Below are 72,089 nucleotides of genomic sequence, written 5' to 3'. Positions count from 1 at the left end.
TTATGTTAAAACTTGTTTGAAGTTGTATTTGGAACATGGTTTTTGAGCTAAAGAACACACAACCTGTGAGATTTTGAGCTTATTTACATGGTTACATTATTTAACCATAAATTTTTATTCCTGTGTGTTTTCTTATCTATAATTGTAATCTTTGCTTTGTTCCATTCTATATGTCCATTATTTAGTATATTTACATGCTTGCATATGATTGAGGCCATTATTTGTTATTAACTCACTTACTCCAAATAAACCTACCTTTTACATCACCTTTGTTAGCCCCTTGAGCTTTTAATCCCCTCTTGTTCTATAACTACATTACTAGCCTTAAGTAGAAAAACAAATAAAAAAAATCCCAAGTGAATCTTTGGTTAGCTTAAGATAGAAATTGTGCATCAACTAAGTGTGGGAAAATTGTGGGAACATTGGTTAATAAGGGAACGTATTTAATTTATTTGAATATTGGGAATTTGGGAACCTACTCATGAAAAACCAAAATAGAAAAATAATGAAGAATCCATGTGCATTGATAAGTTATGTTTGCTTTTATGATTCAAAAAAAAGAGAGAAAAATAGAAAAAGAGAAAAAGAAAAAAAATATATAATATAGATAAATAAATAAGGGGACAAAATTACCCCAATGTTAAGTTAATGAAAAATCAATGCACATGTGATAAATTAAAAAGAAAAATTTGGTACATGAGTATGGGAATCATACAAAAGTGGGAATTATGGGTAGCTAGGTATGATTTTAAAGTTATATAGAGTGTATGTATGTTAGGTGAGAGCTTGGCTAATCAAAGATTCAATTTATAGCTCACTTAGCCATATATATACCTTTACCCTTACCTTAGCCCCATTACAACCTTGAAAAAGACCTCATGATGTTTGCATTGGTACAATAAATTTTTGTTGATTGGTTAGATGAAGAACAAGGTTTAGAAAGCATGATTAGAGAAGAGTAGAGTGAATTACCCTATACACTTGAGAGATTAGAGTGATATACACTACCAGTGAGGGTTCAGTGCTTAATTCTATGTTCCCTACTTTCATGAGCTATCTTCTTACAAGTTTATTTGTTTTCACTGTATGATTTGAATTAGTGGAATTTGATTCATATTTGTCTTGGAGAATTTATTTACTTTTAACGAAGTAGGTAGAAACATTTTTTGCATGTAGTTGCATTCATATAGATAGGTTGCATTTCATGCATTCTACCATTCCTCTTCATTTCTTTATAGTTTCTCTTGAGCTTAGCATGAGGACATGCTAATGTTTAAGTGTGGGGAGGTTGATAAACCACTATTTCATGGTTTATTTTGTGCTCAATTGAGTGGTTTTTATCAACACTTTACCCACTTATTTATACTATTTGCATGGTTTTACATTTGCCTTCCTAATTATGTGTTATGATTGAAAACATGCTTCTTTGATATTATATTTGCTTATTATTAATCCTCTCTTATTACCATTAGATGCCTTGATATGTGTGTTAAGTGATTTCAGAGATTACATGGCAGGAATGGCTCAGAGGATGAAAAGGAAGCATGCAAAAGTGGAAGGAATACAAGAAGTTGGAGAAATTGCTAAGCTGTCCAGCCTGACCTCTTCGCACTCAAATGACTATAACTTTAGCTACAGAAGTCCAAACGACGCAGTTTCAGTTGCGTTGGAAAGCTAACGTCCGGGGTTTCGATTTGATATATAATATGCCATGGTTGCTCTGAAGCTAGGTGACGCGACCGCGTGCTCCATGCAGCCGCGTCGCAAGTGACAAAAATCAGCGAATCTGAATTCGCAACCAGCGAATTCTGGGCTGTTTTTGACCCAGTTTGCGGCCCAGAAAACACAGATTAGAGGCTATAAAGTGGGGGAATGTATCCATTCATAAGGAGGCTCTCACATTCACAATTTTAGGAGTAGATGTAGTTTTTAGAGAGAGAGGTTCTCTCCTCTCTCTTAGGATTAGGATTTAGGATTTCTCTTAGTTTTAGGAGTGACTCTTAATCCCAGGTTTAATATTCCTTTTACTTTATATTCTTCTTTTTACTTTCAGATGCTTCAATGCTTGTATTAGATATCTTGCCCAATTGGCTTATGAACTTTTCATGTTAAGATCTGCATATTTTATTTAATATTATTTGAGGTATTTCAGATTTAAGATTGCTTTGCTTTATTTATATTAATGCTTTTAATTTAATTTAGATATTTTCTTCCTTTTGGCTTTGGTTAGATAATTGGTAACACTTGAGTTGTCAAACTCAGGAGTGGTTGAAATTGGCAGATTTTGCTTTAACTAGGATTGCTCTAACACTAGTCTCTCCACAGGAGTTGACTAGGACTTGAGAATCAAGCTAATTAGTCCACTTGACTTAACTAAGTGGGATTAAAATCAAATTCTCATCACATCTGATAAGGATAACAAGGACAGGATTTCCGGTTCTCATACCTTGCCAAGAGTTTATTTTACAGTTATTTATTTATTTTTATTGCTCGAAAATATACCTGTGCGCATTGCCCAAACTTCCAAAACCCCCCAATTTACAATCTTCATAACCAATAATAAGAAAATACTTCCCTGCAATTCCTTGAGAAGACGACCCGAGGTTTGAATACTCGGTTATCAATTTCAAAGGGGTTTGTTACTTGTGACAACAAAAACGTTTGTACGAAGGGACGTTTGTCGGTTTAAAGACTATATCTACAACGCGACTGTTTTTATGGCATTCTTTACTGGCAAAAATCCTAACGTCATTGGCTTGTTTGTGAATTGTTGATAGGTTTGTGCCAAACAACAACACATGTACTCAGGAGATGACCAACGTCATCAAGCTGATGTATGACCATCTATGGCCGAGCTACAAGAAGATCCCATCTGAGACCAGAGAGCGATGGTTTCAGAAGTGGGCGGTAAAAACTTAATAGAGTCAAACCCTATTAGCTCATTTATATCTTCAATTTTTTTAATACGATATATTTTGATTAAATAATTATAAAGTTTCTTTGTGCAGCTTCTCTTTATATGTGACAAGGAGCACGATGCCCTCATTAGGAAGATATATGACCATCGAATGGGTAGGCGGCTACAACAGATGATGAAGGATGTACGTGAGAGGCATAACCACCTCACTACATGGCTCCGCCTGAAAATCAAGAAGGCTCTGTACGTTCAACTGGAAGACCGATGAAGGGTTCAGGCGTCGGCACAAACAGAGCTAACAGGATATCAACCAGGCCATTCAAATATACCGACAGCTTAGCGGGCTTCATGAAGACTAAGGCCAGAATGGTATGTATCTTCTCTAATTTTGTTATTAATTTAGTTAAATTCTTTGACATATTATTAGTAGGCATCCTAACATATTATTTCAATGCAACATGTGTAGTCAAAGTCATTGGATCAAGATGCGACATTAGCAGAAACCATCAAGTACACCCACACTTTGAAGAAGAACAAATAGAGATTTGCTGATCAGCGATTTGCGGATCAGTATGTGAGTAAATATCTGATATTGTGATATAAAATTTTTAATTAACTATATGGTTGTTGTCCAAATCATAATAACATGTGTTACACAGGAGTCATACACGCAGAGATTGAAGGCTGTAACTCAGCAATCTCAGCAAAGTGGGGCGGACGTCAGTGGCTCTGCTGCTTCAGTCATCGATCCTGATGTGGTTTGGCATAAAATCACCTTAACGCCGTACAAGAACCGCGTATACAGGCTGGGGTCGTTCTTCGCCAGCAGCCTCCGCACCTCCGCGTTGAGGCCATGGTCTACCTCTGCCACCAGTCGAGCCGTCGATTCTGACGAAGATAATAATTTGAGGATGCAAGTGTAGCAGCTCACCCGAAGCCTTCACGAACAGGCTCAGGAGCTGACCAAGACTCGAGAGAGGTATCAGGGGATCCTCACAAGTATGATGGACACGAATGACCTCAGGTTGGAGTGGAGGGAGCATCTGGAGTGGCTTCAGCGGATGGAGCAGCAGATGGCGGTGTACCAAGCTCAAATGTGCACCGGCGGTAGCGGCGCTGCTGATGGTAGCAGTGTTGCTGGTGGAACACAAACATCACTGCCTTCTTCGCTGCCTCAGTAGGACCACGGGAATGACGACGACTACTACTACCAGGATCTTTAGTGATTACGGCTTTATTTTACCATTTCATTGTATTTGATTTATTTAATTTAACTTTTAATTTATTTAAACATTTGATATTTAATATTACATAATTGGTTATAGTTTAACCAATAATTGTGTGAAAATAAATTTAAATAAAAAATTAAAATTAAAAAGGAAAAAATAAGAAAATTGCATCACAATATTTTAAAAAAATTGACATTACCGTCAGATTTACCGAGGGCATAATCCGATGATAATAGTGCAAAAAATAGGATATTGTGGCGCCAACGTTACCATCGGAAAAATTCCCCGACAACTAAATGATTTTTGGGCACATAATCCATCGCAGAATCTGACGGTAATTGCCGTCGGACGAAAAATCCAACAGTAACTAGTTACTGGCAAGGTTTATATTATCGGATTCCTTCCGTCGATGATTAACTTACCTTCAAATTTTATTCATTTTTCTAACGATAATTCTGATGGTACTTAGTATTTTTCGTGTAATGATATTAATTATTTGTCGCAGCAGCAGGGGATCATCGTGAATTAAGTTTTATTGAAAAAGATGTGAGAAATTACATTACGAGAGAAGTGCGTAATGTTTCGAAACTAGAGGATACAAAAGAATTTAGAAAATACTTATTAAGAATGAAATAGAAGAATTAGAATTTCTTTTTCAACCTTGAAGTTGAGGTTGATCACTCAATTAAGATTACTTTTTGGGCTGACGCAAGAAGAAGTGCTGCGTGTTAGTATTTTGGAGATGTTATTTTATTCGATACCACTTACAATACAAATAGGTAATTTGTTGTTCTGGTTTATGTGTTTTTTTAAAATACTTTTGGTGTATATGATATCTTTTTTTGATGTATACATAATTTGTTTCTGTGTTGTTGTTTTCAGTTATAATTTGATTTTTGGTTCCTTTATTGGTATGAATCACCATGGTCATTCAATACTTCTGGGATGTGCTTTGATGAAAAATGAAGATATTCAATCATTCTAATAGTTATTTGAATGTTAGCTTCGTTGCATGGGAGAAAATGCTCCAAAGGGCATTCTTACCGATCAATGTGCATCGATGCAAAGGGCTATTGAGGCTTGTACGCCCACAACAATTCACAAGTGATGTATTTGGCATATTATGAAGATTCCATAGAAATTAAATGGCTACAAGCGACATAAAGAAATTGAACACGAGATGAGTCATGTTGTTTGGAACTCTTTTACAAAAGAAGCATTTGATAGGAATTGGAATGATTTTCTGATGAAGTATGGTATTGGCGATAATAAGTGGCTTTCAGGTAATGATATTTTTATTAGGATTAACGGATGTTGTTACTTTTAGTGTCTAGATATTTATGTGTTTTGCTTGTGTAGTAGAGGTGCTAACCTATATGAATTTTAGTGCATTTGGTTCTGATTTAGGTATTTTCTCATTTTTTTCAGAACTTTTTGAATATCGTCATTTATGGATCCCGGATTATCTTGATCACCACTTTTGGGCCGATATGAGAAGTACAGAAAGGAGCGAGATCATGCATATTTTTTTAACAAGTTTATTATACGCAATAGCTCACTTATCCAATTTGTCAAATAGTATGATAATTGCCTAGGAAGTAGAGAGTAGAGAGAGAGAGAATCAGATGCTGTAAATTTTCATACTGTCATACCGTGTACAACAAAATCATCAATAGAAGCTCAATTTTAGCATGTGTATACTCACGAGAAGTTTAGGAAAGTCCAAGCACAATTTAGAGGAAAGGTGAATCGCATCACAAAATCAACGTAGTTTGCTCTAGGATTTACGGTATATGAAGTTGTAGAATAGGTTACCAATTCAACATTCAAGAAGTTTGTAGTTACATATGACGGAATATCAAGTGAAGTTAAATGCTAGTGCTTATTATTCGAGTCAAGAGGGATATTGTGTTGTCATTCTCTGAGCGTGTTATGCTTTGAGCGAGTAAATAAAGTAGCACCAAGATATATATTGGAACGATGGAGTAAGAACATAAAGAGGAGGCACACACATTTCAAGAGCAACCACGACGAGCTTGTATTGGAGCCAAGAAGTAGGAGATTTGATTATTTGGTATTTTGGTCACAAAATGTTTGTGAATTTGCATCAGAATCTGAGGAGTTAACTGTGATTCTACACCGCGTTTATGATAATGCGATGGCTGAGATGCAAGAATATAAAGCCAAAAGCAAAGAAAAATGTTCGTTATCTCACGAAGATACTTCCTTGGAAAACATTAATGAGCTTCAAAGCCCTCCACGTGTAAGAATAAGATGACATCCCAAAAATAGATTGGGATCAATTACGAAAAAATAGATTGCAAATGCTTCAAAGAAAACAAAAAAGAAAGCTCTAAGTGAGGTAAAGTTGATGTGCTTTAAATAGGAAAATTTGATGTGCTAATATATGATTTACTTTTTGCAGTTGAACCTTTTAGATGGTGGATCGGTGGCGCAATCAAATTCCAACCATTATCATTGTCAAATAATAAATTATCAGTTCAAAGATTCAAGAGAATAAGATAGATTCTCCGTGTTTATCTGAAGGCATTTTGGTGTTTTGCAATACAGTTTTTAGTGTAATCTATTTAATGTTTTTATTTTTTTAATAGAAAGTAAGTTTACTTTTTATATTTTCTTATTTTATTTCATTTACCATGTTACTGTTTGTTTTGAAATTAGTTTCTTCAATTTTTTCAAGGGATTTGTTTGTTTTAAATATAGGCGCAGACAATTCAATAGTTAAGCAGTGTAGAAATTCAATCTACACAGTTTATATATCTCTTGATGAAAATTTACATAAAAAATTGTAAGCATTTTCTCGGTGTTTATTTGAATAATTTCGGTGTTTTCGGTTAGTAATTCAGTATATTATATAAATTTTGCATTTTTTTCTGCAATTTTGTAAAACCTAGATTCATTCAGATTAATAGGATTTCAATATAGTACACACAGGTTCATAGATATTTAATCTTGCAAAGAAATTTTATGAAAAGCTTGGATTAAATATTTACAAAGATACAAAGTATGTGTTTGTTAATTCAAAACTGTACACACAATTCAAAATAATATTGAAGAGATATTGTTAACAGTTTACATTATACAATCTATTGACTTTCTATATCCCCTAATGTAAATGCATAATAAGAACTTGTTAATGTAGTAGATGGCTTGGAGAGTCTGATGACTTTAGATTTTTTAATGGTTTTACCTCTCAGTTGATTTATTTTGTAAAAGAGAATGAGTGAAGTATATTCGAGTCTGAAACGATCAACTTATTCCTAGAATTTAAATAAATTTATTTATTAAACTCGGTTAATTTAGTAATAAAGAGTTATCTATTTTTAACGATAGTTACCTGTTTCCAATTTTTCCATGCGTATTTTCCTCTTTTGATCTTTTTTAAATCAATTATCTCCATCTATTTCATTACATATATTGCACAATCCCAGATAAAAACAAAAATGATATAACTCATTAAAATAGGACAATAACAAAAAATACAGTAAAATTTATTAAATAGAAAGATTGATACCTTGTTCATTGCCCACTGATGTTAATGTATGGTGCTTCGACGCCATTATCCTTGACTATCAAAGGTTTTTCTCTGGCAAACACCTTCATTTGTAAAATCATCAAGTCCTAAAAACCAAAAAAAGCCAAATATAAGAAGCTTTATATTTTAAACTGAAATGAATAAATGATAACGCCACACAAATAAGTACCAGTGCACCTTATTTCAAACCGAAGTACATCGAATTTATATAATGAGAAAATTTATACAACAAATATGTATCACATAAACAACTTATAACAAATTTATTAATTTGTGTTCTAGCATCAGAAGAAGGAGATATTTTATGATATGGGCCAAGGACATGAAATTTTTGCTTTTGAACATCCGCAATCCAAAGCCACCAATGATTCGCATAGCAAACTAGGACAAAAATCTGAAGTTTGACCAGAGAGAATAATATTTTAGTCCAAAAATGGTACCTAATAAAAGAATTATTTAAAAATCTTTAGAAATAAAAACTTACAAATAGATGGTATGTAAGCTTTTTCTTGTCCAGAAACGGCAAGTACTCCTTATATTCATCAATGTGGAAGGGCTTGTTAGTTTTTGTATCAATGTAGACCTCCTTATGTTTGGCCAACATGTTATCTACAATATTTGAATAACACCGAAAGAACCAATTTTAGCACACAGTATATTTTCAAAATGCACCTTCAATGGTAGTAAAATTTACCACAATATCAGGTGGGACATAGTATATAAGTTCTTCAAATCTTTTACATTTCCTTCTATTCAGAATTAGATACATTGCAGAGGCCACGTACGAAAAAAAAAACCCAAACTTATTAGATATATGGCACAACTACTCATAAGAAAATCATTAATATTAATCTAGGATTACCAAATTTTCTATATATGATTCTTCTTTTAAAGATGTAAAGTGCATTCTAGTTCCCTCCAATTGATATTCATGATCTAGCTTGAATATAGTTTCCACTCATTACTAGTGTCATCTTTGTAAGTCTTGATATATGTGGCCCAGTGATAGTATTTCTCCTTAAGTTCCTTTGATATTTTCTTTACTGGAGTTTTGAACATCTCAAGAAGCTAAGAGTAGGCTGCACCTTTTTTCGTGGGAGACTTTCCTCCTTAGCATATTTCAATGCTGCTATAATCCCAATATCCATCACCTCAACTAAGTTTTCCAACTCTTCCACCAACACTGGGCTGTCTTGATATTTTCCCATGTTAGCTGCAGGTGGTTCACCCTCTTGGGTAATTGTAGTTTCATCACTTGATTGACTAAAGCCAAGGCTAAATGATGGTGCCCCAAAGTCATCTTTCAATGTAGCATTAATAACCATCATTATTCCAACTTTCAAGTCTTGAGCTGGTAGTCGCATGGTGACACATAAAAAATTGTAAGTATTTTTTTGTGTTTATTTGAATAATTTTGGTGTTTTCAGTTAGTAATTCGGTGTATTATAGAAATTTTCATCTTTTTTTTTACAATTTTCTGAACCTAGATTCATTCAGATTAACAGGATTTTAATACAATACAATCAGGTTTATAGAATTTTAATCTTGCAAACAAATTTTATGAAAAGTTTAGATTGAATATTTACAAAGATACAAAGTATATGTTTGCTAATTCAAAACTGTATACACAATTCAAAACAACATTAAAGAGATATTATTAACAGTTTATATTATACAATCTATTAACTTTCTATATCCCTGATGTAAACCTACAGTAAGGATTTACATAGAAAATATTAAAAAAAAATTTTATTAAGTAGAATTTACACATTAGGAGGAGCTACATGCTGAGTTTTCTTTTGGAGAGCTTCCTCGTAAGATTCTTGTTGAGGTTGTTAAGGTTGTTCTTCTGTATATTCCTCTGTAGGAGACTTTGTAGCAGGTTGTTTAAGTTGTGGAGGACTACAGGATTACACAAAAAGAATTATAAAAGAAAGCACCAAAAAAGAATTATACAACAATAAGAAATTTAACTAAAACTTACACTTTAAGAGGTTCTTGTGGCAGAGATTCTTGCGTTGGAGACTGCGCAGCAGATTCTTGATTAGTATGTGGAAGGCTAGAGACAGGAGTTTCTGTTAAAGGAGTAATTGCTTGTAGTGGCACTCTAATGATGGCAAACAATGAAAAAATTAATATGCAGTAAACATTAACAAATTTTGGTGCAAACTATTAACTCAATGATTGCAAAAGTAAACTAAATTGAAAAACTCACATGTCTAGTGGTTCAGATTGAGAATGAGTTTGTTTTCGAAGAACAATCATTTGTTCTTTAGGATCATTATCGATATCAACAGTTGTGCCACTCATCATTTTCTGCAATTGGGTTTCTTTTTCTATTCTTACTTCCTGAACAGGGTTTAGTTCATCCAATGTTTCTTCTTGTTCTTTGAACCTATAATGCATAGAAATCATCTTACCACAACACCTCAAGCATTGAATAAAAACACAACTTCTATGTCCACATGAAGAATTGGTGGCATATGAACCGGAGAGGATGAATGTCGGCAACAAGAAGCACTTCTGAATGAAGAGGATGAATTCCTCTTAAATTTCAGTTGATTTTCTGATCCATCAACACTCATGTCAATCAAAGACTTTGTCAACTATGACAAAGTACATCCTTTGAAGATTTCAATAACTTTCTTCTGCTTCTTATTAATTTCTTTATTTTTAAATTTTGTTTGGATAGCACTCCCCTACAACAGTAGCAAAGATATTTCAATAATACAGAAATAATGTAAAAAACACCGAAATTTTATTTACAGAATAGATTACAAAATAACATTTTTACCATATGTATTCAAGCCAAGGGCATCTCCTATTTTTTTTCAGGGGTGATCTCCATTACACCGTATCGCATGTGCAGTGTGCTATTGTACAAATCAAATGAATATGTCAATTCTTTCAGGAGCTTATATGGCACATTCAAGGTTGGGATATGTGTCATAGCAGCAAATTTCAATTCTTCGACAATAGCTTTTTTATTATTGCTCATGTTGTGGAATATATCATAAATGGATCTTGTGAGACATCACAAATCATGAGTTTTCTGTAAATAAATAAAAATTATATTACATAATTATATTTATACAAAATAATTGAGCTTTTCTAATATATATATATATATATATATATATATATATATATATATATATATATATATATATATATATATATGCTTACATTATATTTTGGCCCTTCATTTTTTGTGGTATTCCTCTCAGCAACTTTTTTTATTGTCATTTTTTTGTAAGGAATAAGAAATTAGTTTAATAGGTAACAACAACATCAAGTACACCTCAATTCACATGAAATATACCAAAAGATAAAATAAATACATCGCTATTATTTCTTGATTGCATCACACAATGTCAGTTTAAAAAGACATACAACTCAATCAAACATGCACAAAATGACACCAAAAACACTGCAATAAAATTCTATAGGCTAGTTACAACAAATCCATGAACAAAATCCCTCAAAATGGACAAAAACACATACAAATCACTCAGACATGCAAAAAAAAAATCAGAAATACTACAACACTATTTTGTTGCCTAGTTATAACAAAAAGAGGACAACAACACCAAGTGCATCTCAATTCACATGAAATACACTGAAAGACAAACTAAATGCACTGCTATTATTTCTTGATTATATCACACAATGTTAGTTTAAAAAGACATGCAACTCAATCAAACATGCACAAAATTACACCAGAAACACTACAACAAATTTCTATGGGCTAGTTACAACAAATCCATGAACAAAATCTCTCAAAAATGGATAAAATCACATGCAAATCACTCAAACATGCACACAATAACATCAAAAGCGCTACAAGAATATTCTGTTGCCTAGTTATAACAAAAAGAGGACAACAACACCAAGTGCACCTCAATTCAGACAAAATACATTGAAAGTTGTTGCTGATTACTATACACGAACTCAGTTCAAAATATGCAAACACTCAAACATGCACAAAAACACATTCAAATCCCTCAAACACATGCAAATATAGGTTAAATTATACGAGAAATAATATGTAATATTTTTACACCAATCTAACAAAGTTATCACTAAATGAATAGTACAATGAGAACAATAATAAGTACTTTTAACTCAAGAACACAAAATGAATATACTAAATAAACAGAAATATGACTATCTAGTATTTTGCTATAAAAAATGCGAAAGAAAAAAGTGAAAAAATTGGATGATTAGTGAACAATACCTTCAATAATCTTTCGTCTTCTGTTTTTATGTTTCTTGGTGAAGATTTGGAACGTAACTTTGAGGTTTTCTTGAGTTTTCGCGAAGATTTTGAGAGATTTTGAGCGTCGTTTGAAGTTTGATCGTTTCAGTTTTGATCAAAGAAGAAGCATTTTTTATATTAATGTTCGCACTACTGAATAGTTGCAGGAGCGCGTGTTTACATGCTCTCTAATTTTAAATTGATTTTTGTTGGACTTATAGCCTGTTTGGGAAGTAGCAAAAGCTACTTTTTCTGACTTTTGAATTATGAAAAGTCACGGTACACGTGTTTGGCATTATTTTAGAAAGAACTTTTGACTTCTCGAAAAGTTAATTCATAGCTTTTTGAAGAAGTAGAAACATATGACTTCTCCTCCTCGATAAGTCATTCTATCATTTTCGTAAAAAAAAGACCTCAAAACAAAAAAAAAATCTACTTTTATTCTTGGCTCTGTAAAAAAATACGGGAAATACTGGTCCCTACCACCATTTTCACCCAAGGTTCCATCTGCTAGAAGCATTGGCCTTTCACCATCATTTTTACGTATTTGCTGAAAATATTGACCCTCCACTACCATTTTAAAACAATGTTCCATCTGAACCACCTATTGCATATATTCCTTCCAATTTTTTTTTATCATTTTACCACTCTATTTTTATTATTAAATTTGTATTTAACATTGTGTGTGGTATAAAATCTCAGTTTTAATTTTATTTTTTTCATGTGATTTTATTTTTATATAGCTACTATTATTTTTATAGTTAGTTATAGCAAGTTCTTAACCCCAATAAAAGAAGAGGGAATTCTAATAGAAGTAAAAAAAATAAAAAAAACAGCAACAAAATATATATTGACACACATTTTACATTTATTTTTTTATTTTTATCTACCATATTATACACAATAAAACAGCAAACACTAACTACACAATAATTTCTTTGGCACTGCCATCAAGATTATTATGAATTAAAATTTTATTACTATTTACTACATACAAAAATACCGTTATGAGTGAAGATGAAGTAGAAGAACCAGTTTCTACCTAAAAAATGAAACTAATTGCCTAAACAATTATAATATTAGTGATTAGATTATAGAAAATCAACATTCAATATTAAAAAGTATTTGTTATCATCATTATTTTAATATCCATTTTTTGTGAAAAAAATTGTATTTTTTGATTTATTTATCCAAACGCTACAACTTTAAAATAAATACTTCTATAACTAAAAATCCAAATACAAAATAATTTATTTATAATTTGCTATTAATAAAAGTTCTTATATTTTAAACTCTTTTTTTAAAAGAGTTTATTTAAGTTGTTTACCCAAACTAAACCTTAAACCAATTTAGTTAAACTTGAATTACAAAGAGACTTGTATGAGACTTGTATGTGTAGTATAATTGTAAGATTTGTACTGAAAGTGACATATGCTTCCAAGGTTGTATATATATGCAAACGATTAATTACTTACGCTAACCCTTTGTCAAAAAAGAATATTTTTTCTTTTAAGAAAAAAAAAATAAAAATATTAGAGTAAATTACAGCTTTAGCTCTAAAATATTTAGGATGTATTTAATTTATATTTTTATTTTAAGATTTTTTGTATCTTTAAAATTTTGTGAATTAAAAAAATAAGTTTTTATTTCTAATTTTTATTTTTTTATAAAATCCTAAAAATTAAAAATATTTTAAAAAATAAAAAATAAAAACATAAATGAAATGCAACCTTAGCTTTTGAATTTTGATGAAACGGTCTCCGTAAGAAATAAATAACATTTTGGTCTTCGGTCTTAATTTAATATAATACACTATTATACTTTCACTTGAGTGGCAAAAGACTTATGAATCCAATTTTCTGCTAGAGCATTTGAAAAATTATTTGAAAGATACATACGAAAAATAAAAAAAAAAATTGTTCTCTAAAATGTTCTTCTAATTTTTAAAATTTTTGTCATTCACATAAAAAAATTGCCAAATAAATTATTATAAAACCACCAAAATTTAAGAGATTAAAATATCTCATTCTAAGCATGTCAAGCATTGTATACTAACAAAGTTTATAGAATTGCCAAGCTGCAGAGTTTGTTATAGCTGCAGGGTTTTGTTAGCCTTCTTGATTTTCTTGAATAGTAACTAGTGTATATATATGCGGCACTTCTTCTCTGTAAAGAGCAGTGTCTTCTATTAAGTAGAACTCTCATTTTTGTAATTCAGTTTTCAATAAAAATAGACATCTTCATTTTCTCATTGCTTCCACTATTTCCATTTTCTAGTTTTCTTCTTCAATTCTTCAGTTCATAAGAACTCTTTCAAAGCAAACTTGAAAAAAAAAAAAAAAAAAAAAAAACGTGTCAACAATATGATATCTAGACATATTTTTTAAGTATATTTTCTTATATTTGATTCATTTTTGTCAAACTAATATTATTTTGATCAAAATATTTTTTCTTTCAATTTTATTTTATTGAAATTTAAATCTTTTGAGAAACAAAATAGCACTTTATTCAAAAAGTTATTTAGGATTTACCGACACAAGCTTAGGATTGCTGGAGAGGTATTAAGGTTATGTTTGGTATACTAGTTATGAGTGGAAAGAAAGGAAGGTGAAAGAGGAATGATTGAACATAAGAGCAAAACTGAAATTTAACCACTAACTAAATAAATGCCATTGTCTTTAATTTATGGAAAAATGAAGTTTATCCTGTAATGCATTCGACTTAGATATAAAATATGCTCCTTTTTGTGATTAACTCCTTTTTTTTTTCCAATTTTAATCGCAAATATATTAAGAAATAATCGAAAATATTTTAATCTTTCATAGTTTAAATTCATGGAATGAAATTACTCTACTAGCTAATATTTTAATATTTATTCTTACCATGTCTTTTCACTTATTTCTTCTTCAGTTAGATATTTAACAGAGAATTAGTGGAAAAAAATATTCACACAGCAAATATTCTTGACTCCAATATAAAAATACGATTATTATTAATTAATTATGTATTTAAATTAGTTTTTGATTAATAAAACAAAGATAATGTGTGTTTGGTTATTAACAACATACTGATGTCAAAACAATATTTATTATAAAAGATGCACATTTAGCGGGATTAAAAAAATCGACAAATTAATGTTGTTTACCTTTTTCTAACATAAACTTATTTAGCCTTTTTTTTTTTAAATAAACACTTATTTAATTTAAAACAATAAAGAGTATAGTTTTAGACACTATAATAAATGAGGATTGGACTATAAAAACATCACAATAAGGCTATAACAATCAAATTATCTGTTTGACATGTCGGTAACCGGACGGTTTAGGGTTGTTTGTCGGGTGTGAAGGTAGGTTCCAGCCTGGACTGGGATTCTGAGAGGAGATCTGGATTCTGAGAGGCGCGTGCAGTCGACCTCCCGAGTACTTCCGGAGTTGAGAGGGGTGCCACCTGCAAGAACACTCCGACGCTCAAGTCAGTGGGTGTGCAAGTGGCGGAGAGAGAAAGTTGTGATGACATACCTTGGGGGAGGGGTAGGTCCCTCCCCTTATATACCGTGTCAGTGGGGTGGGCCCCACGAAGGGAAGCCTCCTTCCAGGAAGCTTCGTTTCCCACAGCGATCACGCGGTTGGTAGTAAGGATAAATGTTCGGGTCGCAGATCGAGCGGATTCGACCTGACCACTCAGACCAGTCTGCTTATGGACCGGGGGTGGCCATTGTGCTGGGCTGGGCTGGGCCGTAACATTACCCTTAATGATATCTTCTCCCTTCAGTTTAGATCTTAATAAAAGTAAAACTCAACCAACTTAAATTAATAAAGTAATTAATTCACTCATCCACTTAAATAAATGTCCAAAACGTACAATAATATATAGGAATATTATCAATCGTTAACAATAATTTGATTTTGTCACTTTATTTTAAAGTTGCTTTCCCCTCAACTAATCTTAATTTTTTTATGAACCAACTTCAACCAAATTAAATAATAAGACTTAGAATAATATTAGTTATAACTGATTTTTGTTATATTAGACTAACTTAATTAGACTTGATTAACAAAAAAACTTGGATATGTAACATTATTTTTACAAATATCTCTACTATCTAGTATAATATCTAATTGTTAGTTAGTAATATGAATGGGGAGGAAAAATAAAATAAAAAATTATAGGTTTTAATTTCTAACCTTTTTTATTCTTTTGAAAATATGAAAAAAAAAATCCTAAAAGGATTAGGATTAGCACCTACCGGTGCTCGCGGCTGAGGTTTTATAATGTTGCATACTTGCATCCACGGAAGAATCCAATCACACTATACACTATACACAATCAACTATTCCAATTTCTTAGACCTTAAAAATACATTTTTCCCAACAAAACTATACTATTCCTCAAGTACGATAATTGAATCATTCAAAAGTTCAATGTTTGCAACAAACGACGCGGTCCCCCTCTTCAATAGTGATCCTCTTGATGATGATTCCTTGCAGGATTTCGTATATTCACATTCCATTCCATTAAGACAATATCATTATTGAATTGAAGTATGGAAAAGTACGAAGAGCCAATAGAATATTTGTACAATGTATATAATAGAGGTTTAGGAAGTATTAGAGATATAACCATTATTGTTATCTTTTTTCATCAGCTGAAACTTTTGAGATGAGTGGTATCATGACATAGTATTAGAGTACTAGATTCGAAAGGTCAAGAATTCGATTCTTAGTGAACCCCAAAATCAGTTTAAATGTTTATTATCACTACTATTAGAATAATTATTCTAGATAGTATAGAAGATGTTTATTTTGTAACTCAATAGCCCATTGTACAAATAATCTATTATCTTCCTAGCGAGATCCTTGAAGTATATAAAATTTAATTTAATCGTTATGTATTAATAATGTAAACGATTTTATATCATCATTATTCAGTTAAATATTTTACATTCATAAGATTTTTTTGTACAAAATGTGTTTTTAAGTTGATGACATCGTGTCATTGCTTTGGCAACATAGTGGCGCTTATTATTTTTCTTATGCCAGTGTGTATCATAAATAGATGAGACGGGGGATGTGATTTACAAAAATTAGAGGCATCGATTTGTTTTAGTTGTAAGGTAGTGTTAAAAATTGTGCGTCCAATTTACATTGTTTAACTTTCTTAATAAAAGATGATAACTGGGACTCTTCGATTTTTATTTTCAAAAATAAAAGAACTAAAAAATTAAAATCGGATACTCCAATTTGTAACTTGTCTGTCCTAGTCCAATTTGATTAATATTAATTTAAAAAAAATTATATAAAAAAAAAAACACCCAAACTTCCAATAAGAAGCTGTTTGTTTTTTGTTATGGAAAGAAATAACGTGTAACACCATGAAATGAACGTGCGCAAAAAAATTGCACTGCTATGAGATCAAATCTAAAACGCAAGTTGCGTTTTGAATTTGTTTATTTTTTTTAATTTTGAAATACATTAAACCTAAGTTACATTTTGACATTTTCATTTTTTCTTAATTTTGTTTTAGGCTAAACGCAGGTTGCGTTTTTTAAATCAGAAAATTCAAAACTTTTTTGAAGTCCATAAACGCAGATTGCGTTTTGTGAGTGTCAAAAACTTTTTTTTGGAAGCCCCAAAACGCAAGTTGCGTTTTGTACATAAAATAATATTTAAATCCACAGCTTTGCCTATAAATACGAAGTCCTGTTTCATTCATCTTCATCTTCACTTCTCCTCTTACTCTTTCTCGCATAAAGTCTTTAGTGGTGTACTTTTTTAGCAGTTAACTGTGTCAAAAAAATAGAGTTAGTTGAGACTGAAGTTATGGAAGGTGTTGCAAATTTGCGAGTATATATAACGGTGAGGTTATACCAAACACACATAAAGGAGTGACTTTTGTTTGTGAATGTCCATTGTCATTTGTTATTCCATGTACCATGAGTTTTGTCGAGTTGAAAAATGGTCTTTGTAATAACATTCAAAGCCACATTTTGAAAAGGGTGAGCAATCTTTTATACAGAAGTCTTGTGCAAGTATTTGGTGGGCTAATACAGTTTCAAATAATGCCCATTACTGACGATGCCAGTATGCAGCAGATGTTGTATATTTATCAACAAACCCGATCTCACATGCCGATGATAGAGCTGTACGTTGAGTTTGAACAGTAGTCGGGGATGGTACGGTCGGCGACGAGGTCAATGTTGATGAGCTTGAGGATATAAATTGGGAAGAAGATAATAATGACAGTGAAGAGGAATTCGAAACTAATTATGAAGTCGATGATGAAAACGATGACGGAGACTTGGCAGGCAATCCGACGGTGCAAAATGAAGCGAATGCGATTGTAAGCCAACACCCGTTTGGTGTTCCGTCTTTTATGCGGACTCTAGATCTCGAAGCCATGCATGCCCCGGAATTTCCTGAGTATGCGAATACGGGTATGTTATGATTATTAACGCAAGTTTCCTGTAGTGCTTATTTTATTTGCCTTGTCTGACTGATGGTGGTGCGCATGTCGTAGGTGAAGGCAACACTGCGGCGGAAGATGGCGAGTTTAGTGTCGGAATGAAATTTGGTTCGAGATAGTCGGTGATATCTATAATCAAAAGCTACACCATCTCTAGAGGAGTTTATTACACTGTGTATAAGTCTGAGCCGCAGATATTTTATGTGAAATGCAAGGGGTATGGTGCAGGGTGCGACTGGCTTATCCGAGCTAGCTTGATTCGAAAAAAAGCTTGTTGGGAGATCAGGAGATACAATGGCAAGCACACGTGCACCATGGGCACGATTTCACAAGATCATCCCAAGTTGGACTCAGACACAATTGCAGATGCCATTAGGCCGTTGGTCGAAGCAGACCCCTCGATAAAGGTGAAGTATGTTATTGCAGAAGTTCAATCCAGGTTCAATTACACTGTGAGTTACCGCAAGGCTTGGTTGGCAAAGCAGAAAGTTGTCGCAAATGTTTTCGGTGATTGAGAAGTTTCTTACCAGACTCTGCCAGTATGGTTGAAAGCAATGACGGTGAAGATGCCAAGGTCTCGTGTTCAAATTAAAACGCTCTCCGTTTACCGTGAGAGTGAGGAGGTTCAAGGTGTAAGAGTTCTGCACTGGGTTTTTTGGAGCTTCTATCCGTGTATTGTAGCATTCAGACACTGCAAGCCACTGGTGCAGGTTGATGGCACGTACCTGTACGGAAAATATAAAGGTGCACTTCTGGTAGCGGTTGCACAAGATGGGAATCAAAACATTGTGCCTATTGTATTTGCGATAGTCGAGAGCGAGACGGCAGACGCATGGGAGTTTTTCCTAACTAATTTGCAGAGATATGTTGTTACCATTGATGGTGTGGGTATTATTTCTGACCGTCATACCTCCATCGACGATGCAATAGCTCGTAGTAACGGTGCATGGTCACTACCAAAACACGTGATCTTGTGGACCGGGCTCCCGACCAAAACACGCAATGCAGTTCTCCACAAAAAACTGGTGACTACTGTCTGATCTACCCGTAACGGCCTCCCCAATAATCGGGAGATCAAGAATATAGCTCACATCTTCCAACGTCACTGTCACTTCACCGACCGAAAGATGAAATGTGTATGTCTCCGGCCTCCAGCGTTCCACCAAGGCACTCAGTAGTGCAGAATGACCTCTCATTTCGCCTACTCGCGAAACGTGTTGAAATCCAGTAAATGCTAGTGCCGCTACCGCTACCTTGTTAAAGGTATCTGGCGGATCGAATTTTTTGGACAACAAATTTCTGATAACCTACAAAAAAAAAATAATTATTAAATTTTAAATAATAATAATAATTATTATTATACAGTATTCTATAATGACTAACGTTCATAATAATAATAATAATAATAATAATAATAATAATAATAATAATAATAATAATAATAATAATCGTGATAATAATAATAATAATAATAAAACGGTAACTAAACAGTATTTATTATTATTATTATCTTAAAAAATAATTATTATAATAATAGTAATAACATTATAATAACATTAATAATAATTATAACAGTTAAAATAATAAAAATAATAATAATAATAATATTTCATGACTAATGGTATGATAAAAAAAATTATTATTGATATCATAGACATAATAATAATAATAATAATAATAATAATAATAATAATAATAATAATAATAATAATCAATTTATTAGTTAAAATATATCAATAAAGAACATAAAAATAAATATATTTATTCATCATAAAATTAAAAAAAATTACTTATTCATTGAGAATAATTCAAATATTTAATAATGTGTTCTTTAGGTAAAGTAAAATTACGAACCATTTTTCCTTTTTCAATAAATAAAGTCCCAAACCTTCAATGATTTTTCCTCCTCACAAACTTACTCTCTTTCACCCTTAACCCCAACCCTTTCACTCTCAAAACTCACTCACAGCATGTAAAATGAAAGGGAAACTGAAACTCTCATGGCCTGCGTTTTGGTTTTATAGGCCGGCTCCACCACTCTCCTTTACACGTGTCACACATGCAGGTGGGATTGCTGCCAAACGCAGGTTGCATTTAGCTGTGCACCCTGCTAAATGCATGTTGCGTTTTGGAACTTCGAGGTGTTGGCATACAGGGGCACAGGGACACGTTTCGAAGCTGCGTTCTCCTCCCATACTAAACGCAAGCTGCGGTTTGCAGTGCATGCAGCCTTCTTTAAAGTCAGCTCAGTCAAAACGTAACCTGCGTTTTGTAGGTTACTAAATTCACCAGTTCCACATTTGTGAATTACTCACCATGATACAATATTGTTGCACATCACATTTTTAACTTCCATAAATAAATTAATTTCTGCCAATAAGAACTTACTATACGTCTGCACACATATTTAATCTATATAAAGAAAAAATTAGCCACAGGGTGGGTGCATGAATGTGATGTCGTGAGAAGAGAGAAAGAAGGAAACATGTCTAAGGTTTTATGCTTTTACGACCCCTACCTTCGAGAGAGCCATCTTTCAATTCCATTCTTCTCGCAAGCCTTTAAAGGAAAACTTAAAATCGCCCCTGAATTGTCAAAACCTTTGATGAGTGCAGTGCCTAACATTAGTGCAACAGCTATATAGATAGCTGCAAAGAGCTAACTACTTTTCTTCCACGCTTCAACTTTGGCATATGTTTGTTGATTGGTAACGTTCTCGGTTTTCATTATGTATGACGATTCTGACCTATAACCATTGGGTATATATTTGCACTCTTCTTTAGTAGTTTCTTCTAAAAGTGTCTACGTAAACGCTTTTACGTAATCATTGTTCAATCATGTAATTGATAAATTACCGATGTAATAATAAACCGTTAATGAATCATCAAGAACACGATAGAAAAAAAATTGAGAAATTCGAACACACTGCACGCAGATTCTTTGTCCATTCTGCTACAACATTATCAGCAGAAAGTATATAAATGTTTGTTTTTTAAAAAAATCGAAATGATTTTAACTTCATGAATATTAATACTCTAGCAAATATTAATTTGTTTCTCTCTCTCTCTCTTGATTTTTTTTTGTTGAAGAAATTCTCCTTATGTCTGTGTGTATGTATTGTTATAGTTGGCGTTTTTATAGGTTTAGACTCCGACTCTATAGCCAATACTTCTAGAGAGAGAAAAAGGGTAGAATTGTAATCTAAATAATTTTTTAGTTATATGGAAATTTTATATTCAGATCAGTTTTATAACAGATGAATCATAATAAACTTCCCATGAAAGCATTGGTCTGTAAAGGTATCGGATAAAACTAGAATTTGCTTTAGGAAAGCCTTGACGAACTAAAACCAGATACCCAATACTTAATCCAAAGCTTGATGAGAGTGTGGCGCACAATAAAGTCATAAACATGCGGCTTGTCACCATATCGATATATAAAGTAAATGGTTAATCAAAGTATTGTTCGACGGAATATAAGAAAATCATAAAACTTAAGGGAAACAGAAAGGTTAGATTTTTATCAGATTAAGTACAGGTTTGTAGCTGTTTACGTTTGGTCCTGCTTCACACAGATATATACCAATTTGTTATATCAAAAGCCTCATCAACCCGATGGACTTAAAACCTACCATAACAACCTCCAAGCCAAGTTCATGCCGACGTTGTTTACCAAAAAAGGGGGAAAAATTGAGACCATTTACGCCAGCCACTGGCCAATTATGTTGCAATCAGAGCCATATTCCAAAGTTGCAAGTTAAGCAACGAAGAAACAGCTGTTAGCATTTACCACTGTGCACTTGATAGCCAAGAGTTTAATGAAATTTAGGGTACCCGAATTCTCACAGAACTGAGATGTGGATGACCTCAAAGAAATCCCAGCAGACAATTTCATCATTGATCAAGGAATCTCTAGGTTTTTTAGACAGGTGAAACCTACATTGACAGATGCCTGAATGCCCATTAAAGTTGGAAAAAGATCAACACTGTGAATCCTCTTCTGGAAGAAAAACAGACGAGGGATCAAAAGCTTGATACTCTAATAGCTAGGCATGGAATTGTTAAACCTCTTTCTCTCATTATTCAACACCTGCGGCATAGGCAGGTCACTAAAGTTCCTGCCATCATGCCAACCACCCCACTGGCTATTTGATGAAAGACCATTATTGCTGAACTGTTGAGAATGTATCTGTTCGTAAATCGATGGATTGTTAGCTGGAAATTGATCAAGAAACCTTGAAGAAATTCTATATGCATCATTTTGTGGAGAAAATATATTTCCAGCATGATCTGTAACATTTAAATTCTGTAAAGGTACGGATTGGTGCATTAACATCTTGAGTCTAGGATCATCTTCACCAGGGCTAAATTGTGGAAACGAAGTCCGCATCATGTCAAGAGATGCATTATTTACCCTTTCTGTTAGCATCCCCTTACCAATTTCCAATAATGCAAGATCATTAAATTGAACATCTCCAACCCTTCCGATATCTCCAGATGCAAGAACATGCTGTTGCGACAAGTGTTTCCCTGAAGATTTAGATGCATTAGAACTACATTGAAGTCAAGATACTTAGAAAGGGAAATCAAAGGAAGATATGCAGAGTAAATCTTAAACAATAAAGAAACACACCACGAATACTAGAATTATATTCTACTCCCCCACCTGAAAAGCCAGGAGGTACTCTGCTGGACAATGAAAATCCCGGTGGGCTGGAAGCATGAGCTTTTGACACTGAAGAAAACAATTATACCCAAATCAGTTCTTTTGTCATATACTTGGTTCAATAGTGAATGGAAATAACAGCACAAATGTTAACATTATTTGACATTTTCATTTAACAGAGGAAGATTTGATATGTAAGATTGTCTAAGCTACAATGGAAGGCCCGACAAACAGGACAGTTCAAAAGAACACATAAATAACAACAATTGAAGACAGAAGGCTTTACCAATCCTGCCCATGATCAAATGGATTAAAACACAGGAAAAGGGCCATCTATATAGAAAGACTCAAATAACAAAATGCCTAGTAGATAGGAACATATAAGGAGAAACAACAATAAACATCAAAGGAAGCAAAATCACCCTCTGCCATCCCTAGCCCATGCCACCAGCAACACAAAAACAGCATACTAACAGTATAAATCAATGCGAAGGAAAATTGATTGCACAAAAACTCACTTCCAAGAAATTTATCTGGTAGTGCATAATTGATCGACGGCATAGAACACGGGTGTTTCCCATTGAAAGTGTTATTCGAGTATCTCCACATATCCTTGTTTTCCATTAAAGCATCTGATTCAACATTCCCTCTGGAAACATGCCTAGTAATTCCAATCAATTGGTCCAAATCAGATGAGTCATCCACAAGTGCATCTTGTCTTGCAAAGGAAAACCTTGACTGATTTTTGTCTTGACTTCTCCACAAAGTTGGTGACTTATGGGCTTTTCTTGGTTCTTCATTTTCCTCCAACAACTTAACTAATGAGTCTTCCCACGCATCCAAATCTAAAGACAAAATATTAGATATAATGCTGCTTTCCCCCATATCTGAAGTTACCTTATTAACATTTTCTTTATCCCCTACATGCTCTTCAAATCCTGTCTGTAAGGCATCATTAAAAGATTCAGAAGGCTTGCCCAAGTCATGTTCATGACAATTTTGATCTTGTTTCCAGAGATGATGGCTTGACCGGCCTGCATTCTTATGTAGATAAGGCGAACAGATCCCTGTAGAAAGATGATTGACGCCTTTGCTGAACTTTGATTGTTCATAATCCAAGTTCAGTACATCATCCACAACATCTTCCCAAAAAGCTGGAGTGGTTGAATGTTCTTCAGGATACTCATTATCTTGCTGCAAATGCTTCCCAAGAGATGAATTATTTGAGCCATGCATAAACAGTAATCTGTCTGAATCAGGAACAGAATATGGATCTTCCACGTGATTATGCAAGCTTATCGATGACAAATCTGAACATAAGCCTTCTACGTCCCGATTTGAATCAAGGCCAACTGATTTGTCAATATTAAAATCACATTGTGATTTGGAGAGATTTAGAAAGCCTGTGTTTGCAGCAGAAGGTACCATATCTTGATCACTATCTACAAAAGCTGCAAATAAGTTGTGGTTAGAAAATATAGTAGAAGGGAGATTTTACACAAGTTCCATATTGTCTGACTCACATTTCTGAGAATTTCCACTATTATGATGCTTGTCCATCTCTGTAGGTACAAACATACCACCAGAATGGACTTCTGGGTTTTTTCCAGCTTCCTCTGATTGTCCTGCATAAAGTGCATACTTATCAGTGTTATTAACTGCAGCCACAAGGACCTGTCAATCATTAGATACCTCAACTTTTCTATTGACCAAATTACCAGGGAACGATGAGTTTGTATCAGGTGGAAGAGAACCCGAAACACGCATGACCCTGTTACAAAAATACTTGGTCATCATTCATAAAACAAAACAAATTGTAGTACCACCCATGGGTAAATAAATTACCAAGAAGTCGCAGCAGGAGGTGCAGGTGAAGTCATGGTCCCGCTACCTGAACTAGATGCCTTTATCTGGTTCTCGATTTTCTGCGATTGTTGAGGTTAAGATATGTTAACTGACAGCCTAATAACTTGCAATATAGTGAACACGCTAATAGCAGCAGAAACATTTCATCCGGTAACTCAGTTCACAACAAAAGTGATTTATCTGAAACTTACATCTAAAGAGCTTTTCGAAATTAGTTTGGAGGTTGATGACATGTGTCTGGGATCATCTTCTGTGGGAGGTAAAACACACCCCGAGCGCCGATGCAAATTATTTGTAGCCCCAATAATTTGTTGGACTCTACTCCTTTAACATCCAAATTACAGCACAACCAAAACTATAATCAAATATAACTCCTAAACATAGGCAGGAAAAATAAATGGGTAGCGGAAACAAAGAGTAAGACTAATTAGCATGATGGAGGATGCAATTTAAAAAACAAATAAAAAGAGAATATACAAGATTACATTTTACATTCACAAATTCAGAACCTGCATGAAACATTTGTGTAAGGTAGAACTTATACAATATATGGTCCATCTGATATGTCGACTAAACCATATGCTGGTTTTTCTTGTTAAGAAAAGCACCTCAAAACCACTCTCAAATTTGACATGGAAGCTTTAGATACCACTCACAAATTAACATGTCCATAAGTCATCCAGCCACAAGAAGACATAAGCGAGACATCATACATTCAAAATTCCAAAGAAGAGAGACGGGGCACATACATGAGTCGGAAACCAAAAATACCTTGCAAATGCTAATACTAGCTCATCTTTGGTAAAGCTATCTTCTTGAGAACCATAATCATGCAGATATAAGCAATCTCTGTTGCTGCAAGGCTGGACAAGAAATAAAAGTTATAAAGTAGCCCAGAGAAATTGTTATCCCTAAGTCCTAGCAAAGCATTCTTATATCACCATTTACCACATTTCTCAACCATGCATGGCAATACTTTGTGGTTCCAAAACAAGCCCTGCAAATGCAAACATCAAGCCATAAACATCACATCATCACAAATGTCACTGTCCAATAAAAAAGTTAAAAAGGTATGGTTCTTACCTCAAGGGTCTACCTTCTAATACAAAACAATGCACTGATTGAATACACCGAATTGCTTCTGCTTCTTTTGAGTACGTTATATACCTATGGATAAGTACTTTTATAATTAGAATTCCAGAAATACGACTTGAACTATATAACATATAAATGACAGGGTTACAAGGAACATGACAAAACCAGTGCACATATTCACACAGGAAAAATAAAATAAAATAGGAAGAAGAAAAGTAAGTTAAAAGCAAAGCTAATTTTTCTGCTTGAAACTTCGTGCAGGTGATGACCATTGCGATACACAATAATAACTTACACACAGCAGCTGTTGTTTGCAGAATGTTGGATTATGCCAGAAGCTGTCCGAGAAATTGACACTTTCATAACTTTTCCATACCTGCCAAAATACTCCTTGCGTTGAAGTAGCTGACAAAATACAAATAAAACACATCATGAAAAAGGTAAGATAAATTAACAATTTAAAATATATGAAACAACATATAAGAGTATGACATGCACCACATACATGCATCTAGCAACATTTAGATACAGAACAACATCATTGAAGAACTCACATCTTCATCTGCAAGGTTAAGGGCCAACCCAATTATGTACACTAGGTTCCGTTGAATAACTCTAACATCAGTAAGATGTTTCCTTCCTTCAGTCGATTTGGACTTCAACTTCTGCATTTTCTTTCTATGCTTTGAATTCATTTCAGCAACCAACCTACGTAAGCAAGAAATCATTGAACTAAAGACTTGCAAGAGAATAAGAACATCATAAAAAAAAAAATAGAAATTCCCCTCAGCCAAACAACCTTTGACAATTTGCTGCCATTGCCACAATACGTTCTTTGTCATAAGGCACACGGCAAGCTGGACAACGACCACCAGTCCCATCCTTTTCTGACATTTCCATAATGTGGTGCCAACACCAGACACAGATCTGCAAAGAAGGAAGAAGACACATAAAATCAAACACATCACTTATCAGTCAGGGGCAATAATTATATGTTAACAGACACTACATTTTGCTACTAAAATATCAGATATCCCAACATTTTTATTTCCAACAAAGTTCAACAATAAATTAAGAAATTCATTCATGCACCTCATAGCCGCATTTGCATGGTTTCAGCTGCTGATCAGTCAGGTCCATCTCCTCAGTGCATATCGGACATGATTTCCCCCCTTTGTCACCCATGATTGATCCAGGGAATTTAACTATAATAAAATAATTATAAAATAAAAAATAAAAAATAAAATAAAATAAAATAACCTCAGATCCAAGGCAAAAACATCTAGAATTAATATATATTGCGCAAATTTCTACTGCTATAACACTCAGAAAGCCATTGAAGTCTCACAAAATAATATTTCAAAATATAAGTTGATAATCATCAATTAAAACGCGGGGGAAAGAAAAAATGGTCCACACTCCACATGTACCGAGCAATGTTAACAAGAGAAAATCAATTATCAATTACATTAAAAAGAAAAAGGCAACACCGCCTTAAAATATAGCCAAATATTCAGACAGGTCACCACAAAGAAGTGCCCAATAATAATAATAAAAATGATTATTATTATCTATTGTTATTATTATTAACACGCCGTATAATCACAGGTTTAATTTCCAGCTGGTTAGGTACACAATTGCAAGTGAGCAAAGCGTAAAATTAGACACACATACTTGATAAGATGAAACAAGAAAAATTGAGGGTTTAGGTTTGCGACAATGAGTGCTACTGCTAGGTATTCCGGCAAGTGAAATGATCATTGTTATCACTTCCTTTTTCTCAGTTAATTCTAGCGGCACTGTCCCTGCCAATCACTACAGTGAACGGAGAAATGAGAAAAGAAAAAGCGTTCTAAATGCATGCTTTCTACATTTTACTTCTTTTTTCCCTTCGCTTATGCGCCGTAATAATCAACATTCAGCATAACATTTTTTTCAGAAACACTTAGAATCAAAGGAAATCGCTACTGATAAGTTTAGCGCACCGTATTTTATCGATTTTGGAAATTGCGAGAAAAAAATGAAAAACCCTAACCTAGGGGGAAGGGAATGGAAGGGATGAACAAGGGAATGGTGGAAAAGTAAAGAATGAGGAAGTGAAAGTAATAAGTTTGAGAGAGAGAGAGAGAGAGAGAGAGAGGTTAAGTGAACTTACGGAGCGGTGAAGAAGAAGATGAAGATAGTGATGAAGAAGAAGAAGAGGCAGAGAGGAAGGTGCTAGAAGCGGAAGAGGAGGATAATGCGAAACATGGAATCAGAGATAGAGAATAGAGAGAGAAAGGGGAAAGAATGGGAATGGGAATGGGAATGGGATGGCTTTGGTGTACGTGGTGACTGCTGAGGTGACTCGCTCAAATTCCGAGCTTTCTTAATTCTTCAATACAACTCTCATTTTATTTATGCCTGGCCCTTTTTTTTCTTCTTCCAATCTTTTAATTATCCATTCACATTTTTTTTATTATATAAAAATATTTAATTAACCAAATCATACTTTTAGAAAAATAAAATAAATTCATTTCTTCTTAATTATATTGTCCAACTTAGTTGCTCTACTAATGATAAGAGTTAGAATACTTCCACTATATCTTCAATCCTCCATCAAAACCGATGAACCATTGGTAGATAGTACAATGAATATTTGAATCAATCTATAACAAATGGTTAATGGCTGTCATTCTTTTAGGATTAGGTTGACAAATCATAGAGGGATACAGCATAAAGTTATTTAGTTCCTTTCTTTAGGCTATGCCCCTCCCTTCTCTCCTTTATTTTTTCTCTCCCTAAATGTGTTTTTAACCGTTTTTGGATACATAATCGGACCAGCACAATTGGGCTTTGATTGTTTGTATTCAACTCTTCATTTTTCTCATCCATCTATTTAAAGTAATGCTACATGACAAAAAAAAAAGTACTGCTACCAATGAATAGTAGCTCACATGACATATCTCTTCCTCCCCTCCTCAAAGGTCTCGGATTTAAATCCTACTAAATACAATCGAAGAGAAAAAATTTGGTAAGTGTGTGAGAAGTGTGTGGGCTAAAGTGATAAGTATTTTAGTCCATCAATCAGGATCATTAAGTTTGAAATATGAGAACATAAAAAAAATCTCATTGAAAAATTCGTCAATAAAAATTTTGTCAAGTGATTAATTCATTCCTAGTAAGGGTATTAAGTTGAAAAGAATGGATAGTGAAAAAAAAAAAGCAAAATGAGCAAAAGAGGAAAGAGCAATAAGAGTAAAAAACATCATGACATTTTTGACATAGTTAGTGATAGAAATAATAAAAAAAAGTGCAAATAAAAATGTACTAAATATATCAGAGGGGATAAAAAATTTCAAAGTTTCTTTTAATGAGAAGGTTGTAGGAGAAACACAACCTAAACTTTTAATTATAGATGATTTTTTAGATAGAGATTCTTTAATGAGAAGGTTGTAGGAAAAACACAACCTAAGCCTTTAATTATAGATGATTTTTTAGATAGAGATTCTCTTGTAGTGAGCAAGACAACCAAATACACCTATCATCATGTTCACAGATGAGGGTGAAAAAGTACTATTAGAATCCTATTTTAAGTCTATTATCATCAAAGTTCTTAACAAATACTTTACTTATACTGCTTTAGTGCATCGGTTAAGGAACATCTGGCGACTAAAGGGTGGTTATAATATCAAGAAAGCTATATTCGGCTATTTCTATCACTAACTATGTCAAAAATTTCATGATGTTTTTTACTCTTATTGCTCTTTCCTCTTTTGCTCATTCTGCTTTTTTTTCACTATCCATTCTTTTTAACTTAATACCTTTACTAGGAATGAATTAATCACTTGACAAAATTTTAATCGACGGATTCTCTTGTAGTGAGCAAGACAACCAAATACACCTATCATCATGTTCACAGATGAGGGTAAAAAAGTACTATCAGAATCCTATTTTAAGTCTATTGTCATCAAGTTCTTAATAAATACTTTAGTTATACTACTTTAGTGCATCGGTTAAGGAACATCTGGCGACTGAAGGGTCGTTATAATATCAAGAAAGCTATATTCGACTATTTCCTAATGAAATGTGATCTGACGGAAGATTGGGATAAAGTTTTGGTATGAGGTCCTTAAATAATTCGAAGGTACTATATTGCGGTTAAGCCATGGACTGCATCTTTTTAACCAAATAAAAAAACCGTTGGTTACACTCTTGTTTGGATTCGTGTTGCTGGGTTAAATATCTAGGATTATTGTGGATTACTATGGCTTAATGGACTTAGGAGCTAACAGCAAGAATCAGAAATAATTAACGTAAAAGAATAATAAATAAATTGTCTGAAAATAGGTTGAAAATTTAGATGTCTTAGTTTGAAAATTTAGAGGTGAGAATTGAATTCAGTGTTTTTTTAGTGGAAAAATGTAAATTTTTGTGTAAAATTGCGTAAAAACGCGTATCGGTAAATTAGCCGGCAATACCGGCTTAAGTCTGTCTAGTACTGCATGAGAGCGATAAAAACTGTAGAAAAACTTAGAAAAATAATTAAAGTTGAAAATCGGATGCTAATTCTAAAGGTTTGGCCCAAAGTTGGACCAAGCAGGCCAAAAACGCTAATGGGTTGGACCGGGTCCAAATTGGGCCTAAGTCCAACATATATAAGTGTGTAAAATGAACCCAAATCAGCTCAGTAGCTGGAGAAGAGAAATCCCACCATATACTATTCATCCTCCCCTTCATTCGCTTATAACTCGAGCTACAGTGCTTTGATTCGCGTGCCGTTTATGCCTACGTGAAGCTCTCATGCGAGTCCGTCAGTTCTAACTAACTTTTGCTGGTAAATTTTTGAGTTTCATACTCCCTTTCTCTATCCTAAGTGAATTTCGAATTTAAGATTTGGTTTTTGAGTGAATTTTTATGGTTTGGTTGTTTAGGTGCCAACCAATAGTGAAAAATCATTGAGTTTCATCCCCAATTTATGTGATTAAGGTAAAGTTTCTCAAAAACCCTTGTAGTTTGGTATATGGTGAACTCTAGGTATTGATGTTAGTGATATTGGTGTATATAGCTTGATATTTGGTGACTTGAAAAGTGGTGTTGGTGATTGGAAGCTTGTTAGAAATAAATTTGGTGAAATTGTGCATATTGAGAATCGGTCAAGATATGGTTTCAGTTTAATATTTCGTGTACCTTAGGCTAGTGGATCTTAGGATAAGATTGAAGTGGTTGTTGATAATTGTTGAAATGATGAGGTATGACGATTTTGATGATTGTGATGATTTTAATGAATTATGATGTTGTTGTTGATAAATGATGTTGATTATTGAGATTGGATTGAATGATGGTAGTTATGAGAATTGGTAGTGATAGAATGATTATTAATGAATTTGTTGGTTGAGAATGGTGTGAGTGTGATGAATTTGATGATTGGGGTTAATGATTTTGAGGATAATGCATTATAAGTGGAGTTTTGGTAAGAGTAGTGATTTAAGACAAAATGATAAGATCTTATGTGGATTGAAGTGTGTTGAGGTTTTGAGTTGAATTGGTTTAAAGTTTTGAAAATTAGAGAACCTTGTTGGTTTTTGAAAAACTAGATTTTTGACGAATTTTGGCGAGGTATAACTTGGTTTCCTTTAGAGTACACAAGTACATCGTCTAAGTAAACTATGATAAAATCTACATATGAGTAAAAAATATTATTCATAATTTCTTGAAACTTATTTGATGCATTTTTTAATCCCTCGAGCATTACATTCTATTCATAATATCCAAAAGGTACAATAAAGGCTATTTTATATCTATCCTCCTTTTTTACGAATATCTGATAATATCATGATTTTAAATCAAATTTAGAAAAAATAGTAGCATTACTTAATCTTTTAATCAAGTCATTCTTGTTTGGAAGGGAATATCTTATCCATGTTAAGGTATTATTTGGAGGTTTGTAATTAATTACTAACATGGGAACTCCTATTTTTATATCTGAAGCCTTTATTACATAAAATTCTATACAATTTCAAAGAGACTTTGATGGTTTAATTAGCCTTTTATCTAAGTATTCTTGGATTTTTTCTTACAATATTCCAAAAATTCTTTATTCTTTTCAATAAATTTTGCCTTAATGGGATACCTTTTTATGAAAATTATTTTCGTATGATAATGATACTTCATAAAATTTTCTATAATGAAAACCTTTTGGATTTATAATACACTAATCTTTTTCAATCCATTTTTCTAACTCTTTTATTAGAGCTTGAATTTTCTGAGTTTTTAGTTGTTGCTCTATTCTTTTATATACAATCTCTTGATTTAGGAAATTAATTTGTTTCTTTTTTTTATTATATTAAGTTGAGAGATAACAGCCAATGTGTAAAACTCGGTTATTTAATAAATAATTAACTCATAAATTAAAATTTATTCTAGAAAATTAAAAATATGATTTTCATAGTTTAATATAATAGAGAAAATTAAAACGAAAATTTCGATACTAATTTTAAAGAATTTGGCCCAAGATTGGGCTAAACGGCCGAACCGGACCCAAACTGGGCCCGTGAGCCCAACTAACCCACTTAACTTAGTGAGCTTCAGCTCACTCTCTCTTCCTCATTCAGCAAAACACGCTGAATGCAGCCATGGGAGAAGAGAAGAAGAAGCAAACCCTCACCTAATCTTCAATCTTTGATAACTTTTGATCTGGAGTTCTGATCACCGCACCATTTGCAGCCACACAACCATGGCGTCGAGCTCTACAAATCCCACAACTTTATTTAGGAGGTAAGCCACGATTTCAGTTCAATCTTCTCAGCCCTTAAATTCAAATTTTTGGGTAAAAAGTGTTGAGATTTTGAGCTCTTTGATGTTATAGGATCCAAATAGCTTGAAGGAAAGGCTTAATCTTGCCTCTTTGATCCTTGGGTGTGGCAAGATTTCTCAACCCTAAGTTTAATGCTTGAGTTGTTGTGATTGGATATTGAGTTTATGTGTGTGGGTGCATATTATGTGTATTAGGCAATGTATGTATAAGTGGGTTGAAGCTTGTTGGTGATTTTGGAAGCTTGGAAGTGGATTTCAAGCTGGAAATTCTGTTGGTGAGGTGTTGAGTCCCGAAAGCTTGAGGAAAAAGTGAAATTGGAGGTGTTCTGGGTTGAGCGGGGAATCAGCCAAGGTATGGTTTCAGTTTTCTGTATCTAAAATATAATGTGGTTGTGAAAACTTAGGCTAGTAAACCCTAGGATAGGAATTGAATTTATGATGATGGTTGATTGGTTGAAATGGATAATATTGATTATGTGATTATTGGTTTTGGAGGGTGTAAATGATATTCTTGTTGTTGGTGCTTGTGAATTGTATATGATGATGATGATTGGTATGTTGATTTGAAGTTAAGATTGAGCTTGATACGGATATTTGATATTGTATATTGAATATTGTGGAATTCGAAGTATTGGGTTGGAATTTGATGAAAATGGGGAATTGGTAAGGTGATGAATGTGTATTGTATATTGTTGTACTTGAAATATTGAGTTTGAGATTGATTAAAGTGAATAAATTTAGTAGTTTGTAGATTGTCTGAGAAAGTTAGAATGTGGCTGAGGTTGAATTGATAAAGTGTTGGTTAAATTAAAAGAGGTTTGAGAAGAGTTTGTTTTGAAAGTTGAGGCTTATTGGTATTGGTTGAAAATTTTGGTAAGTTGAGAATTTAGTGAACTTTTGTGAAAAATGAATTTTTGATGAACTTTAACAGATCATATCTTGAGCTACCGTTTTCAAAATTTAATGCATTTTATATCAAATTGAAGATAATTTAACGAGCTTTAAATCAGTATAAATTTTGTAAAAATATGAACTTTTTAGAGAGAGATATGATCATTGGAAGTTTGGGTCTAAAATCTAAATTCTGTGAATGCTGCAGAATTTATTATTTCTGGTTTGTGCGCGCATGCACACCCTGTGGATTTTTGAACCTGTGCACACGCACAGCCTTGTGCGTATGCACACACAGGGATATGGCTACTGGGAGCGTTAGCACGCTCTGTGCGCGAACACAACCAACGAAGTCTTGCAAGCTGTGCGTGCGCACAGCCTTGTGCGCACGCACACGTTGGGAAGCATGTTCTGTTGAGGGCGTTCGCACGCCTTGTGCGAGTGAACAGAATTGAAAAATTTTACTCCTGTGCGTACGCACACTGCCCTGTTTTCTTATAAAAACCTTGTTTTTAAATGTTTCACCTTCCCGGCAAGCTTGTAATCTTCCGTGACCCTGTTTTTTAGCAAATATGACTTTTATGTTTATTAAAACCGAATTTCAAACTTCTAAGCCTCCATTTTTATTCGTTTAGTCCTAAATCCTTATAGTATGCCTAGTAATGAGAGGAAGCTAGGAAGGGTGGTAGCTTGAGGGTGAAGTAAGGAGAGAGTTAGTGATGAATTATAATTAATGATGATTGTATGAGTTGTTGAGGGTGATAATGGAAGTGCGGTGTATGCCGTGAGCCGAAGGGCTGTATTTAATAATGATTATTGGCTGGTTATGGATTATGTTATGAGCCAGATGGCTATGATAAATTGTGATTCATGGCTAGAAATGAAAGTATGAATGTGAATTATTGTTTTATCTTGAGCTCTCTTTCTCGAAAGTGCGACCCAGAGAAATGGTGGAAGGTGAGGATCCCCTTCCTTGTTCCTCCTGGTATTGTAAAATCGCCCCCAGCGAGATGGTGGGAGGTTAGGATCCCCTCCTTGGTTCCTTCTGGGCATATGAGAATGTACCTCCTGAGTAGATACAAGGGTTGTGGTTTCGCCCCACTTGCTCTAGGTTGGTTAGTACAGAGGCTCCCCGGGTTGATGCAAGGGTTGTGGTTTCGCTCACTTGCGCCGGGTTATGATGAGTGATGTATGAAAAGTGGAATTATATGATGTATAAGTGATGATATGTTCATAATGAATGATTATGAAACGTGATGAATGAATGTGAAAAGATTATCTGAGATACGAGTTTTCCTAGATGAAAGCAATGACTAGCCACCACGTGCTCCAAGTTGAGACTCGATACTCTGTTGATCCTATGTCGCAAGGGTGGCCGGACACTGTGAAAGTTCCGGATGAGCTCGCCCCCTTGGATAAACACTAGTGTGGGTGTTGTATGATTATGATTATGATTATGATTATGAATATGTTTATGATTGAGAATTACTCGAGTTGGGGATGCGCGACAGAGGGACCGTCCAATGGTTAGCTACCGGGACTTGTCGGGTTGGCTCTATAACCGACAGATGAGACTTATCAGCCACTAGGACAGGCATGTATCATATGTATCTTTATGTTTTGTTTGTATTGCCTAAGTGATTGCATAACTAAATGCTACTTGATTATCTACTATATTTGAATCCTATTTGTGATTTCTCTGTTTGTAATAACTGTGTTTGTTGCATTTGGTTCCGCTGGTGGTTGGGAGGTTTGGAGGAGTTGGAAAGGTGAGTTTTAGATAGCTCTGAAGACCCTTAGGTAGTTGCCTATTTTAATTTCATGGTTTAGTTATGTTTTAAGCTTTAATTATCTGTTGGAAGTTCTAGGATTGCCTTCGGCTTTCCCAGGACATTATATGTTAGATATGTGGGCACTGTTACCATGCTGAGTTTCTCACCCATACGGATTTTGTGGTTTTCAAATGTAGGACAGGCAACACCTCGCTAAAGCATGCTGGAAGCTTCTGATTTAGTGAAGATTCTCATCTCTCGGGGCTATATTTTGGTTATCTGTACCTATTTAGATACTTATTATCTCCACTTATTATATATATGCTGTATTAACTCCTCTTAGAGGTTATTTTGGAGAAATAGGTTTTGTAACTCTATACTTTGGGTTTTCTTTTGGGTTTTCCTATATATCTATATATGTATAACTATGTGCTCGGACCGGTTTATCTTCGCGAGCCGAGTCTTGAGTTTTGTTACATGTGTTTTGGAACTCTTGGTATATTAACTCCTTAGCTTATTCTATCTCGCTTCGTCTGCTTTAACGCTTCGTGAGCGTTATGCTTTTCAATTTAACGATTTTTGCTTTATCCCTTTCTTTAAAGGCTCCTAGTTATAAACCTTTTTCACTATATTATATATTAAATTTTTATTTTTAGAGGTCGTAGCGCCACGCCACCTCTATTTTACATCCTAGGTGTAAAGCTCTGTGTGGTAGGGTGTTACACAATGAGCTATAACTCAAATGGCATATTCTCTCCATACTCACCTAGAAGTCGCGGATTCAAGTCTCACTCCTAACTTTGAAAAAAAAAATTGAAAGATAGCAGCTTATTGTAATAAGTTAAGTTATCTTTCTTTGAGTTTTTGTATGAACTCAATTAGAATAGGTTGGTTTGGTATGTAATAAGTGGTTATCCTATCTTTATCTACCATAAAAGGATATAGTAAAAGAGTAAAGCTTAGTTTGGTAAAGCTTTTACTTTTTAAAAGTAGCTTATAAAAGCTCATTTTTAAAAGATGGCTTTTTAAAAATTGTAGCATTTATGTTTGATAAATCAAATTAAAAATAGCTTTCAATAAATACAAGTAACAACAATTACGTTTGGTAAAATAGCTTTTAAAATTTAAAAATATTATAATAGACATAAATGCAAGCATTAAATTTGAAAATTAGTTAACATATGAGGTATATGAGGTTATATTAAACACAAAATGAAGAGCTTGAGCTTTTAAAAAACACAAGTACCTCTTCGAAAAGTTTTACCAAACCAAGCCTAAAGGGATTACCTAGTATAACTTGTTGAGATATTCTTTTGGCTAGAAAAAAGATAGTTGAGAAGCATACTTTGTCTTTACAAACCTTTGCGCTAGAAATATTGTAATTTATAATCATTTTATCATTTTTCACTTTGACAATAGTTTCAATTTTTTTTTATAATATTTGGTAGGTATCAATCTTTCTTGTTTACAGTTTACATTTACTCCTAAAAATCTACCATGGCTATAAACTTAAACTTTACTCTTTCGACTATTATTACTATATGAATATACCACTTTTGATTGACTAGTAATGTTAGTTCATTAATATAGTTTTGGAGAGTTATGACTTCCTCTTCTTCTATTAATTCTAATCGTTCCTTTCCTTTTTGTAAATTTATTATATTTTTTCCTTCTAATTTTGGTATTCTGTAGTCAAAAGAAATATCCCGCTGCTTTAATTTAGAGATTTCAAGTTTTAACATTTTTATTTCTTTCTGCAGATGCTTTAAAGAGATTTCTTCCTTAAGAATTCTAAACCTGTTGTATATCTCTTTAATCTCTATTAGCCTTTTCTTTTCTTTAACTTGTTCTTTTTTTCTAACCAAATCATTTAATTGGAATATAAATTCATCTTTTAAAAGAGAATTTTTTTTAATTTATTTATTATAAATATTAAAGTACTTGTTTGTTCTCTGATTAATGTATTAACTGCTTTTCTTAAGTTTTATAATTATATTTAAAGATTTTACACAACTATCATAATTACATATTTCTGATCCTAAATAAGAGTTTTCTTCTAATTCTAAAAAACTTGAAGAAGAGGTTATATTTAGTTGTTGTATAAAATTTTCCAAATCATCGGAAGAGTATTCTTTTTCTGATTCTACTTCTGATTCACAATTAATATAGTGGCTAAATCTTACCTTACCTCCTCATTACTAATTTTGTTTATTTTTCTTTTATTTTGTAGTTGTTAGCGTAATGATCTAATTTCTTTTATTTCTAACAAACTATTTGTTTTTTATCACTTTTTCTTTTATTGTTCTATTTTTATTTTTTCCTATAGTTTTTCTTTGGTCTGTTTCCCATTGTATATGATTTTTTAGATTGGTACCTATTTTTATATTTTTGTATATTTCTTTTCTTAATGATTCTATTTTAGTTGCTAGGTACTTTTTCGGTGAAAATAGCATATTGTTGACAAAAGTATTTTAATTTTCACTTACTACTAATATTATCTCTTCTTATTTTTTTGTAGTAGTGTCAATACATATTTTTACTCCAGTTTGTACTACTGTATTATATATTTGACCAAAGGTTAGTTCCTTATATGGTATTTGTGTACCAAATAGGGATTGTAGTTTTTTGTAAAACTTTTCTGCAAAAAAATTGGATAAAGCTGCTATAAATCATTCTTTTCAAAAAGGGGTTGATGCATCATCTCTCATCATTACTTTAGAGATGAAGACATCTTTATACCATATGTAGTCAGACATGGTAGGACATCTTAAATTCATTAGTTGAGTTCTTATTGTAAACCCCGCAAAATTAATAAATAATTAGTCAATAAATTAATTGTTATCCAAAGAAATTAAGAAATTAAATTTTATAGTTTAAAGAAGTAGAAATAATTAAAGGTTTAATTACTCTGTTGGTCCCTATAGTTTCGCAAAATTTTCAATTAGGTCCTTATACTTTTTTCCTTTTAATTGGGTCTCTGCACCAATTTTTTTTTTCAATTAGGTCCCTCTTGGTAGTAATTGGCTTCATTGTATAGGACCCAACTAAAAAAAAAAATTGGTGCAGGGACTCAAATAAAAGGAAAAAAGTGTAGGGACTCAATTCAAAAAAAAATTTGGTGCAGGGACTCAATTAAAAGGAAAAAAGTATAGGGACCTAATTGAAAATTTTGCAAAACTATAGGGACCAACAGAGTAATTAAACTATAATTAAAATATGAATTTCAACACCAATTTTAAAGATTTTGGCCCAAAATTGGGCCAAACAAACCGAACCGAGCCTATATTGAGCTCAAGGCCCAACCTAATTACCCAATACTAAGAGCTTCAGCTCTTTCTTCTCCTTTCCCAAATGAAACATGCTAAAACTTGCATGGGGAGAAGCGAAGAACATTCAAACCCTTGCTTCAATATTCATTCCACCATAACTTTCAATCCGGAGTTCTGATCGCTATACCGTTTGCGACCACGCGACTATCACGTCAGCTCTACAAAGCCCACAAACCAATTCAGTAAAGATATCGCAACTTTATCCTCAGTCTCTCTTTCTCCCAATTTCAAAATTTGGATAATTGGATATTGAGATTTGTGATGTTTTAGTTTTTTAGGATCAAACTAGCTTGAGAAAATTATTGTGTTTTGTTCCATTGACGCTTGAGGAAGGTAAGAACTCTTAAACTCTTTTGTGGATTATTGAATTAGTAAGCTTTGATATTGATTGTAACACCCTAATTAGCCTAAGCTTTACCTCGCGTTGTAAAGCAAAGGTTAATCAAAGATTACGACAGTTCTAAGCTCATACATATAATATATATAGAAAGAATAGTATAATCTAGAAGCCCGATGAAGGATGCAGCTCAAAAACAGGATTTTAAAAATGCAAAACGTGCTAACGAAGCTACTGACTTAAGGCACAAGAAACAGGTATAAAATAACAAAATATCATAGTATAATAGTATATTATCATAAGACTCTAGCGACAGCTCACAGAGTTTAAGCCGGCTAGCCATATACAAACCATACATGAAACTAGACAGTATAAACAGCTTATACAAGTTTTGTTCTCTCAAATTCAAGCCTCTAGACAAAGCAAAATACAAAGATGAGAGACATATACAAAAGAGATAAAAAGACTTCAAAACAGATAGATAACATCCGCTCCTATCACCATCAAAGCAACTCACCGAGGTGGGTTACGACCTGCATTTGAAAAATACAACAGAAATATGGTATGAGAATCGGAGGTTCTCAGTATGGTAACAGTGCCCAGTGATGTAAGATATAAGACCCCAGGACGCCAAAGGCAATCCTAGACTTCATATCCATCACAAGATTCAATCTTAAGGCATATTAAAACAAATAAGTATCATATGTAAACTTTCACATAAATAAATAGGGCATTCTATCTTAGGGGATTTCTATTCTAACTAAACACCGCTGTCCCACATCCTTCACCAACCTATCCTCCATGTGATCCCATCACCACCGCCTTCCGAACCTCCTCAATCCCAGTAGAAAACACAATTTTATACAATGCAAGTAAAACATAAGTAGAAGCATAATAGGCAATTAATTCAAATAGCACTTAGACATGTTATACAAATAGGCAAGCAATTTCAAGTTGGCAAAGCATGCAAACAGATAGAAAATGCACATGATGAATGACTGTCCTATTGGCTGTGATATCATATTGTCGGTTCAACTGCCAACCTGACACATCTCCATGGAGACGTCGCCCTTCGGAATCATCATATGGGAACCCCCGAGATATAGTGCTCGGATCACTGTCCAGGATTTTGCGCCTGCACGCTCCATTGATCCGAAGGGATGCGAACGGGATACTCTTGCCAACGACCTCGCATCTCAACGCAAGCGGGACGAACCACTGCCCTTACGCTGCCGCCGCTACCTCGACAGGCGGGATCCAACCGCCATCCCTACCGGGCGCATAGTGTCTCATAATCTCAATATACAAATGATACATGAGTGATTTTCAGAAAATATTTTTCAGTATGCCATGGATCCATCATCTCGTTCCGAGTCCTCGACTCATCTCAACCACTTTCAATCCAACATCTCCATTCCTCGTTCTCATTCCACCAAGCCCATCCTCAGTACAGCCGAAACCTATGCCTCCATTTTTTAACTTTTTATCAAATTACCAAGTTAAAATCACCTAGGAGCTTCTCTACGTTTTGATATCCAAAAACGAGCCAAAAGTCTTAAATAGGTGTCACAGAAGTTTACAAGCCTAATTCTCTGTCTCTAGACTCAAAACGTAAGTATCCTATAGATTCAAACCCAATTGAAATAGTTTAGTTGAATAAAATAAAAAAAGAAAACCATTTCTCTTGCAAAAACTGATTTTAAGTTTGAAATCTCTGCACCAACCAGCAAGCTACCCTGTTCTTAGAAAATCCACCAAAAATCATATTTTCATTTGATGTATTTGAAATTTTTCAGAAATAAACTAGACTCATTGAGCTTTAAATCAGTCAAAGTCTCGTAGAAAAATCTTTTTTTCTGGAGAGAGTTATACTACTTACAAGTTTACTTTAAAAAACTAGTTTTGCTGTCAAAATAACTAAGAGCTCTATTTTTAAAACGAGCACAACTCCTTTTAAAAAATTTATAATAGTCTAAAATTTTGATACAAACAAGAAATAGTCAAAGTCTCAATGTCATTTTGGTCCCACTCAAAAATATGGTCAGGATTGGGAGATATAGGCTTGAAAAGTTGCTGATTTCATTATGTAGCAGCAGAAAATTAATTTTAAAGTAACAAACTTCAAAAATTTATATCTCCTAATCCAACCGTTAAGCTTAACCAAATTTTCTAGGATTTTTCTACACATCATAAAGATTCGAGAAAAATTAATCCCATTCAATTGTGATGGTTAGATCGTTCCCAGAAAACGTCCGAAGCTGCTGCCAGAAAATAGATTACGGAGAATTTTGCCAAACCTCAACTTTCAAAATATTTCAACCAAAATCAGACCAACAAAACCATACCAACTCCAATTTACCTCATAACTCACCCTTTGTGTCACAAACTACCATTAATACCAAATTTTTCATTCACCCTTCAATATCCTCAACCTCAAATATCAAATATATAATACTCTAATCATTCCTCCACCAACCACATTCATCAATTTCAATTATCAAATACATAACAATACATTCATTTTTTTAAATCAACACATTAATCAAATTTTATTCCACCATTTTCAACAATCATCATAATCAATTTCAATATCAATCCTCAATACCATACTATCAACATCAACATTTCAATTCATCAACAACCCAAATCATCAAATCATCATACATCATCATACAACAATTCCAACAACCAATTTAATTCAATCCAAACCTATGGGTCACTAGCCTAAGTGTCCATAAATATTATATATTACATAGAAGAAACCAAAACCATACCTTGGCCGATTCCCTATATGAACTAAAACTCAAAATTGAGCACCAAATGAGCTTCCAACCACAAGCAAGCCACCAATGTAACTCCGACAAGCACCAACAAGCTCCAAACTCACAATAATCAAACTACATATGTATAAACCATCACAAATCAACCTAGGATTCCATTTAAACATAATATCACAAAGATTTAATGTCGCTTACCTTTCTCAACAGATTTAATAGCCAAAATCCAATGCTAAGCAAGGACTAGAGCAAACCTAAACATCCAAAATCATAAAAACTCATTGAACCCAAAGCCCTAAAAATCCAAAATTTTGGAGAGAAGAACTGAGAGGATTTCGAGCTTGCCATACCAGTTTCTTATATGGGTTTTGTAGAGCTCTTCACAAAGAACACATAGCCGTTGATGGCACGCAAATCGGAGCACCGTAGCTCGAGATATCGCAAGTTGAAGTGAGGAGTGAATAGTGTCAATAGGGTTTTTTTTTCTTCTTCCCCCTCTCTTCTCAATTCTGTTGTGTGTGTGTGTTTAATGATGAATGGGTTCATTAATGAGCCCTTATATATGTTGGACTTGGGCCCAACTTGGGCCTGGTTCAACCCGTTAGCATTTTTAGCCCGTTTGGCCCAACTTCGGGCCAAACCTTTAAAATTAATGCCCGATTTTTTATTTCTAATGTTTTTCTAAGGTTTTTGGCTGTTTCCACTCTTTCTTGTGCGGTACCGGACAGACTTGAATCGGTTCAACCAGTTCAACTGCCGGTTTGCGGTTTTCACGATTTTTCGCAGAAAATACATTTTCTGACTCAGAAAGAACCACTGAGTCCAAAAATCGCATTTAAATCCTCAAATTCTCACTCTAACTTTTCGAAACGTAACGTGAGATATATAATCGCTTAATTAACCGGTTGATTAGTTGCAGTTCTTAAATTGATTATAGTAATATAATTTAAAAATAGATTGAATTATGTTGATATGAAGTCCTATTGGTGGTTGAACTTGTGGATTTGGAACCTTGGAAGCTGGGAACCAGTTTTGGTGTGATTTTGGTGAAGTGAAAGCTTGAGAAAATGATGAATTTGAGGTGTCATTGGCTTAGGGAGGAATCAGCCAAAATATGATTTTGGTTTCTCGTAGATAATATATAATGTTACGTGAAAACTTAGGCTAGTTGACCATAGGATAAGTTGAACTAAGTGAAATTGTAAGGTTTAACAAGCTTTGTTGAAACATTGTGTTGTGATAAGAATGAGTAGATTATTGACAATTTTTTTATGGTTGATAATAATAGTAAATTGTGATGATGAAATTGATGAATAATGGTTGTAATTTAATCGAAGGTTTTGAGTGCGTTGATGAGGTTTGTATGTACTAAAATCATTGATTGTTGATGAGGTTTGATAATGATTATGAGTAATGATAATAATAGATTGATGATTTATGAATAATGTGGTATAATTAGGAATTCTTTGGGTGGAAATTGACGGAATTGGATAGTGGTATGTTGAAAAAGTGGTGAAAGGGGTATGGAATTATTTTGGATGAAATTTGGTGTTATTTTTAGGAGTAAAATAATGGTTTGAAACTAAGATTTTGGAAAGAATGGGATTTTTGTGTTTTGTTAAAAAATGAATTTTTGACCAACTTGTCTTAGAATGTACCCATCTTGTTTTCTTCATCCATGTTTATATTTTAACATATTATCTTTGATGTTTTCATGATGGGTTGGCAAAAGGAAAAGACTTTGTCATCCTTGTTGATTTGCTAAGAGGCTATTAAGGACGACCTAGAGGGTGAGAGTCAGGATATAGATACAAATGCGGTGAATGCACGTGATGGATAGCTTGATTGGTAAAACTTTTGACTCTTGATCATAGTGAGCACATAATGAATTGTGTGACATTCAAGTGGGGGGGGGGGGAGCTTAAAGCGACAGTTTGATTATAAAAACATTTTTTTCAAATACTTTCATATTTCAATTTTGTTATTACTATATCTTTTAGATTTTTTGTTAGCTATTTTGTTACCTTGAGTTTTTTTTAGTTTATTTTGCATCTTGTTTTAGTTTGTATATAATTTAGAGTCTTATTTTAGTTTTAATATACTCTTTTTATTTAATACAGTTTGTAAATACATATTTTTATTTTTAGTCATTATTGGATAAATAGGAAGAATAAGACCTAGGTTTTTATGTCTATGTATGTGTTGAATTGAGAATGGTAGAAAATAGGGAAGAAACTTAAAATTTTATTTATTCATCCAACCAGAAAAAAATTAACATTTAGGATACTTGGTTAGAATAATAAGTTTTTAAGAAAATTTTTTTAGGGCATCCCATTAATTTGAGTTAAAGTTTTTCATTGAACTTGCTTGAATAAGGATTGTGGAACATAGATTAGAGTTAGAACACACAACCAAGTAAAATTTGAGCCTTTAATGTGTGGTTGCATTATTTTAACCAATATTTTATTCTTGTGTGTGTTATTCTCTCTATAATTACAATTTTTGACTTGTTTTATTCTTGATGTCCAATATTTGTGTATGTATGAATTTATATATTGAGGTTATTATTTCATATGAGCTCACTTACCCAAATAGTCTTACCTTTTTATCTATCATTGTCAGCTAATTTTGAGCTTAATTGATCATCTTTATTCTTAACTTTAGTACAATACTACTCTAAAATAAAAATAATAAATGTCCCTGTTTAATTTTTGATTAGTTTAAACTAGTGGCGATTGCATCATGTGATCATGTAAGGAGGGAGAATTTGAAAATATTGGTAAAAGAAAAAAATCTGTTGGGTTTATTAAAAATTTTAAAAATTGGGTGCATATTCATGCATTAAGTACTTGAACCATCTATATTTATCTTTTGAAAGAAAAAATAAGAGAAAAAAATAGAAGAAAAAAAAAAGAAAAAATATATAATGTATATATTAAAAAAAAGAAACCTAAATAGGGATAAATATTACCCAAATGAAAATTTTAGAAATAGATACATATGTGATGTAAATTGAAAAAAAATGCATAGGTGTGTAAAAAGTGAATCATGAGTAACTAGGTTCATGAATTAAGATTAGGTAGGTTGTTGTAGGTCAAGTGGAAATTTAAGCTAATCAAATATTCAAATTTTTAGTCCACTTAACTAAATACATCCTCATATTTACCCTAGCCTCATTTCAACCCTCTAAAGTTCTCATGATATTTATATGCATACAATGAATATTTGTTTATTGTATGAAGAAGAACAAATTGTAGAGAGTAATGTTAGAAGAGAATGGAGTGAATCAACCCAATATATTAGAACGATTAGAGAGTAAACACATTTGGTGAGGGTTTGATTGCTTAATTCTATGTTTTACTTATTATGAGATTTTATCTTGCAAATTTATTATATTTTTAGAACTCAAATTGATTGATAGGATTGAATTGATTGCCATATAGCTTTTGACCTCTTTGCCTTATATATATTCTTGAACATTGATGAGCATTAGGTAGCTTACATTTAATAAGTGTTGACATCCCTTAATCTTGTCTTTCTTAATGTTTAGCATGGGGATATGCTTTTGTCTAAGTGTAGAAAAATTGATAAATTCATATTTTATGATGATTTTTAGATTGGAAAGAGTAGAATTTATCAACTTAACTTGCACTTATTCCTTAAAAATAGATGCTTTTATGAATTTTCTCCTAATTGTGCTAACATGATTGAAACATGATTTTTTCCTAAACCCTAGATCTTTAAAATTGTCAAATTAATTTTACTTTTATTCCATTTGATGCCTTAATATATTTTTCCAAGTTGTTTAAGGTTTAGGAAACAAGAATGACTTGGGAAGATGGGTGAAAAGCATGCAAAAGCGGAGATTTTGCGAAGAAACGAAGGAGGAAGAAATCCAGTGACGTGCGCACGCACACACAAGTCTAGTTGCATGCCTCACTTAAAATAGCATGTGACTCACAATTTCTAGCCCATTTAAGGCTCAATCTAACTCATTTCTGGATCATTTGAAGCAAGCATTGAGGAAGAATACACTAAGTAGTCTTATGTTTAGTTTTTAGTATGTTTTAATAAATTCTAGAGAGAGAATTGTTAGGGTTTTTAGTTTAATTCTCTTTTGTTTTAATTTTTTCTTGTTTTAGTTTAGTTTTATTTACATTTTATTGTTCTACTATCTTAGTTTACTAGGATTCTCTTATTAGTTTCTTGTTTATGTTATTTTAGTTTATGAACTTTTGTTGAATTCTCATTTTTCTTTAATACAATTTGATGTTTTTATGTTTTATTCATGCTTAATTGAGTTGATGTTATTACATTCTTGAATTGAGTAGCTGTACGTAGTTTTTACTATTTCTTGCTATTTAGGAAGTTTTATGTTTATACCTACCAAGTGTTCGATAAAATGTCTTAATTATAGAGTAGATTTTGCATTCTTGGCTTGGGTTTGAAAAATCGGGTACCTTGAGTCATTGATGTCCAAGTTGATTGATAATTTAGAGATATTAATTGATCTTGTTTCTACTAACGCTAATTTTTTGCTAATTCAATTAGTAAGTTGTTTAGGACTTATGGATTAGGATTAATTAAGCCTAAATGACTTTTCTCAACTTATAGAGGTTGACGAATTGGATTTTCTCTTTGTAATTATCATATTATAGTTAGTGACAAGGGTAGTGATCTTAAACCCTCAACCCTTGTCAAAATCTTTCTAGCACTTGAATTTACTTTTTTTCTTCTAGTCAATTACCTTAATTACTCTTAGTTTAGTTTCTCTTGATGTTTAGTTATTAATTTCTCTTTAATTTCTAGTCAATTTATATTTTCGTTTATGACTATCAAACTCTCGATATCTCATAGCCAATAATTGAGCATTCGATTGTGATTCCTAGGGAGAACGGCTTGAGATTAAACTCCCAGTTATTATTTTGAATTGTGACATTTTAAACTAAATTTTAAAAATTTTTGAATTTTAGTTTAGAGCTACAAAAAAAACTTGGGCTTTAAATTTGTGAATTTTCTAAATCGATGTTTAGCGTTCGTCAATATGCTAGACCTTTGTCATCTTCTCAACATTAAAATGTATGAGATCTCACAAAATAAGCCCAATTGGCTTTCTTTCTTTCAATAAGTAGCATATAAAAGCACACCATCATTGGAATACAAAGTAGTATGACTTGTCTTCCTAGACTTGAGTACCCAAGAAATAAGATAATAAAGAAATCTATATTGGGACACCATGTTAGTGATAGTTGGCCTATTCGATGAACCGTTTCTAAAGGATTAGTTAAGTCAACTCTTGCTAACAATTTATGTTCATTATAATCTTTCCATTCTTGAGGTTTTGCAAACCCATAAAATTATAATTTTATTTATAGGTAAGTCTACCAACTTAGCAAATTCATCCAAAGTGAGCTTAATTTCCTTATTTCTAATATTTTCTAGCAAGATATTATCTTCTAGTCTTAGTGTAGCATAAAACCATTTAACCAAGTCTTTACAAAAGAAGTTCATATTGAATGCATGATGGGGAAAAATCGTTAGTAAAGAATTTCACAAAAGTGGTCGCGTTGCAAGTATAGATTTAAACCGACAATTAAACCTCAATCAAATTTAATTTGTTTGTCACTTAAGCAAACCCAATAAAAATCAACCGAAGTATTTAAACCTTGGGTCGTTGATAAACCATTATTTTATGGTTTATCTTGTGTTTAATTGAGTGGTTTCATCAAGCCTTTACTTACTTATTCATACGAATTGCATGATTTTATAATCCCTTCCTAGTATTGTTTTATGATTGAAAACTTGCTTCCTAAAGATCTTTTACTAAGTATATTTTAATTCTCCTTTATACCATTCGATGTCGTGATCCGTGTGTTAAGTGTTTCAGGTTTCATAGGACAGGAATGACTTAGAGAATGGAGAGGAAGCTTGCAAAAATGGAAGGAACACAAGAAACTAAGGAGATAACCAGCGAACACCGACGCGCGCGCATGGCTCACGCAAGCGCGTAGAATAGAGAAAATTGCAGCGACGTGTGCGCGTGCCTGACGCGTATGCGTGGATTGGAGTCTGCACAAATGACGCGAATGCATAGACGATGCGCTCGCGTGACAAGGAAAATCGATGAATGACGCGAATGCGTGGACGACGCGTATGCGTGACCTGCGCGATCTGTAGAATTAACAGAAAACGCTGGGGGAGATTTCGGGCCGCGTTTTGACCCAGTTTTCAGCCCAGAAACACAGAATAAAGCCAGGGAACATGCAGAGACTCAACACGCAACTTGACACAACTTCACATATTCTCATTAGGATAGTTTTAGGTTTTTAGATCTGAATTTAGAGAGGATTACTTCCCCTCTAGGTTCTCTTTACTTTCATAGTTTATTGCTTTTTCTCTTGGATATTAAAGAGTCATTACCTCCGTTGAAGATACTATTCTAGTTTGTTTCCTTACTTACTCTTTTATTCTTAACTCTTGTTTAAAGTAGTAATTGGATTATTTTCATGAATTGTTAGTGCAAAGGATTACTTTTATTTTTAATTATTTTTGAATCCCTATTTTATTTAATTTATCATGTCTTCTTCTATTATTTTTATGAGCATTTTATTCATGTCAATGGAGTAGACTCCATACTTGATATGGGGGTTGATTAAAAGGAGACACTTGAGTTGGAAGGCTTAAGTGCTGTTTAAACTGGAAATTGTTGGCTAGTTTTGTATTTACTAACGCTAGACCTTCCCAAGGGAGAGGACTAGGATTTGCGAATAAAAGTTAGCTCAATAACTTGACTTTCCTTTATTTAGTAAGGGTTAACTAAGTGAAAACAACAACCTTTTTAATACTACACTTAAGAGATCCAAACAAGGATAGAACTTCCAATTAATCATTCCCCCAGTCAAGGCTTTTTATTTAGAATATTAATAATCATTCTTAGTTTTTGTTGCTTTAATTTACAATTATTTAATTGCTCATTATTCAACTCTCAAACTCTCGTGGAAATTCCTAATTAATAAAATAGCATACTTTCTCGCAACTCGTTGGGAGACGACCGGGGACTCATACTCCCAGTATTTTTCTATTCTAAATTTTTTTGTGACACCCTTTTTAAATTGGTGAAGCAAATTTTAGCTGGTTAAGAACTATACTTGCAACGCTATTCTCTTATTCAAAAAATCTCTTAATTGGCCTAACTTCTGCCACGCACCAGTTTTTGGCGCTATTGCCGGGGAGTTACAATTGTGTGCTAAATTATTAATTAGTGTACATATTTTTATTTTATTTGCATATTTTATTTTTATTTTATTACCATGAGCTATATGTTTCTTTCATTTAATGACGCGTTCACTGCCTGATCCGAGCTTAGCCGCATTTGATCCTGAAATTGAAAGAACTATTTCACGTATTAGGCGAGCTCGACGTCGGTTAGCCTCTGAGGGTGGTGAAGTGATTGTTATTGATTCACCAGTCTCATCTGAGGGCGAATCTGAACCGCCATCTGAGAACGAAACAAGCTCCTTTACTACTAATTCAGTTGATTCACGTGCAGATAACATGGCAGCACCTAGGAGGATTACTCTCCAGGAAGCTGGAGCCCCATATTTTACACTGCAACCGTATCAAGTGCATCATCCAACTCTGGCTGCAGATTTTGAGCTGAAGACTGCATTAATCAACTTGATGCCCAAGTTTCATGGCTTACCTGCTCAAGAGCCTATTAAGAACCTAAGGGATTTCCAGACAGCCTGTTCTACTGTTAGGCATCATGGTGCGAATAAAACTTCTATTCTGTTAACTGCCTTCCCATTTTCTCTTGAGGGAAAGGCAAGGAAGTGGTACTACTCCCAACCTGAAGCGACTGTTACTAACTAGGATACGCTCAGGAGAGAATTTCTGGAAAAATACTTTCCAGCTGAAGTTACAGACAGACTAAGGAAAGAGATCTCATGCATTGTTCAAGGTGAATCAGAAACTCTCTATGAATACTGGGAGCATTTTAAGAACCTTCTGGACGCATGCCCCCATCACATGATTGATAGACTAGTGTTGATCAGCTACTTCACTCAAGGCATGAAGCCTCAGGATAAAACTACATTAGATGGTGCTAGTAATGTTTTTTTGAAAAAGTACAAGACCGCAGATGAAGCATGGCAACTGATCAGCGACTTAGCTGAGTCTACTAGGAATCACAAGCACAGGAGCACCCACTCAAAGGCCATTGCAGAAGTTTCCTCCAGCACTGAAACTTCTGCTCTTACACAGAGTATATGTAAAATGACCAATCTACTAAAGCAAATGCATCTGAACCAACAACAACAAGTTCAGCCTGCCACACCACAACAAAGCCAACAGCTAGTCCCACAAAGAGTATGCGAAATCTGTGCTGACTATAGTCATTATACTGATGAATGCCCGCAGCTCCAACAAGAAGATAACACTGTGGCAGCTACTCATAACTTCTATGACCGCCCGAATCAAGGATACAATCAACAAGGCGGCAACTACAACCAAGGAGAAAACTATAACCAAGGATGGTAGGACAACCCCAACCAAAGTTGGAGAGATAATTCCAACCATGGATGGAGGGACAACTATAACAGAGGAGGAAGAGACAACAATGGAAACCAGAGGTGGAATAACAACAACAGACAGCAGAATCAGAACCAACCTTACAGAGCTCCTCACCTAAGACAGTCACAAGGACCCCAGCACAACCAACAAGTACCTCAGATCACTTATCCCACTTCCTCATCAAATGACGAGATGCTTCGTTCTCTTGCACAAGGACAACAAGACATGCAGACTACACTGAACTCTACTTTAAATGGTCTGAATGCCACTTTACAAGCTCTCACCGCCTGGATAGAGTCACTACCTGCTTCCACTAACCAACCTTCAAGCTCCAGTGGAATTTCTTCTCAACCCTTACCTAACCCCAAGGGTGGCATTAATGCCATCACTTTGAGGTCCGAAACTACACTGCCAGAGAGAGAGGAATCAGGAGGAGCCAAGCCCAATAGAACACACCCCAATTGAAGACTCAGTGACAGTAGAAGATGCTGAAATGGAAGATGCTGAAGAGGAAGATGAAGTACAAGACAGAGTTGAAGAAGAATTAGCTCAGCTAAGGAATGGAGCACCAAAGGATACAGAAGCTACAAGTAGCGCCATCCCTATCCCATTCCCACACCTTGCAAGAAAGCCCAGAAAGCAGACGGAACTTGATCCCAAAATGGTAGAAATTTTCAAAACGGTTGAGGTAATTGTTCCCCTTTTTTATGTTATTCAGCAAGTACCTAAATATGCAAAGTTTCTGAAAGATTTATGCATTCATAAGGATAAAATTGATGAGTTAGAAACTATTCCTTTAGGTAGTTCTATATCTGCTTTAATGGGAGATATACCTGAAAAATGTAGTGATCCAGGTCCATGCATGGTTAACTGTACCATTGGAGGTGTAATATTTTCTGACTGCATTTGTGACTTAGGAGCATGTGTTAGTATAATGCCATTGTCTATATATGATAGCTTAAGGCTCCCTCCCTTAAAAAGGTCGGCAGCTCGTTTTGTGTTAGCAGATAAAAGCATTATTACATTAGTTGGAATTGCTGAAGATGTATTAGTGAGCATTAAGGGGCTCACATTTCCCATTGACTTCTATATCCTGGAAATGCCCCCTAATGACTCAAAAAGACCATCATCAATCCTGCTTGGAAGACCATTCCTGAAGACCTCAAAATTCAAGCTGGATGCATTCTCATGAACTTACTCCTTTGAGATAGATGGTAGAACAGTGAGTTTCAGCTTAAATGAAGCTATGAAGCACCCTCCGGAAGATCATTCTATCTTCCACTGCGACATCATTGATGAAACTATAGTTGAAGTTCACCAAGAAGAATTAGAAGAGAAGCACATGGAGCAAGGTCCAAGTGTGGGGACACCCTCTGAACATAATGAAGACACCTTACCACTACCACCAACCCCGGATGATCCAGAACCTAGCCATGAGCAGAAATTGGAATTGAAGCCTCTCCCTTCACACCTCAAGTATGCTTACCTTGAGGATAATCAGAAGTTTCCAGTTATCATTGCAAGGGAACTCACTTCTCAACAGGAGAAGCAACTGCTTAGTGTGCTAAAAAAGCACAAGAAAGCAATTGGGTGGAACTTGGCGGATATAGTAGGCATCAGCTCTTAAGTTTGTGAGCACAGGATATATTTAGAAGAGGACTCGAAACCTGTCCATCAACCCCAAAGAAGATTGAATCCAACCATCTTAGAAGTTGTCAAGAAAGAAGTGACCAAGTTACTTGAAGCAGATATCATTTACCCGATCTCAGACAGTGAATGGGTCAGTCCAGTACAAGTGGTACCCAAGAAGTCTGGAGTCACAACAGTAAAAAATAAACATGGAGAGCTCCTGACAACTAGCGTGTAGAATTCATGGAGGGTTTGCATTGACTATAGGCGTCTCAACCAAGCTACTCGCAAGGATCATTATCCCTTGCCATTTATTGATCAAATGCTTGATCGCCTGTCAGGTAAATCCCATTATTGCTTTTTAGATGGTTATACAGGATATTTTCAAATTCATATAGCTCCTGAGGATCAGGAGAAGACCACTTTTACATGTCCCTTTGGAACGTATGCTTATAAAAGAATGCCTTTTGGCTTATGTAATGCACCTGCTACTTTCCAAAGATGCATGATGAGTATCTTTTCAGATCTTATTGAGAACTGTATGGAAGTATTTATGGATGATTTTAGCGTATATGGTGATTCATTTGACCTCTGCTTGGATAGTCTAGCTAGAGTATTAGACAGATGTGTTAGTTCAAACCTTGTATTGAATTTTGAAAAATGTCACTTTATGGTAAAACAAGGGATTGTTCTAGGACATGTTGTCTCTAAAACTGGTGTTTCACTAGATCCAACAAAGGTAGATGTCATTTCTAGTTTACCTTACCCCTCCTCCGTGAGGGAAGTCCGTTCGTTCCTTGGCCATGCAGGTTTTTACAAGAGATTCATTAAGGACTTCAGTAAGGTAGCATTACCTTTATCCATACTACTACAGAAAGATATTGAGTTCGAATTCAGTGAGGATTGCATGAAAGCGTTTGATAAGCTGAAGATCGCCCTGACTCAAGCTCCAATTGTGAGAGGACCAGACTGGAGCCAGCAATTTGAAATTATGTGTGATGCCTCCAACCATGCGGTAGGAGCGACGCTGGCTCAGCGCGAAGGTAAGGATCCTTTCGTAATTGCTTATGCATCTAAAACCTTAGATGCTGCTCAGTCTAATTACACTACTACTAAAAAAGAGCTTCTTGCTATTGTTTTAACTCTGGATAAATTCCGAGCCTATTTACTTGGTACTAAAGTAGTAGTATACTCAGACCATGCAGCTCTAAAATATTTATTAGCTAAAAAGGAGTCCAAACCAAGGTTGATACGTTGGATACTGCTGCTGCAAGAATTTGATTTAGAAATAAAGGATAGGAGTGGTAACCAGAATTTAGTGGCAGACCATTTGAGTCGCCTTGAGCACGTCAAGGATGACTCCACTCCTATAAATGATGCTTTCCCATTTGATAGCTTGCATGCAGTATCTGAAGTAGTTCATTGGTATGCACCTGTAGCTAATTATCTAGTTAGCCATACTTTCCCTCCAAATTTTACTAAACATCAAAGGGACAAGCTGAAAAGCGAGTCTAAATATTATATATGGGATGAACCATATTTATGGAGGTGTGGTGCTGACCAGGTAATTAGAAGGTGTGTACCCCAAACAGAATTCTAGTCCATTTTAGAGGCATGCCACTCTTCTGAGAGTGGAGGACATTTTGACCCTCAAAGAACAGCTAGAAAAATCTTAGACTGTGGATTCTGGTGGCCTACTCTTTTTAAAGATGCTGCTGAATTTTGTAAATCTTGTTCTCCATGCCAAAGATTTGGTAATATATCCAAGAGGGATGAGATGCCTCAACAGATTATGCTTTTCTGTGAAATTTTTTATGTTTAGGGCATTGACTTCATGAGTCCATTTCCAAACTCTAATGGTTACCTTTATATACTGTTAGCAGTAGATTATGTTTCTAAATGGGTGGAAGCAATTCCTACCCATACAGATGATGCTAACATTGTTGTTTCTTTTGTTAGAAATCATATTATATGTTGCTTTGGATCACCACGAGAAATCGTGAGCGATCAAGGCACTCACTTTTATAACAGGAGACTAACAGGATTACTGAAGAAGCATGGGATTGTTCACAAAATAGCAACAACTTATCATCCTCAAATCAATGGACAAGCAGAAGTGTCTAACAGGAAGATTAAACGCATTTTGGAGAAAATAGTAAAGCCCTATAGGAAAGACTGAAGTGTCAGGCTATAAGATGCACTCTGGGCATATAGAACAGCATACAAAACACTCATCGGGATGAGCCCCTTCCGCTCAGTGTACGGAAAGGCTTGCCACCTTCCAGTAGAGGTGGAACACAAGGCCTTCTGGGCTGTAAGAGAATGCAATATAAATTTTGAAGAATCTGGTGCTAAAAGAAAGCTGCAACTAGCAGAATTGGAGAATCTTCGCCTAGAAGCATATGACAACTCCAAGCGATACAAGGAGAAGATGAAGGCTGTCCATGACAAACACATAAAAAGGAGAGAATTCAGACCAGGGGAGTTAGTTCTTCTTTATAACTCCAGACTGAGGCTTATGCCAGGCAAACTAAGATCAAGATGGGAAGGTCCCTATAGAGTAAAAAAGGCAGAGCCATACGGATTTTTTCACCTGCGTCATCCTTCTAGCTCCAAATTCCTAAAGGTCAATGGACATCGCCTGAAGCTTTATCATGGAGAAAAGATGAAGAATCACAAAGAACTAGAGGTTTTCCTCTTGGAAGACCCACCAACAGAAGCAGAATGAGCTTGAAGAACGTCCAACTTAAAGACGTAAAAGCAAAGTGCTAGGTGGGAGACAACCCACCATGGTATGATCGTTCAATTTCAGTCTTAGTTTTATTTTTATTTTTGTTAATGACTCTTCTTATAACCTCTGTATATAGCTGCATATAGCCTGCATTTGCATTTGCATTCTACATATAAAAAAAAACACGCGACGCGTAAGCGTCGCTGACGCGTCCGCGTCATAGGTGCATTAGAAACAAGGAAGAAAAGAAGCAGAGAGTCACGCGAAAGCGCGGCTGGAGGCGTGCCTTAGGCACAAATATGCCCACACGACCACGTCGCTGACGCGTCCGCGTCATGTTGAAAAATAGCCTCCCCACGCATCCGCGTGACCAATGCGACCGCGTGCCCCTGCAAAATCGACGTAAAGAGGTATATGGCAGTAAGTTATGATGGAGCTGGGCTGGAATGGTGCTGGAAGCACAAGCTCTATCACGTGACCGCGTGCCCCACGCGGCCGCGTCATTTTTCAAAATATGGGCATTCACACGTGCGCGTCACCCACGCACACGCGTCACCCAGATTTTTGGCAAAATGCATTTACAACAGAGAGTTGCGCGAACGCAAGGCTGCACTCACGCCAATAGCACAAATCAGGCCACGCGATAGCGTGACCCACGCGTCCGCATCACCTGAACTTATCATCCACCACGCGATCGCGTGACCCACGCGTCCGCATCACATGCGACGCATAGTTTATCCAGATCAGCGCCAACTATCTTTTTTTTTCTTCCCCAAATCCAAATCTTTTCTTTTCCTTCTTATTTCTTTCTTCTTCCTTCTTCCTTCTTTATTCTTTCTCACTTTTTACTTTCTCCCTTCCTTATTTTTCACATACATTATCAAGGTTCTTTTCTTTCTCTCTTTATTTTTACTTTTCCCTTTATTATTTTTATTAATGTTTTCTTCTTCTTTTTCCTTTTACTTTCATTATCTATATTTTCTTTTTCTTTCTTTTCTTTTCTTTTTATTCCTTTAATTGGTGTTAGAAATTTAATTGGGTGATTATTTACTTCTTTATTTTGCTTGTGGGTTATTGTGGAATTGTTTGACAATTAATATTACTTCTTAAAGGGTTGCTTGCATGTTCAAATTAATACTTTCAAAAACATATTCACCATGCATGCTATGTGTTTGTGAAAAAACCCGTATGGCATTACGTACTATTTTAAATTATTCTATTATACTACTCTAATGCCTGTTTTTCACAAAATCTCTTTTTATATTTTATTAATTAAATATAATTATCAATACAAACATGTTGTTAGTTTAAGAGACCTGATAATCAAATTAGGCATTTAATGCTTGATCTATGTGATGGTGAAAATCGTCATCGGTCTAGATTTTCTCTTGTAGAAATAAGAATTTCGTTGTAAGCATAGCTCCAAACCAACAAACAATTCCCACATCAAATTAAATTTTTGGTTGTCACAAATAACAAACCCCAAATGAAAATTAACCGAAGTATTTAGACTCCGAGTCGTCTCACAAGGAATTGCAATGAAGTGTATGCTTATTGGCTATGAAGATGCAAAAGGGGGGTTTAATTTTCAATGGGCAAGATAAATAAATGGCAAGAAAGTAAATTAAGCAAGTAATTAAAGAAGACAAGTAAATAAGAGAAAGCAAGTGATAAAGAGAGAGACATTCATGGCAAGGGTTGAGATCATAAGCTTTCTATCCTAGTCATGCAATGATTAATTCATCTTATTTAGTGAACTCCAACAAATAGGGAGAAAGTCAAACAAGATTAATCAATCATACCACAATAATAAACAAGAATTTATCTTATTACGTCATCTCCAACATTGGAAGAAGGTATCATATTATCTTCCATGAGAGAAAGTCTAATAAGACTAGCTAATCTCAATCCAAAAGTCCTAATCAACTCACTAATTAAATTAGCAAAAGATTAGCGTCAATGGAAACAATATTAGCTAACAACTCTAGATTACCAACATAAGTTGGGTTTTCATGACTCAAGATTGCCCAATTACTCTTTCCAAGCCAAGAATGCTCAAAATCTACTCTAACATCTAACCAAGCATTTTGTCAAACACTTGGTGGGTAATAAAGGAAAGCATAATAAAAGTGCAAGAATAATAAATCTACCAACTACAAATTGCAAGGAAAGTAAATTCACAACTCAAATCAACAATTAAAAGAACATCAAACATTAAATTTCATTAAAAGAGATCTAAATCCAACATAAGCATCCATGAACATAAAAGAGAGCAAAAGGGGAAATTAACATTACAAATCAAGAGAATGAAAGAGTAGAAGCAAGAATTCATAAAAGAAACAAGATAAAAATATGTAATTGAATCTAAATCTAAGAGAGATTAACCTAACCTAATTCTATAGAGAAGAGGGAGCTTCTCTCTCTAGAAACTAACCTACATGATGCTATACTACCAAACAATTGCTCCCCCTTTGTCCAAGCTTGAATTCTACATGAAATAGCATTAGAAATGAGTTGGGTTGGGCCCAAAGTGCTTCAGAAATCGCTGGGGGCGAATTCACTATAGTGGGCCATGGCAGCATCGGCGCGCACGCGTACATGGCGCGTGCGCGCCCCTGAACGAGAAGCAACATATGGCAAATTTTATATCATTTTGAAGCCTTGGATGTTAGCTTTCCAACGCAACTAGAACCGCCTCATTTGGAGATCTGTAGCTCAAGTTATGGTCGATTGAGTGCGAAGAGGTCGGGCTTGACAGCTTTCTGGTTCCTTCATTTCTTCATGTGTTCTCCCGCTTTGCATGCTTTTCTCCTCACTTCTTCCATCCAATACTTGCCCTATGAACCTGAAGTCACTCAAAAAATACATCAAGGCATCGAATGGAATTAAAGTTAATTCAATTTTAGGGCCTAAAAAGCATGTTTTCACATTTAAGCACAATTCAAGGGAGAATTACAAAACCATGCTATTTTATTGAATAAATGTGAGAAAAGGTGATAAAATCCCCCAAATTAAGCACAAGATAAACCACAAAATCGGGGTTTATCAAATCTCCCCGCACTTAAACTAAGCATGTCCTCATGCTAAAATCAAGAAATAAGCAAAGGGGTATCGACATTTATTCAATGCAAACTAACTAAATGCAATCTATCTATATGAATGCATCCACTTGGTCAAAACAAGTCAACTTCCAAGAAAACATAATTAAGTACAAGGGCTAAAGCCATAGCAGTCAAATCAAATCCACAATTGAATTGAATTATTAAAAAGATTTCCCAAACTTGCAAGAAAAGATGATCATGGGTGGAAGCATGTAATTGAGCAATCGAACCCTCACCGGATGTGTATCCGCTCTAGTCACTCAAGTGTATGGGGTTGATTCACTCAATTCTCCCCTAATCATGCTTTCCAAGATTTGTTTTTCATCTAACAATCAACAATTACTTCATGCATGCATACAAATATCATGAGGGCTTCCCATAGGTTGTAATGGGGTTAGGGTCAAGGTAGGGTGCATATGGTCAAGTGAGCTTGAAATTCGAATCTTTGATTAACTTAAACTTCCCACCTAACCTATGACAACCTATACAATTCTAAACAAACCTAACTACCCATTCTTCACTTTTCACACACACTCATGCATTCTCTTTTTGATCACCACACATATGCATTGATTATTATTGAACTTTGCTTTGGGACATTTTTGTCCCCTTTTTATTGCAATTCTTTTTCTTTCTTTTCTATATATTTTCTTTTTTTCTTTATATATATATATATATATATATATATTTTTTTTTTTTTGAGAAGACAAGTAAATAAGAGAAAGCAAGTTAATTGCCATCACATGCACAAGATAAACCACAAAATCGGGGTTTATCACTATGCTACTCATGCCTTTGCTGGCATACCAATAAACATCTTGTATTTAATTGCCATCACATGCACTTGCTATATTTCCATTGATGAACTTTTCACATGTAGTCATGACCATGTGTTAACAACATCCTTATTTATCGTGCATTGATTATCACCCATACCATTGGTGAACGAAATTGTGTTTACACTTTTTACAATTCCGCACAACTAACCAGCAAGTGCACTGGGTCGTCCAAGTAATACCTTACGTGAGTAAGGGTCGATCCCATAGAGATTGTCGGCTTGAAGCAAGCTATGGTTATTTTGTAAATCTTAGTCAGGAGATTAATGATAAGAGTGATTATATTTATGAAAAATAAATAACATAAAATAAATAGTACTTGTGATTCAGTAAGGAGAAACAGGCTGGGGTTCCGGAGATGCTCTGTCCTCTGAATCTCTGCTTTCCTACTGTCTTCTTCTCCAAACACGCATGGCCTCCTTCCATAGCAGGCTGTATGATCCTTTCGGATGAAAAATACCAAGCGCTGTCACCATATGGCTAATCATCTGTCAGTTCTCACTAGCGTCGGAATAGGACCATTATCCTTTTGCACACTGTCACTGCGTCCAACATTCGCGAGTTTGAAGCTCGTCACAGTCATCCCCTTCCAGATCCTACTCGGAATACCACAGACAAGGTTTAGACTTTTCGAATATCAGGAATACTGCCAATGATTCTAGCCTATACCACGAAGGTTCTAACCTCCGGACTCAGTCCGTGGATTAGAAAACCAAGAGATACACACTCAAGCTATCGCCCAATGACTACATTGAGCTCAGATAGAACGGAGTGATCGTCAGGCACGCGTTCATAAGGTTGAGGGTAATGATGAGTGTCACGGATCATCATATTCTCCATATTGAAGTATGAGTGAGTATCTTAGAATAGAATCAAGCGTAATTGAATAGAAAATAGTAGTAATTGCATTAATCCATTGAAACACAGCAGAGCTCCTCACCCCCACCTATGGGGTTTAGAGACTCATGCCGTCAAAGGTACAATATGAAATGTAAAAATATCAATAGTTGCTAAATGAATCTCTAAAAGTAGTTTTTATACTAGACTAGTAACCTAGGTTTACAGAAAATGAGTAACTAAGTGCAGACAGTGCATAATTCCATTTTTGGGACCCACTTGGTGTGTGCCTGAGCTGAGCTTTCAAGCTTTCACGTTCATATGCCCAAAGTTGGCATTAAACGCCATCCCAGGTGCCAGAATGGGCGTTTAATGCCGAAAAAGGTGCCAGTTCTGGCGTTTTACTGCTGAAAAAGGTGCCAGAAAATTTTAGGCTGACTTTGGACGCTGGTTTGGGCCATCAAATCTCGGGCAAAGTATAGACTATTATATATTGCTGGAAAGCCCAGGATGTCTACTTTCCAACGCAATTGAGAGCGCGCCAATTGGGGTTATTTAGCTCCAGAAAATCCAGTTCGAGTGTAGGGAGGTCAGAATCCAACAACATCTGCAGTCCTTTTTCAGCCTCTGAATCAGATTTTTGCTCAGGTCCCTCAATTTCAGCCAGAAAATACCTGAAATAATAGAAAAACACACAAACTCATAGCAAAGTCTAGAAATGTGATTTTTGAAAAAAAATAATAAAAATATAATAAAAAGTAACTAAAACATACTAGAAACTATGTAAAAACAATGCCAAAAAGGGTATAAATTATCCGGTCATTACAACACCAAACTTAAATTGTTGCTTGTCCCCAAGTAACTAAAAACACAATAGGATAAAAAGAAGAGAATATACAATGAATTCCAAACTTATCAATGAACTTAGTTCCAATTAGATGAGCGGGACTTGTAGCCTTTTTGCTTCTGAACAGTTTTGGCATCTCACTTTATCCTTTGAAGTTCAGAATGATTGGCTTCCATGGGAACTCATAATTCAGATAGTGTTATTGATTCTCCTATTTCAGTATGTTGATTCTTGAACACAACTACTTTATGAGTCTTGGCCGTGACCCTAAGCATTTTGTTTTCCAGTATTGCCACCGGATACATAAATGCCACAGACACATAACTGGGTGAACCTTTTCAGATTGTGACTCAGCTTTGCTAGAGTCCTTAGTTAGAGGTGTCCAGAGCTCGTAAGCACACTCTTTTTGCTTTAGACCACGACTTTAACTGCTCAGTCTCAAGTTTTTCACTTGACACCTTCACGCCACAAGCACATGGTTAGGGACAGCTTGGTTTAGCCGCTTAGGCCAGGATTTTATTTCTGTTGGCCCTCCTATCCATTAATGGTCAAAGCCTTGGATCCTTTTTACCCTTGCCTTTTAGTTTAAAGGGTTACTGGCTTTTTCTGCTTGCTCTTTTTTTTTGTAAGCTTTTTCTATTCACTGCTTTTTCTTGCTTCAAGAATCAATTTTATGATTTTTCAGATTATCAATAACATTTCTCCTTTTTCATTATTCTTTCAAGAGCCAACAATTTTAACATTCATAAACAACAAATTTAAAAATATGCATTGTTCAAGCATTCATTCAAAAAATAAAAGGTATCGTCACCACATCAAAATAATTAAACTAATTTCAAGATATAATTCGAAATCATGTACTTCTTGTTCTTTTGTAATTAAAAAAAATTTTTATTTAAGAAGGGTGAAGGATTCATAGGACATTCATAGCTTTAAGACATAGACTCTAAACTTTATTGATTATGAAATAAAAATAAGACATGAAATAAGCATAAAAGCAGACAAATAATAATAAAAGGAAGGAAATTAAAGACATAAAAAATAAATGACTCTAATACTAATGCTCATGTAACTCTTAAAATAGATCTCTAATAACAAAAGTTATCACAGAGTTAGGACTCAACAACCTGCATTGGGAGAAGCAAGTGCTCCTTCAATTTGTGGGACGCCTGGCTCTTCAAGGGACAGCTTCTGGTGCTTTAGCTCCTGTATCTCACGCCTTTGTTTCTCTTGTTCTCTGAGCAGTTTGTAGAGCATGCTGTTCTGACTCTGCTGTTCTTCTTTGAGTTGATCTATAAATTCTTGCAGCTTATTGACAGATGCTTCTAAGCGGGCCCAATAGTCAAATTAAGGAATTTCTGGGAGGAGCTCATGCACCCTCCTCTTGATGAGGTTGTATTGAACTTGAGGTCCATCCATCACCCTTTTGGTGATTGGGTGTTCGACTGGGATATACTCATTAACACCTATTTGTACTCCCGCATCTTTACATAACAGACTGATCAAGTTTGGGTAAGCCAATTTGGCCTCAGTGGATTCCTTGTTTGCAATTGTGTAAATTTTACAGGAATTAATTGATGGACCTCCACTTCTTTTCCCAGCATAATACAGTGGATCATCATTGCTCTTTTGACAGTGACTTCAGAGTGGTTACTGGTGGAAAGTATGGATCGTCCAATGAAATCCAGCCAGCCCCTAGCAACTGGCTTGAGGTCTCCTCTCTTCAGTTGGTTTGGGACACCTTTTGAATTAGTTATCCACTTGGTTCCAGGGAGGCATATGTTCTCTAGAACTTGATCCAACTTTTTATCTTTAGCCATTCTCCTGTTAAAAGATTATGGATCATCCTGCAGTTGAGGAAGTTTGAGGACTTCTCTCACTTTGTCAAGATGGAAGTAGATAATCCTCCCTCTAACCATGGTTCGAAAAGTGTGGAAGGCAGTTCCCTCCATTCTTTGCTTATCTATCAGCCACATATTTGCATAGAATTCCTGGACCATGTTTCTTCCCACATTCATCTCAGGATTAGCTAGGATTTCCCAACCTCTGTTTCGAATCTGCTCTTGGATCTCCGGATATTCGCCTTCTTTCAGATCGAACTTGACTTCCGGGATCACTGATCTTTTGCACATTATTTTGAAGTAATGATCTGCATGTTCTTTGGTGCAGAACCTCTCATGCATCCATTGTGGTTTTGGATTATTTTCTTTCTTGCCTCTTGGAGTGGTTTGTTTTTCTTTAGGGGCCATGATCTTGGTCAGTGATCACGGAAAATCACACCAAACTTAGAGGTTTGATTGTCCTCAAGCAAAAGCAAAGAAAGAAGATGAGTAGATGGAGAGAGTGATTCGAATGATGGAGGAGGGGTGATGGCCGAATGTATAAATAGAGGGGAGGGAGGGTATGGTTCGAATTTTTAGAAAAGAAGATATGATTGAAAGATATGATTGATACAAGATAAATATGATATGAAGAAGATATGAGGAAGTTAAATCTGAATTTTTTTGTTTATGCATCTAAGAAATAAAAGATAATATGAATGATTTGAAAAGATTTGAAAAGAAATTGGAAAGATAAATGAGCTTTTGAAAAAGATTTGAAAAGAATTTGAAGTAGAATCAATAAAAATTTATAAGTTTATAAATTTTTGTGAATGGGATTTAAAAGATGAATGTTTGTAATGTTTGGATGCAGAAAATTTTGATTTAAAACATGAAAATTCGAAAAAATTTGAATTGAAATGAAATTACCTCTCCCCTAGCTGTTCTAGCATTAAACGCCCAGAATGATATCCATTCTGGCGTTTAACGCCCATCTGGTGGCCATTTTGGGCGTTTAATGCCCAGCCAGGTACCCTAGCTGGCATTAAACGCCAGAAATCCTTCTTCACTAGGCATTTTTCTGAACGCCCAGAATGCTGCCAATTCTGGCGTTAAACGCCCAGAATGCTACCCATTCTGGTGTTTAACACCCAGAATGCTACCTTTTCTGGCGCTAAACACACAGAATGGTAGCCATTCTGGCGTTTAACGCTCAATTTGCCTCTTTACTGGCATTTTGACGCCAGTGAGCTCCTTTCCTCTATGATTTCTCTATTTTATGTCTTGAACCTCCATTTTCCTGACTTTTTCACTGAAAATATATTAATTAACAAGGAAAACAAAATTAAAAAGACTTATCTAACTGTTACAAACATCTAATTATTGATAATAGCTGGGTTACCTCCCAGCAAGCGCTTCTTTACTGTCTTTAGCTGGACTTTACTGAGCTTTTAACTTAGTCTCAGCTTTGAGCATTCTTGCTCAACATTGCCTTCAAGATAATGTTTGATTCTTTGTCTATTAACAATGAACTTTTTGTCTGAATCAATATCTTGAAGTTCTACATAGCCATATGGTGACACACTTGTAATCACATATGGGCCCCTCCACCTGGATTTCAATTTCCCGGGGAACAATCTGAGCCTAGAGTTAAACAGCAGGACTTTCTATCCTGTCTCAAAGACTCTAGATGACAGCCTTTTGTCATGCCATATTTTTGCTTTCTCCTTATAAATTTTTGCATTTTCTAAAGCATTGAGTCTGAATTCTTCCAGCTTATTCAACTGGAGTAATCTTCTCTCTCCAGCTACCTTAGTATCAAGGTTTAGGAACCTGGTTGCCCAATAGGCCTTGTGTTCCAATTCCACTAGCAGATGACAGACTTTTCCATACACAAGCTGGTATGGAGAGGTCCCTATAGGAGTCTTGAATGCTGTTCTGTATGCCCACAGAGCATCATCCAGACCGCTTGCCCAATCCTTTCTACGGGCATTTACAGTCCGCTCAAGAATTTACTTTAGTTCTTTATTTGAGACTTCAGCCTGCCCATTTGTCTATGGATGATATGGGGTTGCCACTTTATGGTTAATTCTATATCAGACCAGAGCAGAGTTAAGCTATTTATTACAGAAATGAGTGCCTCCATCGCTGATCAGTATCCTAGGGACACCGAACCTGCTGAAGATATGCTTCTAAAAGAACTTCATCACTGTCTTAGTATCATTAGTGGGTGTGACAATTGCTTCTACCCATTTAGATACATAACTGTGAGGCCCCATGAAGTCAATACCCCATACATCAAACAACTCAATCTCTAAGATCCCTTGTTGAGGCATGGCATAACTGTGAGGCAGATTACCAGCTCTCTGGCAACTGTCACAGTTACGTACAAACTCTCGGGAGTCTCTATAGAGAGTAGGCCAGTAGAAGCCACACTGGAGAACTTTGGTGGCTGTTCGCTCACCTCCGAAATGTCCTCCATATTGTGATCCATGGTAATGCCATAGGATCTTCTGTGCTTCTTCTCTAGGCACACATCTACGGATCATTCCGTCTGCACACCTCTTAAAGAGATATGGTTCATCCCACAAGTAGTATTTTGCATCAGAAATCAATTTTTTTGTTTGCACCTTGCTATACTCCTTAGGTATGAATCTCACAGCTTTATAGTTTGCAATATCTGCAAACCATGGTACTTCCTGAATGGCAAAGAGTTGCTCATCCAGGAAGGTTTCAGAGATCTCAGTAAGAGGGAGAGACGCTCCTGCTACTGGTTCTATCTGGGACAGGTGATCTGCTACTTGGTTCTCTGTCCCTTTTCTGTCTCTTATTTCTATATCAAACTCTTGCAGAAGCAACACCCATCTTATGAGTCTGGGTTTTGAATCCTGCTTTGTGAGGAGATATTTTAGAGCAGCATGGTCAGTGTACACAATCACTTTTGATCCTACTAAATAAGATCTGAACTTGTCAATGGCATAGACCACTGCAAATAACTCCTTTTCTGTGGTTGTGTAATTTTTCTGTGCATCATTTAAAACACGGCTAGCATAATAAATGACATGCAGAAGCTTATTATGCCTCTGTCCCAATACTGCACCAATGACATGGTCACTGGCATCACACATTAGTTCAAATGGTAATGTCCAGTTTGGTGTAGAAATAACTGGTGCTGTGACCAGCTTAGCTTTCAGAGTTTCAAACGCCTACAGACACTTCGTGTCAAAGATAAATGGCATGTCAGCAGCTAGCAGATTGCTCAAAGGTTTGCAATTTTTGAAAAATCCTTTATAAACCTCCTATAGAATCCTGCATGCCCCAGAAAGCTTCTGATCACCTTAACATTGGCAGGTGGTGGTAATTTTTCAATTACCTCTACCTTAGCTTTATCCACCTCTATTCATTTGTTCGAAATTTTGTGCCCAAAGACAATTCCTTCAGTCACCATAAAGTGACATTTTTCTCAGTTTAAAACCAGGTTAGTCTCTTGGCATCTTTTCAGAACAAGTGCTAGATGGTCAAGATAGGAGCTGAATGAGTCTCCAAATACTGAGAAGTCATCCATGAAGACTTCCAGAAATTTTTCTACCATGTCAGAGAAGATAGATAGCATGCACCTCTGAAAGGTTGCAGGTGCATTGCATAGACCAAATGGCATCCTTCTGTAGGCAAATACTCTAGAAGGACATGTGAATGCTGTTTTTTCTTGGTCCTGAGGATCTACTGCAATTTGGTTGTAACCTGAATAGCCATCCAAAAAGCATTAGTATTCATGACCTGCTAGTCTCTCTAGCATCTGGTCTATGAATGGTAAAGGAAAATGATCCTTTCTGGTGGCGGTATTAAGTCTTCTGTAGTCAATACACATACGCCACCCTGTAACTGTTCTTGTAGGAACCAGTTCATTTTTTTCATTATGAACCACTGTCATGCCTCCCTTCTTGGGGACAACTTGGACAGGGCTCATCCAGGGGCTATCAGAAATAGAGTAAATAATCCCAGCCTCCAGTAGCTTAGTGACCTCTTTCTGCACTACCTCCTTCATGGCTGAATTTAGCCACCTCTATGGTTGAGCCACTGGTTTAGCATCATCCTCTAATAGGATCTTGTGCATGCATCTTGCTGGGCTAATACCTTTAAGATCATTTATGGACCAACCAAGAGCTGTCTTGTGTGTCCTTAGCACCTTAATTAGCGCTGTCTCTTCCTGTGAATTTAAAGCAGAGCTTATGATCACCGGAAAAGTGTCACCTTCTCCCAGAAATGCATATTTCAGGGATGGTGGTAGTGGTTTAAGTTCGGGTTTAGGAGGCTTATCCTCTTCCTGAGGAGTTTTCAGAGGTTCTTCCGTTCTCTCTGGTTCCTCCAGATCAGGCTGAACATCCTTAAGAATGTTCTCTAGCTCTGATTCGAGACTCTCAGTCATATTGACCTCTTCCACCAAAGAGTCAATAACATCTGCGCTCAGGCAGTCTTTTGGTGTGTTTGGATGCTGCATAGCTTTGACAGCATTCAACTTAAACTCATTCTCATTGACTCTCAGAGTTATCTCTCCTCTTTGGACATCAATGAGGGTTCGTCTAGTTGCTAGGAAAGGTCTTCCTAGAATGAGAGTTGCACTCTTGTGCTCCTCTATTTCCAGCACTACAAAGTCAGTAGGAAAGGCAAATGGCCCAACCTTGACAATCATGTCCTCAATTATGCCTGATGGGATTTTAATGGAGCCATCAGCAAGTTGGAGACATATTCGGGTTGGTTTAACCTCATCAGTCAAACCAAGCTTTTTGATAGTGGATGCAGGTATTAGGTTGATACTTGCCCCAAGGTCACACAGAGCTGTCTTGGTACAAGCACCCTCTAATGTGCATGGTATCACAAAGCTTCCGGGATCTTTAAGCTTTTCTGGTAAGCTTTTCAGAATGACTGCACTGCATTCTTCAGTGAGAAAAACTTTTTCAGTTTCTCTCCAGTCCTTCTTATGGCTTAAGATCTCTTTCATGAACTTAGCATAAGAGGGTATTTGCTCAAGTGCCTCTGCAAATGGAATCTTTATTTCAAGAGTCCTGAGATAATCTGCAAAGCGGGCAAATTGTTTATCCTGTTTCGCTTGGCGGAGTTTCTGAGGATAAGGCATCTTGGCTTTGTATTCTTCAACCTTGGTTACTGCAGGTTTATTTCCTACAGAAGAGGTTGGAGAAGCCTGCTTAAGGGGGTTGTTATCAGCACTTGCAAGTGTCTGACCCCTTTGTGGCGCTTGAACGCCAGAATTGGAGGCTGCATGGGAGTTTAACGCCAGATTGCCACCCTTTTCTGACATCTGGATGCCAGAATTGGCTGTCCCTTAGGCGTTTAACGCCACTTTTTCACCCTTTTCTGGCGTTTGAACGCTAGAATCATTCCTCTCTGGGCTCTTACTGTTCTCAGAGGGATTTTGGGCAGTGGTTTGGTTGTCCTTTGTCAGCTGTTCCTTTCTTGGCTTCCTGCTACCTTGAATTGATACATTCAGTATTTTCCCTTCTGCGACCTTTGAGTCGGCGATACAAATATCATCGCCAAGGATAGCATACTTATAAAAGCGCTTCCCCGGATATATCTTATCTGCACACCACCAAATGGTGGGACAGCGTAAAGAGCGGCCAAGAAGCAAGATATCCAAGAGGTTGCCCTGATCCTTGGGCTGATAGTAAAGTAATTTGCTCTTGAATGACAGATCTACTGTCGGATACAAAGGTTCTCAACGCCAAAAGTCTTATGGTTCAATGGTCCGCAAGAGAGAATCACTCTCTCCTAAGGAGCTAGGCACTAGATGACTTCGTGTCTGCGAACCACTGAGTTTGATAACTCAAGTGTTACCAATTACTTAACCAAAACCAAAAGGAAAAAAAATCTAAATTAAATTGAAAGCATCATAAATAGAATAAAATAATCATAAATTTGAAATACCTCAAATTGTATTAAATAAAGAAATCAATTCTAACATGGAGTTCATAAGCCAAATTGAAAAGATAAATAACAATTAAAGTAATAGAATAAATAAAAGTAGAAAATAAATTAAAGGAACATTGAACCTGGAATGAAGAGAAGTAGCCTAATCATAATAGAAATCCTAAATCCTAATCCTAATCCTAAATTCTAAGAGAGATGAGAGAGTCTCTCTCTCTAAAAGCTACATCTAAAACCTAATAATTGTGAATTATGAATGTTATGTTAATTTGTTTAATGAATGGATGGATTCTCCCACTTTATAGCTCTAATCTGTGTTTTTTGGGCCGAAAATTCGGTCAAAATAGCCTAGAAATCGCCCCCAGCAATTTCTGGTACGTACAGGTCGCGGCACTGTCACGCGGAAGCGTCGTCCACGCGTTCGCGCGGATTGGATTTTTTGCCAGGTCACGCGTCCGCGTGATCTACGCGTGCGCGTCACTTGGCTTCGAGGAAGATATGGCAAATTATATATTTTTGCGAAGCCCCGGATGTTAGTTTTCCAACGCAACTGGAACCACCTCATTTGGACCTATGTAGCTCAGGTTATGACCGTTTGAGTGCGAAGAGGTCAGGCTGGACAGCTTAGCAATTCCTTCAGCTTCTTGTATTCCTTCCACTTTTGCATGCTTTCTTTCCATCCTCTAAGCCATTCCTGCCCTATAAACCCTAAAATCACTTAACACACATATCAAGGTATCGAATGGTAATAAGAGAGGATTAAACATAGTAAAATTTAAGACCGAAGAAGCATATTTTCAATCATAGCACAAAATTAGGAAGGAAAAATGTAAACTCATGCAAATCATATGAATGAGTGAGTAAAGAATTAATATAAACCACTCAATTGAGCATAAGATAAACCATAAAATAGTGGTTTATCAATCTCCTCACACTTAAACATTAGCATGTCCTCATGCTAAGCTCAAGAGAAGCTACAAGAGTGAAGAGGAATGGCAGAATGTATGAAATGCAACCTATTTATATGAATGCAACTACATGCAAAATGTTTCTACCTACTTGGTTAAAAGTAAACAAATCTTTTAAGAACAAATATGAACTGGATTTCACTAATTCAAATCACAAAATAAGATACAAGTAAACTTGCAGAAGAAAATAGCTTATGAAAGCCGGGAACAAAAAATCGAGCATCGAACCCTCACTGGAAGTGTATGCACTCTAATCGCTCAAGTGTTAAGGTTCGATTCTCTCAGTTCTCTACTAACCTTGCTTTCTAAGACTTGCTCTTCATCTAATAATCAACAAAAATTTAATGCACAGATACACATATCAAGAGGTCTTTTAAGGGTTGTAATGGGGTTAGGGTCAAGGTAGGATTGTATTTGGTTAAGTGGACTAAAATCTGAATCCTTAATTAACTTAAACCTTCCACCTAACTTAAGCGAATCCATGTAATCAGAATATAAAACCTAACTATCCATTAACCATATTTTCCACATATTCATGCATCCTAATTTCGAGTACAGTACATATGCATTGCTTTCACCATTTACTTTGGGGCATTTTGTCCCTTTTATTATTTGCTCTTTTTTTCTTTTCTTTTTCTCTTTTATTTTTTTTCTCTTTTTTTTATATATACCTATTTTTCTTTTTTTTCTTTTGTTTTTCTCAATGCATATGATTAAATTATTGAATGCATGAATATGTCCTAAACATTTCTTTTACATTTTTATAAAGATATATAACACCCAATTCTTAAACCAATGTTTCCAAATCCACTTTCTCCACACTTAATTCATGAGCATTCTCACTAGTCTAAGCTAACCAAGGATTCAAATTAAGGACATTATTGTTTTTCGCTTAGAGTTAGTGATGAGCTAAAGTAAAGAACAAAGGGGTATAATAGGCTCAACATTGGTTTGCAAAGGATAATGAAAGGGTAAGGCCATATGGGTATGTAAGCTCAGTAAAACAAAGGCCTCAATCATATAAGTGCATGCATACATCAAACCATGGAAATATAGAATTAAGCAAGACAAAGATTACAATTTTAGATAGAAAAATACACACTAAAAATAAATTATTGGTTGATAAAATGCAACTAATCAAGTAGGCTCAAAATCTTACTGGTTTTGTGTGTTCGAGCTCTAAACCATGTCCCAGTATAATATTTCTTCAAACAAGTTCAATAAAAATTTTAATTCAAATTAGTGAAATGCTATAAAAAGTTTCTTGAAAAAGAAAATATTACTTTAACAAAGTGGTGGTAAAATATGCACAAAATCAAACAAAATGCACTCAAACATGAAAATGCAACAATGAACAAACAAAGAAAATAAAACATTGGTGTTTGAGAAGGAAATAACTAACCCACAGAAGTCGGTATCGACCTCCCCACACTTAAAGATTGCACCGTCCTCGGTGCATGTTGAGATGTACAAGTGGACGGGTTGCTCTAACTGACGCTTATAGATGGAGGCGCCTTTAGTTGGAGGTCTCTTGGTTCCTCTCCTTGCTGGTGTTTTGGGAGCAGCTTTCTCTTTACCCTTCTTGGTAGCCATCCTAAAAAGGAAAAAAGTAAGTAACTTTAAAACTTAAGGGTTAGAGCAAGGAAGGGGATGGTATAAGTGATAATCAATGCATGGTAAAGAGGGATGTCGTTAACACATGGTCATGACTATATGTGAAAAGTTCATCAATGGAAATATAGCAAGTACATGTGATGGCTATTTAATGCAAGATGTTTATTGGCATGCTGGCAAAGGCATGGGTAGCATAAATCAAGCATTAAATGTCCAAGTTAGATTATCAACTCTTTCAAACTAACAATCTGTTTGTATTGACAATTATATTTAATCAATAAAATGTGAAAGGGGTTTTGTAAAAAATGGACATTAGAGTAGTAGAATAGAGTAAAATAATGCACAATGCCATACGGACTTTTTCACAAACACTTAGCATGCATGGTAAATATGTTATTGAAAATATTAAATTGAACATGCAAGCAACCCTTTTAGAAGTAATATTTAATTGTCAAACAATTCCTTAATAATCTACAAGCAAAATATAAAAGAAAACAATCACCCAATTAAATTTCTAACACCAATTAAAATAATGCAAAAAGAAAAAGAAAGAAAAAAGAAACATAGATAATGAAAGTAAAAAGAAAAAGAAGAAGAAAATATAAATAAAAATTATAATGAAAAAGTAAAAAGGAGAAAGAAAGAATGAAAAGAACCTTGATAATGGATGTGAAAAATAGGGGGGAGAAAGTAAAAAGTGAAAAAGAATAAAGAAGGAAGAAGAGAGAAGAAAGAAATAAGAAGGGAAAGAAAAGATTTGGATTTGGAAAAGAAAAGATATGATATCTGGCTAATCTGGATAAGCTGGGCGCCGCATGTGACGCGATCGCGTGTGTGTGATAATTTTCAGGTGACGCGGACGCGTGGGTCACGCGATCGCGTGGCCTGATTTGTGCTATTGGCGCGAGTGCAGCCTCGCGTTCACGCAACTCTTTGTTTTAAATGTATTTTGCCAAAAATCTGGGTGACGCGTTCGCGTGATTGACGCGGTTGCGTGAGTGGTGATATTTTGAAAATGACGCGGACGCGTGGGCACGCGTTCGCGTGATAGTGCTTGTGTTTCTATAACCATTCCAGCCCAGCTCCATCATAACTCTCTGCCATACGCCACTTTACGTCGATTTTGCAGGGCCACGCGTTCGCGTGGGTGACGCGGTTGCGTGGGAGGCTCTTTTTCAAAATGACGCGGTCGCGTGGGTGACACGGTCGCGTGGGCATGCTTGTGCCTAAGGCACGCCTCCAG

At 35.1% G+C, this 72,089-nt stretch overlaps 1 protein-coding gene and 1 non-coding gene across 7 annotated transcripts; both read right to left on the bottom strand.

Moving 5' to 3' along the window:
• Positions 1 to 21,822: 21,822 nt before the first annotated feature.
• Positions 21,823 to 28,654, bottom strand: LOC112759053 (uncharacterized). 6 transcript variants are annotated; one of them, XM_072220235.1, is made up of 16 exons: positions 28,204 to 28,654; positions 27,723 to 27,863; positions 27,141 to 27,253; positions 26,848 to 26,975; positions 26,603 to 26,756; positions 26,344 to 26,453; positions 26,037 to 26,120; positions 25,902 to 25,950; positions 25,725 to 25,816; positions 25,145 to 25,277; positions 24,933 to 25,012; positions 24,806 to 24,858; positions 24,611 to 24,712; positions 23,606 to 24,538; positions 23,088 to 23,156; positions 21,823 to 22,951 (listed from the first exon to the last, which is right to left on the bottom strand). In XM_072220235.1, exons 3-16 carry the CDS (start codon positions 27,231 to 27,233, stop codon positions 22,461 to 22,463), a joined length of 2,571 nt encoding a protein of 856 aa, XP_072076336.1. In that variant the 5' UTR covers positions 27,234 to 27,253; positions 27,723 to 27,863; positions 28,204 to 28,654; the 3' UTR covers positions 21,823 to 22,460. The 6 variants fall into 6 exon arrangements, with proteins under 6 accessions (XP_072076336.1, XP_025663661.1, XP_025663662.1 ...); XM_025807876.3 differs by having other exon boundaries at positions 23,055 to 23,156; positions 28,204 to 28,392; XM_025807877.3 differs by lacking the exon at positions 27,723 to 27,863 and having other exon boundaries at positions 28,204 to 28,453.
• A 21,221-nt stretch (positions 28,655 to 49,875) lies between these two features.
• LOC112760622 (small nucleolar RNA R71) lies at positions 49,876 to 49,983 on the bottom strand. Its single transcript, XR_003181054.1, has one exon. It is a non-coding gene; the product is annotated as a small nucleolar RNA R71 (small nucleolar RNA).
• Positions 49,984 to 72,089: the final 22,106 nt, after the last annotated feature.

The sequence above is a fragment of the Arachis hypogaea genome, chromosome 16, assembly GCF_003086295.3.
Source record: "Arachis hypogaea cultivar Tifrunner chromosome 16, arahy.Tifrunner.gnm2.J5K5, whole genome shotgun sequence".
NCBI classification, from domain to species: Eukaryota; Viridiplantae; Streptophyta; class Magnoliopsida; order Fabales; family Fabaceae; genus Arachis; species Arachis hypogaea.
Note: the sequence above shows the minus strand (reverse complement) of the source record. Positions and strands in the feature narration are given on the sequence as shown.

Bases quoted from the DNA above. Each gene is read 5' to 3' on its own strand.
- LOC112759053 (XM_025807875.3), bottom strand. From the start codon at position 27,233: ATGGGTGACAAAGGGGGGAAATCATGTCCGATATGCACTGAGGAGATG. The intron at 25,951-26,036 runs GTAAGAACCATA...TTGCATTTGCAG, and splicing joins TTAGAAGGTAGACCCTTGAG to GGCTTGTTTTGGAACCACAA. The intron at 25,278-25,724 runs GTATTTTTGGTT...TGGATGTTAAAG, and splicing joins CTAGTATTAGCATTTGCAAG to GAGTAGAGTCCAACAAATTA.